The sequence below is a fragment of the Eucalyptus grandis genome, chromosome 11 (genome assembly GCF_016545825.1).
Source record: "Eucalyptus grandis isolate ANBG69807.140 chromosome 11, ASM1654582v1, whole genome shotgun sequence".
NCBI lineage: Eukaryota > Viridiplantae > Streptophyta > Magnoliopsida > Myrtales > Myrtaceae > Eucalyptus > Eucalyptus grandis.
The window spans coordinates 2,675,296-2,743,141 of NC_052622.1; the positions used below are offsets into that span (position 1 = coordinate 2,675,296).

At 38.5% G+C, this 67,846-nt stretch overlaps 5 protein-coding genes across 5 annotated transcripts; all 5 read right to left on the reverse strand.

The window, feature by feature from the left end:
- Positions 1 to 263: 263 nt before the first annotated feature.
- LOC120289367 (receptor-like protein EIX2) lies at positions 264 to 984 on the reverse strand. The gene has a single exon (XM_039304171.1). The coding sequence runs from the start codon at positions 957 to 959 to the stop codon at positions 360 to 362; it is 600 nt and encodes a 199-aa protein (XP_039160105.1). The 5' UTR covers positions 960 to 984; the 3' UTR covers positions 264 to 359.
- A 25,655-nt stretch (positions 985 to 26,639) lies between these two features.
- Positions 26,640 to 28,893, reverse strand: LOC120289366 (protein SHORTAGE IN CHIASMATA 1-like). The gene is made up of 3 exons (XM_039304170.1): positions 27,265 to 28,893; positions 27,064 to 27,188; positions 26,640 to 26,963 (listed from the first exon to the last, which is right to left on the reverse strand). The coding sequence occupies exons 1-2, from the start codon at positions 28,861 to 28,863 to the stop codon at positions 27,105 to 27,107; spliced, it is 1,683 nt and encodes a 560-aa protein (XP_039160104.1). The 5' UTR covers positions 28,864 to 28,893; the 3' UTR covers positions 26,640 to 26,963; positions 27,064 to 27,104.
- Positions 28,894 to 29,295: 402 nt separating this feature from the next.
- On the reverse strand, positions 29,296 to 32,953 carry LOC104426970 (protein SHORTAGE IN CHIASMATA 1-like). The gene is made up of 6 exons (XM_039304660.1): positions 32,633 to 32,953; positions 32,018 to 32,107; positions 31,828 to 31,914; positions 31,671 to 31,742; positions 29,425 to 31,107; positions 29,296 to 29,307 (listed from the first exon to the last, which is right to left on the reverse strand). The coding sequence occupies exons 1-6, from the start codon at positions 32,951 to 32,953 to the stop codon at positions 29,296 to 29,298; spliced, it is 2,265 nt and encodes a 754-aa protein (XP_039160594.1).
- Positions 32,954 to 33,819: 866 nt separating this feature from the next.
- On the reverse strand, positions 33,820 to 34,745 carry LOC120290027 (heavy metal-associated isoprenylated plant protein 39-like). The gene is made up of 3 exons (XM_039305683.1): positions 34,654 to 34,745; positions 34,416 to 34,494; positions 33,820 to 34,233 (listed from the first exon to the last, which is right to left on the reverse strand). The coding sequence occupies exons 1-3, from the start codon at positions 34,660 to 34,662 to the stop codon at positions 33,989 to 33,991; spliced, it is 333 nt and encodes a 110-aa protein (XP_039161617.1). The 5' UTR covers positions 34,663 to 34,745; the 3' UTR covers positions 33,820 to 33,988.
- Positions 34,746 to 46,128: 11,383 nt separating this feature from the next.
- On the reverse strand, positions 46,129 to 46,780 carry LOC120290059 (receptor-like protein EIX2). Its single transcript, XM_039305779.1, has one exon. The coding sequence runs from the start codon at positions 46,778 to 46,780 to the stop codon at positions 46,145 to 46,147; it is 636 nt and encodes a 211-aa protein (XP_039161713.1). The 3' UTR covers positions 46,129 to 46,144.
- Between the last annotated feature and the right edge of the window lie 21,066 nt (positions 46,781 to 67,846).

Here is a 67,846-nt window from a genome sequence, read left to right on the forward strand (position 1 = left end):
TCGAGTCCTAATTTTGTATTGCCCTCAACATGCAATTAACAACAAAAGCATAAACAGGACGAAATGAAATTTGCCAACATAATTTCACATCATTGACAACCAAAACATTTAAAGTATAATAACACGAAGTACTGCTAGATTGCTAAGCAACACCAAATTACAAAATGACATGATTTGCACTTTCCAAGCCATTCCATTGACGGCTTGCTGGAACAAGGTTGAAATTAAAGAAAAAAATATCAATTACTACTGATAAAGAGAAACAGACCAACTACAAAGACGATTCTACTTGAACATGAAAACAAGAACTTCACGAGATCAATAAAGCATTGGACTAATTGATGTGGATAACGGGCCTGTTACACTCTTCTCAATCTCCTCCTCAACTTGGCCACCTTCACTGCAACAATCACGTACACCATGTCCGCTTTACGATCCACAAAGTTGAAGTACACCCATCTCCAGTTCTTCTTGTACACCAAACTGCCAACAACTCCCCAAAACCCAGTCGCAAACCCAAGTAATATTACTATGTAGAACATTACCTTTTCAAGCTTACCTTCTTCATTGGCAACTTCTTCCGATGCTTGAGGGGCCGTTGCTTCGAGGCATTTCTTTTGTAGAGGATCACCACAAAGTAGAGGATTGTCGGCATAAATGGAAGGATCATCAAGTGTCTGGATTTGATTTCCCTTCGGAATTGGCCCCATGAAGTTGTTGTGTGACAAGTTTAGTTTGCTCAGTGATATGAATGCAGAAAAGCTTTGTGGGATTGTTCCCGAAAGGTGATTATTCGAAAGATCAAGTGACTCGAGCAATCTCATGTCTCCAATCATAGTCGGGATGCCTCCAGAAAGAAAGTTGCGCGATAAGTTCAAGCCTCGCAATCCGGAGAGCAAGGAAAGCTCTCCTGGAATCTGCCCAACCAATTTGTTGCTCGAGAGATCTAAATTCACCATAAGCTGTAGATCAAGTGTTGTGTAGTCAAGATTCATCCCCTTCACAACCTGCTCCACATGCTCTTGAGTCCAATCCGTTGGAGCGATGGCCGCTGTAGTGTTGAACGCTGTTGGCCCAAGCATGGGAAGTGTAGCCACATAAGCAGGAGAGAGTGAGTTGCCTTCGTCTATGCTTTTGTTTAGTTTCATACCTTTCATATAGCCAAGACAATTTGGAATCGTTCCTGTTAGATTGTTGACTGCCATGTCCAATATTTGCAGTGCAGAGAGTAAGCATAGTTGTGAAGGAATGTTTCCATTGAACATGTTTTCCCGCAGTCTAAGAATCTGCAATAACCGAAAACTTGGTCCAATCCAATGTGGAACACTTCCTGAGATTTTGTTTTCTCCAAGATCCAAAATTTGCAAGTGTCTACAATAGTTCAAAGTCATAGGAATTTCTCCATGGAGACTATTGTTGTTCAAGTGTAATGACACAAGCCCAATTAGATTTCCCAAAGAGTTTGGTATGACTCCGTACAACTTATTGGATGATAAATCAAGGTTCCCCAACAGGCTCTCCTTCCAACATGCGGGAATTTCACCAACTAATTCATTCCTTCCAAGGTGCAATTCATGCAGAAATTCCATCTCGCATATTGAGGTGGGTATTGGACCACTTAAGAAATTATCATTTAGATTCAAGGTTTTCAAGGTTTCCAATTGATCCTGAAATCACTAGGCCAATATCTTGCGAAAAGGAAACTTCAATTGAGATCCTGCAAGAAATCTAATGAATTTATTTGGTTGTGAGAGAGATCTAACAAGACAGAGGAAAAGAAATTTCAACCGAGATCCATTTATTTGGTTGCAAGAGAGATCTAATGAATTTATTTGGTTGTGAGAGAGATCTAAATATAGAACATAAAATTTTTTCAATGGAGGTCTATTTATTTGGTTTTGAGAGAGATCTAACCAAGGACTAAAAAAATTGAGATCCATTTTTTGGTTGCAAGAGAAATCTAATGAATTTATTTGGTTGTGAGAGAGATCTAACGAAGATAGACCAAAAGGAAATTTCAACCGAGATCCATTTATTTGGTTGTGAGAGAGATCTAAAGATAGATCATAAAATTCCAAAGAGCTATTTATTTGGTAGTGAGAGAGATCTAACCAAGAAGACTAAAGAAAGATCCATTTATTTGGTTGCAAGAGAGATCTAATGAATTTAGAAAGATCTAACGAAGACAGACTAAAAGGAAATTTCAACTGAGATCCATTTATTTGGTTGCAAGAGAGATCTAATGAATTTATTTGGTTGTGAGAGAGATCTAACCAAGACAGACTAAAAGGAAATTTCAACCGAGATCCATTTTTTTGGTTGCAAGAGAAATCTAATGAATTTATTTGGTTGTGAGAGAGATCTAACGAAGACAGACTAAAAGGAAATTTCAACCGAGATCCATTTATTTGGTTGTAAGAGAGATCTAAATGTAGAATATAAATAAATTCCGAAGATTCATTTATTTGGTTGGGAGAGAGATCTAACAAATTTATTTGGTTGTGAGAGAGATCTAAAAATAGATCATAAAATTCCAAAGAGCTATTTATTTGGTAGTGAGAGAGATCTAACGAATTTATTTGATTGTGAGAGAGATTCAAGTAGGATAATGACATGAGACCTAGCCAATTTGGGAGAGATCCTGAAATGGAGGCATTGGACAAATCTATCATCATGAGACTGGCTTGCGTTCTTATCCATCGGAAATTCTGTTCCAAACTTGCATGACCCCATCCTCATGAACCGGAGATTGAAAGGTGGTATCCAGTCAAAATCCACCTCAATAGCTAAATGGTTGTTGCTGATATCTAAGTTTTGCAGCTTTGAGAGGTTGGAGAAGTGGATTTGGGAAACTGTTCCTCCTAAGGAATTTGCTGAAAGATCTAAAGAGGAAAGATATTGAAGTTGTCCAAGACTCTGTGGAATAGTACCATTTAGAAGATTGTTGTTGAGATCTAAAAATGATAAGACTTGCAATCTTCCAAATGCATCGGGAATATTCCCTGTTAATTGATTATCAGAAAGACAAAGTACTCTCAAGCATAACCAATCATATGGAGATGGTATGGTTCCATGTAATTGATTATATGATAAGTCAAGTACCGTCAGGTTTTTCAAGTGAAATAGCCAATCTGGCAAAGTCCCCTGAAGAAAATTATTGCTTATCCCCAGTCGCTTGAAGTTTTTCCCGATAAGCCCTGAAGAACTTCCCTCCACTAAAAATATCTCCTCATGAAGTTCGTTAGCATCCAAATATAGTGACTTGAGGAACGGTTTTTCCCTTAAGAAGGAGAACAACCCTCCTTCGATGCTTTGTAACAAATTGTTTGCAAGATTGAGATCGACAAGACTTCTCAAGTTATTGAACCACCTTGGTATTGAAGAGTTGAAATAGTTTGACGAAAGATGAAGGTGCCGGAGAGAAGTCATGTTTTGAAATGGAATGCTTGGGATGGGACCCCCGAATAAATTCAGTGAAAGATCGAGGTATTCAAGAGAAGTCATATGTTGAAATGGAATGCTTGGGATGGGACCCCCGAATAAATTCAGTGAAAGATCGAGGTATTCAAGAGAAGTCATATGTTGAAATGGAATGCTTGGGATGAGGCCCCCCAACGAATTCCCTGAAAGATCGAGGTACTCAAGATGAAGAGCAGTAGAATTCGCCAAGCAATCAAAAGACGGGTGAGAGTTATAAAGCCCACAATATGATAGGCTCAAATGGGATAAAGATGGGAGTGCACTAATCACCTTCATGAGGTCTCCAGATTTGTTAACATGTATTCCACTCATGTCAAGGTACTTTAATTTCTGAAGATGTGAAAGCCACTGAAAGTCATCAACAGCACCCGCGTGATAATAACCATGGAGATCGAGGACTTCCAACTCGGTGAGATTTCCCCATTCATGAGGAACAATTGCAAAATGGAAAGAGTGTGACAAATCAAGGTACCTCAACTGCTTCATGGAGCCGATGAATTTGGACATGTGCGCATTTTCGAAAAAAATCCCGCTCAAGTCTAGGTAGCTCAAGTATCTCAAGTTGAGCAAAGAAGAGTTTAGTTCACCAGCTTCTGAAAAACTCGTTGGGACGAGTAATCATCCAACGAGTAATCATATTCTGATGAAAACCAGAGTTCTTCTCCTGGTGGGAATGGATATTCATTTACTGATGTGATTTGGAGCTTGACGACGTGTCCATTTGCTCGATTGCACGTCACTCCGATCCATCGACAGCAATCTTCACCATTCCAAGAAGAAAGGACGTGAGATGGGTCTGAGAGACTTTGTCTGAGTTGCAGCAGAGCGTTCCTTTCTTCTTCAAAGCAGATGGAGGATGAGTTTCCGTTTCTGCACAAGCATACATATGCATTGTCTAAAATTAACAACAGACTTACTAATACAAGCACTTTTACACTATCATGTCCCGCCATGAACGATGATGAAATTGAAAATGAAAGGTATATTGCACGCCGGCTCAGGCTTCAAGTCTTTGGCTTGGGTGCATTTGTTTAAATTTTGGGAAGTTGGTTTTGAGTGGATTCTTAAGAATGGACAAAGGATATTTATAGTGAGCAAGGCAAGGAATGATAGTGAACGTAATCAATTATTGTTCTATATCATCAGTGTACGATGCATATCATGTGTACATAATTTCATTTACCATCTCTTTAAACGTAAACATCAGTTTGTTGATTTTAAAATTATCCAGCAACATCCTTATGACTTGACTCCAAATCGACAATCTCCCAAAAATCAGACTTTTGTGCTTACAGTCGAAGATGTTCCTGACCGGTCGCATTTCATTAGCATTGATTGGACCGGTGGAGTTAAGGCTTGCGTTGTAACAGGCATATGCCCCAAATAATTGATGAGGCAGTTATATATTTCAAAATCATACTTTTAATTTATTAGCTAGATGAAAACCCACCAAGCTGTAATTGTATCCCATCATCGAACAATGTAGGATAAGGTTAGAATATGCGCAAATTGGATTGGGAAGACATCAGGCGAAAAACTTGAAGATTAAGGAATAAAATATGCGGGACCCACTAATAAATTAAAGTTAAAAGAGTGATATGAAGATATGAGGAACTTGGCTTTTTTTTGCTTTTTTGTGAATTCGTGGGAGGAGGAGCTGCTGGCCGAATCTCATGTTTGTGGAATTTATGTATGGCCAAGTTTTGCAGTACAAAACCTGCAAGCACCAAGTCAAGTCTCGAGGTCTATGTCATTCATCTTATACAACGACTTGGGCTGCTGGCCCGACCGCATGTTTGTGGAATTTATGTATGTGCCAAGTTTCGCAGTGCAAGACCCGCAAGCACCAAGTCAAGTCTTGAGGTCCATGTCATTACCTTATACAACGACTTGGGTCTATATTGATCTGTTTGCATTTATTTTGCAAAAATGCATTTCAATTAGAATTTTAATGAAATGGACGCTTCTTTTCTGTGTAAATCGAGCAACTTACAGGATAATAGTTCATATCAATGTTATGGAAGCTGTAGGATCATTCTCTGTAAATCAACAGGAGGAAAAAGCTGATTTTCAATTTCATTCAACTGACAATATTCATATTACTACCCTTCCACGCTGTAGAACTTCCACGGGATGTATATAGATGGAGAAATTATGGAAATGGATCGGAAGAGGAAAAAGTACAAATGGGACATTCCAGATGGATTTGTTATTTTAATTTTTTATAATCCAAGATGGAAATAAAGATTGTCACACAATTATTTCTCTTCTATATATTATTGAATGGTGATCTTGTTGAAGAAACTTAGACCGATGACTAAAAAGATAAGCCATTGAATTACGGACAGGAAAAGTTAATAATTTAAACATGTGCATTCAATGGACAAATATTAATAATTTAAACAGGCACGCAAATACGAATAAATGTTGATAAATTGTTGTGGGAGTTGGTAATTTTGAACTGACCAAATGAACATTGATAGGTGATTCAAGTTTCTGCAACCTAATTCCATTCCAAGAATTTAGGGCATGACCTATTGGCCTTTATAAGATAAAGGACGAAATCTCCGGCTAAATATAGTGATTTAACGAGAATATCAATTTATTAAAACCTTTCATCAAATAAATATGCTAACAAGAACAAGGCCTTGTGAATAAATCAAAACGAGTGTCATATATTTCATTTTAAAAGCTTTTACTCAAGTGATGTAAAACAGAGTCCCATGCCACCTTTCGCTCTCTCTATGACTCGATTAAGTTTGCTTATATTCAGAACCTGAAATGCTAAAAAGTGGGGTGAGCAAATATACAGTTCGATAAGTGATAATCACCCTTCTATATGATCAAGCAAAAAAAAGAATGCAACTTTAGAAACTAAGTGTGCATCCATATATATCAAGACAATTGAATTCATTGCATTCCCCATGTTTTAAGCATAATGCTTATATTCCAACACTCATAAGGGATGCACCCTATCATAAAGCATGCAACATAATAAATACAACATATTTCATACTCATTCAATTGCCCATATCAAGAAAACTCTACCGTCATGCTTCATCAGGCTCAAAAACCATAATTGGCTATAGTTACGCCTCGAAAATCAAATTTGTTGTCATTAAACCCCGGAACAGAACTCGTCCGCACATGTATGCCATATCATGTCTCAATAAGTTAATTCACAATAAATATCAAATCCATACCTCAATACAACATGCTGGCGTTAACAGGGTTACTAGGATAGTTACTTAAAAAATGGCTTTTACACATTTTTAAGTAATATGAAGTGAATTTCGGTATTCTTAGAGCATACAAATAGAATTTACAAAGGGGTGTATGGGTGTGCTCAAATTTCATAACATGTCATGTGCACCAGTGATTTACATGCCGTGTGAGTAACGGATGCGCGCATCCAACGTATCCAACAATTCCAGGGAATCTAATCATCGTTTTGGTTTTCAATTGCGATTGGACGTTTTCATGTTTCTTTCAATTGAAGGTCGTGAAATTGAAAGTCCACGAATAACTCCAACCCGAGTCAACCTTTATCACTTTTCCATGAATCTCTAACTTCATCCTTAAGCTAGTCCAGTATTAGTTTTCTTTTTTTCGTTTTTCTATTTTTGTGAAGCAGCAGTCCCAGTAGAGTACCTATGTCTCACTTCCATAGGTTAGAGTTGAAACAGAGAGGAAAGGGGTTCGCCTTTGCCATCGCTATAAGCCGATAAAATCTTCCCTCGGTCATTTCAATGTGGAAATATCCCGCAAGCACCACGTCTTTGAGGTCCATATCCTCATTCTTCCAGATCCTCTTTGTCCAGATTTTTATGCGTCCATATTTATCTAGTTTGCATTCATTTATTTTATAATGAGCAAATATCGTGTATCTTTTATAATGCCATATTGTTCTACAAATGTTCCCTTTGAGCATATAATATCCCAAAATTACATCCATCAAAATTGGCAAAATGGATTTAATTGATGCGAATGTAAAATGTTTATGATTAAATTGATCAAATTAAAATATTTATGCATGAATTGGAGAAAAGTACCAAAAAAAATCTTAACCCTATTGCAGTTGTACCAATTCAATTCTAAACATTTCAATTAAACCAATTTAGTTCTAAACCTTTTGAAATTAGTACTAATTCAATCAATCCAGCCAATTTAAACCAGAAATTTCTAACGTGGATGCAAATCATCATATGTGACATGGCCAATGCTAACGTTGATATTTTTAAAAAGATTTTAAATACTTTTTGAAATTTTTATTATTTTTAATTAATCTTTTATTTTCTTTTTTAATCTATTTTCCTCCTTTTACTTCTTTTCTCTTTTTCTTTCCTTATTATTATTATTATTATTATTATTATTATTATTATTATTATTATTATTACCCTTCACCTATTGCGAACCAGTAGAGGTCGTCAGTAGCCAAGGGTTAGGGCTCGGATACCTTGCCTGGCCCTTGTCGGCTCTCACCAAATCCAGCAAGCAAGCTTATCTTAGCTTAGCCTCTTAGCTTAGGTCTTCACTCTGGTGCGCCTTTCCCTAATTTTAGCAACCACGGCTTCTTCTTTTTTTTGTGGGAGGGGTTTTTTTTGGGGGGGGGGGGGGTGTTGAAGGGGTTTGCATTGCAGGATTAAACGTTTGAGATACAGAAGGAGATATACAAGGTCAATAGTACGGTCAAATTTAGTTCTCTCATTTCCACGCAATGCGAACTCTCCTCTCCTTTCTCGCCGGTTTGGCAAGGGGCGGTCTTGCCACCATTGCCAGGCGCCTTGCCAGCCTTTGGCAAGGCCTAGGCAAGGATCCCCTCACTAGCCTTGCCTTGGTGGAGGGTAATAAGGAAAAAAAAAAAAAAAGAGGAAAAAAAAAGGAAGAAGAAGAAAAAAGAAAATAATAATTAATAAAAAAATTCAAAAAGTATTTATAAATTAAAAAAGTGCCAACATAAGTGTCAATCATGTTATGCAGGACGATTGGCGATTATGTAAGCAATTTTCAACCTAAATTGGCCGGATGGATTAAATTTGTATCAATATGAAAAAGTTTATGACTAAATTGGTTTAATTGAAAGGTTTATGACTAAATTATACCAATGTAATAGGTTTATGACTTTTTGGGTACTATTCCCGCCTAAATTGGTACCAACGCAATAGATACAATATGGGATAAGATTTGGAGTTCCATAACATGACCATACACTCCATCACAACTGACTTCTTTCCATTTGCAACAATCTTCACCTTTCCAAGAAGAAAGTAAGCGAGATGAGCCTGAGAGCCTTTATTTAAGCTACAGTGAAGTAAGTAAGCGAGATGGGTCTGAGAGCCTTTATTTAATGTACAATGGAGCCTCTCTTTCTTGCTCTATGCAAATGGATGTTGAATTTTTGCAAAAGCATACACACAAATTATCTAAAATAAGTAATAGGATTACTAGTCAAGCACTTTGGAATAGTATCTCCCATGAGGAACAAAGGAGAGAATAGGTATAAGCTTTTGAGAGTCCATTTGAGGGTTCTCTTAGGAAACCTAGATCACTTAAAGAGAAGGGCAGCGAAGATTTACTTATGCGTATGCATGTTTACCATATCAAAGGATGTATATTCAACACATGTGAGGTCCACATGTCATAATCATAATCATGAAGAAAAGGCACATCCACTCTTGCAATTGGAGTGGGTAAAACGATGACCGGACCACATCTAGAAGAGAAAACAAATCAGCTACAAAAAGGGCTAGTCAACTCACCATTGAGGAGGTCGAGGAAGATTTTGCAGTGTTTGACACGGACCATGTCAAGTCTTTTGGGTCTAGGTAACAATCACACAGGGATTTTTTCGCCAAAATGTGTCTATAAATATACCATCTATTTCAAGTTACAATCTTAACTAAGTTACCAATTTTTAAATAGCAACCTTAATTATATTGTTAAAGTCACTAGAAATGATAAAACTAAAGTTAATTGGTAAGTTAGTGGAAGAAAAATTGGTAAAATCACTATAATTTTGGGACGCATTCTAAAAGTCCTATACTCTCATAAAATAGAGATCCAAGTGGGAGCTTACAACTATTAGACCTTTTTAGATCTTTGTTCATTTGAAAGTTTAAAACATAGAGTAACAGCCAACTAAGTATTATCAATTGCTTCTTTTAGCTTTATACATAAAAAAACGAGACTCTTTCTTCTGCAGTCTATCACTGGTAAACTCAACAGTAATTCCTTACTGACATTTAGTAACTTTAATAGGTTGGCAAACTACGCAATAAAAGTTGACAGATTATTACAAAAGTCAGTAATACTAAGGCAACCAAGTAAGCATTTGTCGGTGATTTGAGATGTGACAACCCAAATTCATAGTCAGAATCGAGGGAATTTTTCATAATCAAAGAAAACCTTTACAATATCAAAGAAAAAACCTTCAGCCAGCGTAAAACCTTTCATAGAACAAATATAACAACAAAGTCCAGAGCATTATGAATCAATCAAAATGAGAGCTTCATATTTCATTTTAATAGCTTTTACTCAAGTAATCCAGAATTGAGTCCCATCCCACTCCAGGTTGCTCTCCACGTGACACGATAAGTTCCCTTATTCTTTGAACTTAAAATGGTAATAAAAGAGGGGTGAACAGAACCACGGTACAGTAATTGGCAATGAGCACTTTTGTTGGATCAAGCAAAATACAATGCAGTTTTAGAAACTGAGAGTGCATCCATGTGTATCAAGACAATCATATTCATTGCATTTCTTGTGTATCAAGGTAATGCATATATTCCAACAAGTCATAAGGCATGCATCATCAATATAGTATGGCCAGTATATGTCAAATTAATTCGATTGCTCATGTCAGGAAAATTCTACAATCACGCTTTGCGATACATAGGCTATGTTTAAGCCCTGGATATCACGTTGATCGTGGAAGCCACAAAACCATTTTGTCCGCATGTATTTTATATCATGTCATAATGCGTAAGTTAATAAGGAGCATAAATCACACCACAATCTGGCATCAAAAGAATTACTAGGATTGTTACTTGAAGATGGCCAAAGTTATTGCATGCAAAACCCTGCAACTAGGCTTTTACACCTTGTTTTTTTGGCACGTATGCTATGCAAAGTGAGTTTTGGCATTCTTAGAGCACACAAATAGAATTTACAAAGGTGTGTGTGGATGTGTTCCTATCTTATATAATATCCTGTGCACCTGTGATTTATGTGCCGTGTGAGAAACGGATGCATGCATCTAACATATCTAAATAGTAGGTGGGAATTTAATGATCGCTTTGTTTCCAATTGCAATTGGAAGTTTACGTATTTGTTTTAATTAAATTTGGTGAAATTGAAAGTCTTCGAGTAACTCCAACTCGAGTGAGCGTTTACTACTTTTCGATCAATCTCTTTCTTCATCCTTAGAGATTATTTTATTTTCCCTTTGGCGAGCAGCGGTCCTAGCCGGGTAGTCATGCCTCACTTTCATAGCTATCGAACTCGAAACAGGGATATTCGCCAATGCTATAAATCGATGGCATCAACTTCACTTGGTCACATCACTGTGGAAAACCCGCAAGACCCGCGAGCACCAAGTCTAAGTCTTGTGATCTTTGTCGGCAGAAGAACACCACAAGTGCCATAACTTGGCACGCCGGGACACTTAAGTGCCATAACTTCCAAACGGTACACTTAAGTGCCACTTTTTTTCAAGTGGGACACTTAAGTGCCACCTCCGGCGACCCTTGCCGGAAATCATACGTGGCACTATTTTATTACTATTTTTGCCAACGTGGCTCGCCGGAGAGCTGAGTCGGCGCTCAGTCACCAGAAACGACGTCGTCTCCATAATAAAAGCCCCAAATCTTCCGAAAACGACGTCGTCTCCCCAAATGCCCCAAATCTAAAACCCTAAATCGGCCAAAATCCCTATTGAAGTGCTCGAATTGAAGTCTCGAACCCTAATTTTCATTTGCCCAAAATTCCTTCGTCGAATCTTGGAAATGGAGAGCGGGACTCGCAGCGGCGCCTCAATTTCCTCTCATCGAAGCGAAGGAGAAGGCCAGCGTTTCTGTTTTTGTGGGTTACCGAGTCCAAGAAGAACATCGTGGACTCAAATCAATCCTGGGAGAAGATTTTATGGATGCGCCCGATATAAAGAAGCGTCGAAGTGCAAATACTTCAAATGGATTGATGAGAAGTTCTCGACCGAGCCACGAGAGGTGATATTGGATCTACTTCATAAAAGACAGCAATCTTCATCTGTGTTCGTGGACGACTTGGACGATGTTGACTCAATGCAAGCTCAAGTGTCTTCAGTGAAACTTTCGAAGAATGAAGTGTCAATGCACGCTCAAGCATCTTCAACTAAACCTTTCAAGAATGAAGTCCCAATGATGAAGATTGAACGAAAGTGTTACCAAGCGTGTATTATGGTGTTGTTTTGTTGTCTATTGTACTTTATGATGAAATGTAAAGTACTTGAGAATGAGAAAAAGTTTCTGCGACTGCCATAGTTAAAAATGGTGTTGTTCTGGATTAAACGTTGGGTTTTTTCTTTTGAAAGATGCGAAGAAGTTTGTGTTGTGGAACAAGATCATTGTTGCTTTGTTGTCGTTTGTGCTGTGGTATGGACTTGCCATAAGTTTACCATCATCTTCTCTGTTTTGATGCAGAATCATCTTCTCTGTTTTGCAATGCAGAATCATGTTCTCTGTTTTGATGCGACCGACATATACACAAGACAAACATGAGTCATTACCCGAGTGCCATAAGTTGTATTCGGTAATCACGTAAGTGCTAGTCGCGATGAAAAAGGATCACTTTAGTGTCAAGTTATTGTTAAAGTGATCGGTTAAGTGTCACTTGTAGTTAAAAGTGAACAGGTTAAGTGCCAAGTTTTTTAGAATAGGATCGGTTAAGTGCCAATTTTTTTGTCGGTTTTACGCAAAAATTGCGCCAGCCACCAAAGACCGGCGACACCACCAACCATCACCACTATCCACACTACACACTAGGCGCTCCACCACCACCATCTTGGTGGTGTTGCTGCACAAGATACTAGTGCAAGGCTCGGCTTGCACTAGTTTGCACCAATACACATGGTGTAAGATGTGCAAACTGCACACTTGTACCAGTGTAGGTGCAGCTGCTTAAGCCTATAACCCCACCACAAACCAATAATCACCAGGCATCACCATCAGCCACACCAAGCACCCAGCCACGACATTAGCACCCCACCAACAAACTGACTACCACCTACCACCAAACATCACCATCCACCATCACTAGATACACCAGCACTCCAGCTATCACCACAGAACACCAACAGCAGCAGCAACAAGTAAAAGCCAGAATCCATGATAAACAACAACATAAATTGACAAGCAGCGCAAGATCATTTCATTGATATTAATATCATCAAGTCTGAGTCTGACAACATTCATTTCATTGATATTTCATCAAGTGTGAGTCCGAGTCGACAACATCAATGAATGACAAACTAAAAAAAAAAACAAAAGATAACCATCGATGCATAGACTTTCTATATGCACGACAACATCATCGTTTACATAACTGTTTTTACTCCTAAGCTCCACAAATCCTATCACATCTCATCTCATCAATCAATATGCACGACACCCCCTGTTCGTCCTCCTTTCGATGGGCCTTTCACTTGATTCATAATTCTGGCACTCTTTCTAACTGGACGTGCAACTTCTTCTTCAACCTTCTCGGTATCCACCGACTCGAGATGGAGCTGCAAATGTCATAGGCCGAATTGAATCAAAAGGAGCCGGAGTGGAGCCGGAGATGGAGCTGAGCCGGAGCTCGAGCTCGAGCCGGGTTCTTTCTCTTATTTTTTTTGGCACAGATTGATGTTGATGTTTTCTTCTTTTTTGTTGGTGCAGCCGTCGATTCTTGAGTTGGGCCCGAGATAAGAACCGAACTTCTCCCAGGCTACAAAAAAACAATAAATTGTTAGCAAAAATCTACAGCATAAATTAAATTAAATGCAGCCAATAAAACTTACATTGAGAATGACTGTTCCAGTAGGCTCATCTCGTATACTGAGCCATAGCCATATTGTCCGAACCTCTTCCCAAGTGCCCCTCTTGTTTGAATAGGGCGTCACTTTCAGGAACTTGTGATTTGTTGCCCCTTTGTCCTGCTTTCTTGGGCCCTTTAACTACGCCCGAGGCTTGTTCGACCCATTGTGTTGGGCGTCTTCTAGATGGCCTTTGTGTACCGCCCTTCACCTGGCCTTGTTCTAGTTGTCCTTCGTGTAGCCCTTCAACTTCGGTGACACCTCCTTCGTTTGGCCTTACGGTGGTACCGGTGGTGGTACTTGTGGTGCCCTGCAGTGATTCTTCCGGTGGCTCGTGATGATCCTTGAGGTGGCTCTGTGATGATCCTTGAGGTGGCTCCTGTGATGGCCCTTCAGTTGGCAGTTGAGTTCGAACTTGCTTTCTTCGAACCTGAGAAAGAGGCGAAAAGATACCATAAATATAATATCGAGACATATAATAATAAAAACTGAATACAAATTGATTGAATTTAGCACTGGGTATTTCTTTTTCTGAAGAACGGTCGACCGCACCGGCCGTGATGCTTGGGTCAATCCTTCACTGGCCGTGATCTTTGCTTGGGTCAATCCTTCAGCTGGCCGTGATGCTGCCACTTGGGCCAATCCTTTACGGGTGTGTTCTACCTTGCCTTCTTCGAACAGGCTTCGGTTTCATGACTTACCGAGGTTCTTCTTGTGACCTAACAAACACATTACATACAAGGCCAAATAGGATATCATTATGTACATTTTTATGATAAACGACAAGAAAGCAACATAAACATAAAATAAATTTCATGACTTACCGGGGTTCTACTTGTTGATCGAAGAACAGTCGACTCACTTGGCCCCTATTTGTGTGCATTTCTCCAACCTGTCTCTTCACTAGGCCCTTCACCTTGCCTCAACCGTTGTTGCTTCCTCAATTGACAACCTTTAATATTGTGGCCTGTTAGGCGACAATAAGAGCACGTGATCTTTGCACCCTCCCCTGCTCATTCTTTGCTGACCCGAGACCTCTCCCTCCGCCATTCTTCGTCTTCGTTTTGTCCTTCCAATTGTCTTCTTCAAAGTGGCAAAGGTAGAGGTGCTTCACGATCCGTGGGCTCCCAAAACTTGCTACTTCTAATTGGCTGCATCATGAACGATAGGAAGCAAGATACTTTGATTTATGGTACCAATCATCGATGTAATCATCTATATTGTCGCCCTTCAACTGGATGGCACATATGGCATGTGCACATGGAATTCCACTTACTTGCCATGATCTACATGAACACTTCCTACTTCCTAGATTGACAACATACTTATCGCACCCTTCATTATCTCATATCCGTCATCTCCATTCCAAATGGGATGACAATGCGTACTTGCAGCCAAGTTGTCATCCAATTTCTTCACAATCCTAGGACCATATTGTCTTGTCCACTTTGCAGCCTCATCTCTTTGTTTCGCAGCCGAGTCATAACCGCAACTCGTATATCTTCAAGCATTGAGATGACGGTTTGCATCTGGCATCTATTATCTTCGAATTAAATACTTCACAAATGTTGTTGTCGACGTTATCGCACTTGAACTCCTCATCTTTGAAGAATGCCCCGCACCAATGCTTCGGTTCTAGTTGAAATAGGGTAGCACAACCTTCCTTTGTCAAGCGAAGCGAGTCCTTCTTTGGCTATTCTAAAGTCAGCCATGTTTGCACTCTTTGCTAATTGCCAAAATTGCAATTGCAGCTTATCCCCTTTATAGTTCTTTGCCCAATTTCCGTATATGTGCCGCGCACACATTCGATGTTCAGCATGGGGCAACAACTCGGCTCTAGGAACCAATCCCCGCAATAATTCAAAGTAAGAAATATTATAGCAAATTACATGTTCATATTACAAAGCAAAGCAAAGCAAACTATTGACTAAACTTTTCAAAAACAAGCATTACCTTACGTTGGTCACTCGTGAATGCCCACCCTTCCCGTTTGTTATCTCCAAGTCAGCCATCAGATTTTTCAAGAACCAAGACCAATTGTCCTTGTTCTCAATGCTAGTGGGAACATTTGGTTATTCGCATCTCTTCCAATCGCTGCCAACAATTCTCCCTTGCACAAGCCCTTCAAGAAACTTGACCGTCCAATCCTATAATCCGTCCGCAACCAGCTAAAAAACCTCGTCTCGCATGCATCAAAGCACACATAGAACTTATCGAACTTGGTCCCATGATCGGAAGTGGTCTCTCAATCACCTCTACATACACTCTACTTGTAGGGTTTTGCAGCCTACACTCCCAAGCATACTCCCACACCTGCCCATATTCCTTAGCATACCGACCAATAAGTACCTTTATCACCTTTTGCTTTGCTCTTTTGCACCGATTCCTAGATACATTGATGCCTACACGCTCCTTCACCAGCATCCTAAAGTTAGCAAGTTTCAAGTTGGGCATCACCTTGATCGGATCGAAGAAGTGCTTCGACAACCATGAACTTGTTACCCTTTTGTTTTGAAAATTAATGGAACAAGTGTGTTCCTCTTGGTAGGCTCTAATCTGAAAAGACCCACTCTTCTTAACAAACGCACCGTAAATCTTCCATGGACAGTTTTGCTGCGAACACCTAGCTCTTACAAATTTCTTGGTATTTCTAATGAAATCAATATTTCTTTGTGCAGCAATGGAAGAACTCAGTATAGCTTCCCTAAATTGTATCGCATCATGGAATTTCATACCTACTGACAAAGTAGGAGATGCAACAGATGGATCATAGGAAGGAAACTTACTTTTCCTTCTACGCACGGCTCGTTGATCTTCTTCAACTTCGTCCCGGGAAGTTGCGGTGTCGATGCTTTCTTCATAATCTGTCTCGAGGACTGGCCAGCAACACCAACATCTGCGGGGCCTTCGTCTCGTTTGGATGAACAGCTACATGCAAAGTTGCAAATCTATCGACAAAAAGTCCCTTTGTTTTTCCTTGACTGTGTAAGCTCCTCATCGTCGGCGTCACTTAAGATTAACAAATTTTCAGCTTCAGCCAACCCTTCATCGTCATCGTCACCCTCACTGGATTCAGCTACTTCCCAATCTAATTCAGTGATGGTGACATCACCCATGTCACAATCGCTCTGGTGAACAGCATCTGCGCCCCTCTCCTCCCCATCCTGTCCATCATGACCTACTTCATCTCCTCCTTCTCCTACTTCGGTGGTATCTGTGTCATCATGTTCGTCCTCACTATTGTTTTCAACAAACACTTTCGCCTCTTCGCCATGAAGATAATGATATAAGACATCCCTAAAACCATTATCATCTTCCAAAACTCTCAAACCATCTCTCAAGCCTTTCCCAGGAACACAGTACAGTAACTTTTGTACTCTACAAGGCAAAAATGTCACTATATCCCTAACAAATCCAATATAAGATGCCTTCTTTATATCTACAAAGATAGTACCCTCATTCCCCCCCTCATACTCCCACTCATCCTCCCCAATCACAAAATCTCCACCGTAGTAAACGATGACAGCAACATAGTCTTTATGCGCCATTTCTGCAACAAAAGAGGACAAATATACAATTAACTATTTTGGGACCACATTCACAAAGAACAGACAATTGCAAGTGGAGGTCCCCACACTCTTTATTAAAGAAAAGAAAAGAAAAGAAGAAGAGAGAGGGAAGATGCGGTCGTCGACAGCTGCAGCTTGAAAACAACAGGCCTCAGGACAAGGACAAATAAAAATTAAGATGGGACCCGACAACTGCTTTGATTATGCCGTCGCATTTCTTTAAAATATGGAGAGATTCCTCAGCATGGGTCCTCAACAATGCAATTTATTAAACAAATATCCAGAAGTCCCCATCCCCACAACCTTCGATTCTCACATGTGCAAAGTCCAATACTCTGAACCCTAACAATCACCAATCATCGCACATTTCACATCCGACCACTACAAATTACTTTCGCACATCACAATTCAACACCCGAATGAATCACACATCACAAAGTGGATGAGGCGACGTCGAGCCCTACACCGAGCCCTAATTTCCCCCCCTCGAGCCCTACACCGAGCCTATATTTCAATGCCGCTCCTAAACTGTCAATTTGAACCCCCAATAGGATTGTAGCACTACATCTCAGCCATTAAATCTCACATCAAGCGACCTTTCCCCTGCCGACCCCCAAATTTGAAGTCCGAGCCTAATAAACGAGTCGGAGCCCTAATTTCACCACAGGGGAGAGGAAGAAGTGAAAAAACCTGAGCAAATCGACGACGGCGAGCGATGACGGCGCGACGACGGCGACCGACGACGCCGACCGACGACGGCGACCGACAAAGGCGGCGGACGGCGAGCGATCACCTGCGAACGGCGAGCTGTGAACGGCGATGGATGGATGGAGAGGACGTCAGACCTACTGTGAACCGACAAAATGTTAAATTCCAAATAAACGAACGACGTCGTTTTGTTTGGCCAAGTGCACAGTGGATGGGGCGACGTCGTTTTCCTCCTCCACGTCTCGCTTTTAAAAAAAAAAAAAAATTGCCACATCGTTAAGCTTGTCGCCGGAAAATGCCACGTCTGCATTTTGGCCGGTTTTCGCGGATTGGCACTTAAGTGTCCCATTTTCTCCGATGATGGCACTTAAGTGTACCATTTTAAAGTTATGGCACTTAAGTGTCCCGGCGTGCCAAGTTATGGCACTCCAGGTGTCCCGACCTCGATCTTTGTCCTCATCCTACCTGGTCCCTTTTTCTAAGTCTTGTGGTCTTTGTCTTCATCCTACCTGGTCCCTTTTTCATCTCCCATGCCAAACTCATCGCTTATGTCCTCATTGTACAAGACTAACAAAATAAGTCCTCAACTTTCATTCGCACTTGATATAGAACAAAATCCCAATTGTCCTGAAAATATCCAAAGTTTCAGGCCAAACAACACCAAAGCAAGAAAGCATATATTAATAGGATGTGTGCCTAATTCTGCTATTACCCAGGATATTCATCATGTTTTTTTCTTTTTTTTCTTTTTTGTATAAACTCGGATTTATTCTGCAGTGTAAATCTAAGGGATTTATATAGATGAAGAAATTATAAAAATTTGGAAGAGGAAACAATTAAAATAACCAATCAATTACCACTCTTTAATTTTCTCTTCATCGATGGATGGCGCAGTCAAAGAATTAAGGACTAGATAATATTATCATATGTGTTAGAACAGTCACAACTTCAGCAAAATTTAACATCGCCATATATAAAAGAGACTAGCGAAGTTTATATCTAATGATTTAAGTTAGAAACCATCTCTTTACCATTGATAAAAGGAAATGGAGAGAATCGGATGAATGAAGAAAGATAACTCAATTACTTCCTCTAAAACATAAAAAGCAAGTTATAAAACATTGTTCGTGGTTGCTGAAAAAGCTTAAAATTGTGCCAAGTTCACACATGAAGAGTTTCTAGAAATTCGTAAGGACTATAATCATGGGGAGAGACTTTGTTATGCATATGCATTCTATTATTTAAAATGTAACTAGAGATATAACAAAGGAAAATACTTATTGCTTTTGATTGGAACACACATCACATTACTTAGGTGAATGCATGTGGACCATCTCAAAGGATATATGTTCAGCAGATGTGAGGTCCACATGTCATAAATATAATCAGGAAGGAAAGGCACCTCCATTATTGCGATTGGACCCCATCCAGAAGAGAAAATTGATCCTCCAAAAATTAGTGCAGGTAAACTTGGCAGCAAGTGTGGCACCCTTAAGGAGATCGTGGAGGACTCCGTCCAATTTTTGCAGTGCTGGACACGGACCAAGTCAAGTCTTCTGGATCAATGTCGTTAATCATACAAGTTGATCTCTCCGTCTATGTCACTAACAAAGTCAAATCTTTTGAGTGTTGGTTATCATAATAAAGGAAAACGCTGTCTTCTTTAATAGGAGATCATGAAGTGACAATTTGCACATAAGTCCAAGTCAAATTGGACACTTTCTCTCCATACTTAAATCAAGCAACTTCCAGGATAATACATATCGATGTTATGGATCAAGAAGCCACAGACAAGACGGTTTACCGAGTCAATCTGCAAAAAAGAAAAGAAAAGAAAAAGGCAACGCTGTGGCTGCTGTAGGATCATTTTCGGTAAATGAACAGGAGGAAAAGGCTGAGTTTTGACCTAAGTCAATTTTATTCAACTGATAATTTTCATATTACTAGCTTTCCACACAGTAGCACGTCTACGGGGATGCATAGACGGAGAAATTATTAACTAGGTTTGATATATTTAACCGAGCGCAAAGAAGGATTTAGGCCCCAATTAATTATGAAAAGATGTTCTAAATAAAAAGACATTTGGAAATGATGAAGTTCGCAAGGGGAGAAAAAAAAAACAAGAAGAAGAAGAAGAAGCATGGTACAAAATAGTGTGACATTCCATTCCGGTGAGTACCTCTATATTATTGAGTTGTCCATCTTGTTGAATTCATTTGCCGAAATTTACATTGATGATGAGTGTACATATGCAGTCATTAGCCATTTTCCGCTGAGGAAGGATTAATTTGATCACTTAGTCTAATACATTAACGAACATATTATTGGAAGGAAAGCGATTATTAAAAGCAAGAGATCACCCGAGCACAAGAAGTTTCATACACCCAAAATGAAGAACCAAAAGTTAGGGAGAGGGCATGAAATTGCTCATTACTTAAGCGGTTCTTGAATCATTTCTTTAACATGGCTACGTTTACAGTTATAGCCACACATGCCTTGTCTATTGCCTGATCCACGAAGCTGAAGTAAGCCCTATACAACATGCCTTGTTGGCATCAACAGAGTTACTAGGGTTGTTATTTGTACTTAATCACCTTCACTGTTATAGTTACTGCATGCAGTGAGTTTTGGCATTCTTACAACACACAAACAGAATTGACAAAGGGACTTATGGGCGTGTTTCAATTTCATAGAATATCCTAAGCATCATTGATCTGTGTGCCGTATGAGAGATGGGTGCATCCATTTAAGGTATCTAATAATTCCAGATAAAGTTAATTATTGCTTTCGTTTTCAATTGCAATTCGGAGTTTCCATGTTTCTTCCAATCAAATGTCGTGAAATTGAAAGTCCCCGAATGACTCCAAGTCGAGTCAACCTTCATCACTTCTCGGTTAATCTCCTACTTCAGCCTTAAAGCTGCTCCAGTATTCTTTTCTTCTTTTTTCTTTTATTTTCTTGGTGAGGCGGCAATCCCAGTAAAGAAGTCATGCGTCACTTTTATAGCTTGAAGTCGAAACAGAGAGGTGTTCGCTATAAGTCGATTACATCAACTTCCGTTAGTCAAATCACTGTGGAAAACCCGGAAGACCCTCATGCAACATCCCTAAGTCTTGAGGGCCGTATCCTCGTTCTGCCAGTGGCCAAGCCCAACGACCAGGGCAGAGAAAGAAGGAAAGGGTTGGCTATTCCACATAGAATGTTCGGCACTAACTAGATTATCATATTAATAATTTTCAATCAAAATTGATTAAAATGACTAAATTGACAAATCGTCAAGAGAGACTAAATTAGTGAATTATCAAAAGATTTAGGACTAAATTTGCACAAATTAGGTTTAGGATTTAATTGATAAGTTGTTAAAATATTTAGAACTAAATTGGTACAATTGAAATGATTATGATTAAATTGGCTGCCATACAATACATTTAAGAATTTTTGGACAAAATTTGCTATTTTAGAGTGGTTTGGATGGAGAAGAACACCATAATAATCCAACAGTTTTGGTATGGGTTGCTTTTGTCATTAGCATTTATTGTATACTTGAATAAGGAGAAGATGAAGATTTGATTCATCGAGACCTTTTGCATCCAGCTAACAACACCAGCTTATGTTCTCGTCATTGTGCAGTTTTTTGGTGGCTGAGACTTAAACTCGCAAGAAAATTAAAAGAGAAAATTTTAAATAAAAACTCGAAGTGCTCCTATTTTTTCAAATAAGGATTTGAAGTGGAATTTATTTTAAATAAAAACCTGAAATGACTATATCGTCTCAAATAAAGACTTTTAGCTAGCCAATAACTATTGAAAGGATATCTTGGTCGGAAAAATTCGAAACATATTTTTTTTTTCTTTTTCTTTTTCTCTCTTCCCTCCCCCACCATCACTGTGCCTCATCGATGGTCAGCAGAGGTCGCCAACCTCCTTACGCACTCGCTTGAGTCTAGCAACCTTCACCATGGCTAGCGGAGGGAAGAGGGAAAAAAAAAAAAAAATGAAAATAACAGAAAAAGGGAAAAAATTCAAAGAAATAAAAGATGAAAATGCCCTTTGATCGGTGAGAGTGGGCCCTTCTTTAAGACTGATATGGCAATTTCAAATCATTATTTGAGAAAATGATGACACTTTATGCCCTTATTTGAAACAATGTTCATTTTATACATTTTTTTATTTTTTTTTTAAAAAAGAAAATGATAGCATTTTAGGCATTTGCTTGGAATTTTTCTAGACTAAAATGAATCCAGAAATCAAAGACATCCTTGGTCAATCTACACAATTAAGCCTTTATGTATGGATTTGACTTGATGAAATTTTTATGGCTTCCATTCTTCGTGTAACTTTGGTAATTAATTGAGGATTGCAAGTATATTGTGTCTACACAATAAAATATTTCCGAAACAAAGACCTATTTGTTCGGGCTTGTTTAGAACATCTTGTAAGTATTGGGTTATCTCCTATCATCCCAATGTAAAGCACTAAGATGATCAAAAGTCAGTAGCTTAAGAAATTTTCTTTCTCGTTTGGCATTGCATTATTCAGGGGCGTAAAGACCCACTTACGCAACATATGTAATGCTTGAGCATGACAAATCATTTTCCCACTTATGATTTTTCTAAAGAGACTTGAAGATTTAATCATGAATAATAACATTAAGAATCGTACACGAAAAGAAAATTAAAGAATCCCCTAAAATATGTTCTAAAATTTTTATTGATGAAAAGAACAGCTCCAAAAAAGCTAATGGATGCGCTGTCGCTCATGCCCAATTCCCATTGGAATGGCAAGGCATGATTGAGGCAAAATATTGGAAAAAGGGTTAGAAAAATTCTAAAATTATTGCATTTGTATCAATTTAGTTTGAAAACTTGAATGGTGCCAAATCAATCCTAAATTGTTTCAAGTAATGTCAATTTAGTCCTAAACCTTTTGACTTGGTGCTAATTCAGTCTTTTCGAGAAATTTTAACTAGATTTTGCTGACATGGATGTCGGCCAACATACATAACACCAGTGGCGCGACATGGACAATTTTTAGTATTATTTTAATATTTTTCGATTTTTAATATCTTTTTTTTTTTTTTTTTTTCTCTCTCCTTCCTTTCTTCCTCAAGGTGATGGCTGGCTAGTAGGAGATAGTCTACCGCCAACCACGGACTGGGTGAGTTGGCCTTGCCTAGCCAGGGCAAGCTGGGCCCTAGCATGGGTTGGCCTTGCCTAGGCCAAATCTAGCGAGGCTGCCCTTGCCAGGGCCACCCTCCCTAAGGCTTGGCCTCACCCGACCATCGCCTACCGGCTGGCCACCATCTAGAGGAAGAAGAAAGGAATGAGAGAGAAAAAAATTCATAAAAATTAATAAAATAGAAAAACAAAAAATCGAAAAAGTATTAAAATTTATCCATGTCAGTGCTAGCAGTGCCGTGTAAGTCGACCAATGTCCACATAAGCAAAATCTAGCGAAAATTTGTCGAAATGACTAAATTGGCACTAAATCAAAAAGTTTATAACTAAATTGGTACTATATAAGAGTTTTATGACTAAATTGGCATCATTAAAAAGTTTATGATTGAATTGGCATCAAGTCAAAAGATTTAGAATTAAATTGATATCAATACAATAGATCTAGAACTTTTTTGACATTTTTCTCGCAAAATATTAGCGAATTTGTTGGAGCAACTAAAGTATTTAAAAAAAAAAAAAAAAAAAAGGAGGGGAGGGCAAGAGAGTAGAACGTAAGAGCATGGGGAAGAGCGTGGGTTACGGCAAAGATTTATGACAGGGAAAAGCTTGGGCAGTTGAGCACATTTCATGGGACGGGGTATTGTTCGGTTCGATCCGATTCCCAACTTTGAAAATGGCGAATGGGTCACTTTTATTTTCATGTTTCCATCTGAATATCTAATTTTCCAAAGCATGACGAGAAAAAAATTCAAAGTTAGAGAAAATTCTATATTTCTATCGAAATATTTTATTGTCAAATTATAAGTTTTTATTTTCTCACCAACAACAAACTACACTCACTAATTTTTTTTCTAAAGAAATCAAAATAAAACAAAAGTATATGTAGTCGATATGATCTCATTCAATCCCCCTTTCGAATTCGGAAATCGGACCACCCGAACATAGATTTCATTTTTAAGAATTGGGAACCATACTAACAGTTTAAGAATGGGATGGGTTTTGAGGGGGTTCTTAAAAGGCATTTAGAGAGAGAAGGGAGGCAAGGAATGATAGTGAGAATGGAGGGTCGATAGTCTCCCAAAAAATCGGAAAGTTGATATCATCTCTGTAAATGTTCCTGACATTGATGAGGCAGCGAGACATCCAAATCAGTGAATGGGCCGCGTACATTTGGAGATGAGACTTACGTTAGAGGCTTACAAAGCTAAGCTTCCTCAGAACTCAATGCACCATTGTTGCAGCTGCTATACTTAGTATATGCATTCCCGATCGCGAACGCCATATCTCGCTCTCTCTCTCTCTCTCTCTCTCTCTATAATACTTTCACGCATAACCACTTCTGGATCTTCCTCATTACCAGCCAAGCTCCGATTTCTCACCGGAATCTAACTTCAATTTTTTGTACTTTTTGTTCCCTAACGTATGTCATTTTCTCTGCCTCTTTTTCCTCTTAACTTTGAAAATGGCCAATCACTTCCAAGTTCTCTTTATGGTATTCAGTCTTCAAGAAACTGCCAATTCAGCAGGCAATGCTTGCATGTACTCGCATCCAGGAAACAGATGAAAATTCTATCAAACACGAGATTGTTACGTAATGCACCTTCCTTAGTTCAAATCCTTACACCTCATGATTGCTTATTAAGTACATAGAAGGGTAGTGACTGCTCATACAACAATTAAAATGGGAAGAAATGCATAAAAAAAAATAAGTCCTCAATCTATTGCACATATGTCAATTGATTCCTAAATCTTTTAATTGTGACGATTTAGTTTTAAACATTTTGACGATTATCTGATGTAGTCCATTTAGTCAATTTTTACTAGAAATTGCTGACATAGATATCGATCGTCCTACATAACACTTGATGCTGAAGTGAATATTTTTTAATTTTTTAATTTTTCTTACTTTATTTTTTCCCCAACTGTGGGCTAGCAATGTTGCTGGTTGACCCTCTCCAACCATAGGCAAGTCTGGATGAGGAGGCATTCCTTCCTTTCTTAACAATGGGCCAACAAGGTTGCTATCTGACCATTGCTTGCCACAGGTGAGGTTTGGGCAAGGGCCTCCATGCCCTCGGCTAGACCAAGTGTGGCTGACAACTGACAACCTTACCGGCCCAAAGTTGAAAAAAAAAAATAAAAAGAAATAAATAATAAAAAATAATAAAAATACAAAAACATAAAAAAAAAAAAAATTAAATTTGTTTGCGTCAATGTTAGTCGTGTCACATAGTACAATTAACATCTATTATCAACAATCTTCTATCAAAATTGGTTCGGATAGATTATATAGGCAAATTGTCAAAAACTTGAGAGTCAATAAGTATAATTGAAAGATTTAATACTGAATTGGCGTAAATGGAGTAAGCATAGAATAATTTTTATACTTTTCCAGAGATGGGCCATCCAAAGAACCATTGGATTGGTATAACCCGACTGTATGTGAAGAATCAAATGGAAGGAAAAGAGACAAGGGAACGAATGGAACAGCACATTAAAGAAAACACACTTCCTTTATGCCATTCCGGCTTTTAATTGTCCCTCTAGATTTCTAAGCTTTTTTCTTTAGGAAAACAAAGTAGATTAATAAATAAAGAAATGAATCGGGTCCTGGTTTCTTGTGCTGAATGTGTTTGTTTATGCTTTCTTTTTTTCTGCTCCGTGTCCCCCCTGATATACAGATTCTACGTTGTTTTTGAGATAAGAAAGCGGCCAATTCCGACTCTCTTTATCACCTGTAATTGCTTCTTGTGCTGGTATCCTTTTTCATGCCGTTATGTTAAGTGCACATCACATGCGTAGGAACATTCTGTAGAATATATTCCTCAAGCTTTGTATGGCAGATGGTGGCTTGAGACTGAGGTGAAAGGTAACTCGAGTCATGGTCTGAACAAGCCTGACTCAGCTTGAACATGATACCGATGTGCTGATTCTCGTACCATATTTTGTCGACCTAGTAAAAGGGTATGCAATCCTCCTAATACTTTCCTCTTTTGCATACACACAAGTTCAAAATCATTTCAAGAGAATGCTTGCGAAGGTGTGCAATTCGCCAAGGTATATTAAGTGTTGGTGTTTTTTAATAGAATGGATGTTCAAAAAGTGAAATGAAGTTGTGTTGAATGTCATGTAGATCTCAAGCAAAAGACTCGAGACTTATTTAAAGAAAATTTTAAAAAGAGTGAGAAAAACCATTGATATAATATAATTGACTTCAATATATATAAATTAGTTCAAAGGCACCGTGCGTAACACACTATTAAAGGCTAGTTAAATAGAATGAGAAATCAAGAAGATGGTTCTACTGTTAAAGAAGGTGATAATTTCTTTAGTCAGGACATGAGGATTGAGAACACTGAAAGATGGATATTCAGAGAGATTCTTCAGTGTCTTCAGGTCCTCACCCTTTTTTTCTGAGAGATTCCACAATTTAGTTTCTAGTCAAAATGACAATTGACTAGCAGATAGCATGCATAAACAATGCAGAAACTTAGATCTGCATCAACCCTTGTAAATATGACTAGCCGAATCTACATTTGTGTCATGAAGCTTTTGTCTACATTTGCAGTAAACCACATCATCGCAAACCAAAAATCCATATATAATGCAGAATCATGGTTTCCTTAAACCATATCTGGATTTCAAAAGTAAGCCCTTCAATTCACAGTGCAGCTACTTGACTGTCAGAATTAGCGACTGAATAACAATACAAGAAACTATATACATCAGTGATGACTTTAATTTCCTTAGATAGTTGTATTCAAAATGCTAGAGGAATTTGCCTGACTAATAAAAGAGAAAATTTGTTAATGTTTGATCTGTGCAGCTGAAGTTGCCAGCCTAGTCTGACATTTTTTCGGCCATAAGCCTAGTCTGACTTAATAGAGGAAATAAATCCTAATGGAAACTCACCTATAAGTATACAATTTCTTGATGAAAAATCGCCTGGAAAATCCCATAAATTTTTCTTGGTTCTTCAGTTCTGTGAAAAACTATGTAAAAATTAGATATGATCCGAGGAATCCAGTTAACTCGCCATCTTCACAAAAAGTGAGGCTATCTTGTAAAGAGAGATTACTCACCCTGACTCTCTATCCTTTGATCAGCTCAAGAAGCACATTGTTCAGTGGTCGTGAATTTCTCTGGCTTTATCACCCCAAACCAGCTTAGTCTGGCTCTCAGCATCATTTGTCACAAAGGAAAGTTTCTGTACTAAAATGAGCTATTTATTTGAAATTTTAGTAGAAAGCACTGGAAAGATCGAATAAGGAATTCAGACAAACCCGTCTTGCTCTTTTATCCACAGGAGTCCATGAAGGAACCAGAGATGCTGCCACTTTTCCATTCTTGAACGAACCAAATGATTGTGTGGATCTCTTCTGCCTCTTCTCTTCAGGTGTTTTTCTGACAGTGCTACCTCCTTGATACTTAAAGAATTCAAGAATTGATGGACTTCTTCTCTTTGTTGTATTTGATTTGGTCCGTGTATTGCCATAACAAGGAGATGCACTGGATGGAAGGGATTGCTGCCACAACTTGCTCTTTTCCCGGATTCTGTTCAGAAACTCAATTGTCCAGGGTGAACCTTTTTGCAAGTGGGGCATGTGAATGGCATTTCTAAGTGGTGTTCCATTATACCTTGCCCTGTTCTCCTGTGCTGGTATACCATGTAAGTTCTCCATGGATCTCCCATCCAAAAACCCCTTAAAGAGTTTGTCCTGATTGTCGGTAGGCATTTTGTCATTTACTAGCTCCGTAGATAAAAAGCAATCAGTTTCTTCCTGTAAACTTTGCCTTTGGTGATTCCCAGGGCTATGAATGAATGAAGTAGAATCGCTCTCAGCAACTGTTGGGAAAGTCGGATAATTGTGTCGATCGAAGGAAAATCTACTTGCATGATTGGATCCACCTCTGGCATTGTTTTCCAGATCTGGCAATGAAAATGAAAACTCCAAAGGATTAGCAATTGATGGATGGGTAAGGTTGATAGCTTCACCTTTAGTGTCCTCATGAACAATATCAGAGTTCTTGATGTCCTTCCAATCGAAGGTGTCCGTTGTAGCTAGGTGTGCTCCTGTGTACCAATAAAGGAAATCATCATCAGGAGCTAGGCTTTGGTGCTCAGTCACATTAGAGGAGAAAACACCTTTCTTGATCCCAGAATCAAATCGATTGCCGACTCTAGGAGGATATGTGGTAGTTGACTCATCCATCCCTCTTTTTTGACCTAGGAAATGATCAACACGTGAATTGGGCTCTTTAAACTTGTTGTGTATCTCCAGATCTTTGAGTATTGTCGAATCATATATATTTGTAAACCCAGGAAATTTTGAGGAGCTGCTGTTACATAGTTTTGAAGGCTGAAAATGCAGCAGGTTGTCCACAGGTACATCACCTTTGTCAGGGTGCTTCTCGTACTTACATCTTTTCCCTCCAGAATCCACCTTACTATGGCAGTGTTTAGAGTCAGGGCCTGATGACACTGAAGAAGAGCAGTCTGTCATTATAGACCGAGAATCCTCACGTTCCCCAAATTGGCATAAAGCACTAAAAAGAGAAACACTTTCGTCAGGAACTTGATATTTTTGGACTGTGGTGACTCTGCATTCATGAGATAATTCAAAAAAGTCACTGAGCATCCCTTCAGAAGACAGTATTGCGTGAGCTGATAGTGGATTGACAGAAGGAAATTTGGTCAGGAAAGATTCTGCCAGTGTCTCTGATTCAGGAAGTTTAGTATAAAGACCCCTAATAATCCTAGTTTCCTTAGCAATAGATTTCAATATGATCTCATCAGTCAACTCAGGTGAAAAGGAGCAAAAGAGTTGTAAATCAATTCCCAGACTAGCTGCCGCAGCATAAAGTCCATCTGAAGATTCCATTACCGAAGCAAGAAAGCCAGATTCCCCCTCAAATATCTGCTAGAAATAAGATAATGAGAAAATCATAAAATCACAGACCTGCACTAACTTCTTGTAAGGAATGACATAAGTTGCATGCTTTTGCCAACTTGGCTAAGCGAACATTACAAAAGAAGAAAAGTAATAGTATGAAAAGGGAGGGGCCCAATGCAAAAGCCCATTAAGAGTACCAAATATACAGTTGTTTTATGCTTTCTATTGGCTTCATAACAATATGCACAGGGCACAGTATATTATAGCAAATCATCATCACACTGTGCTTGCATGCAGAAACAATTTAAGTTCATCTTCAGCATGACACAGAAAATCTCAAGTAAAAGCATGAGATGGAGCTGAAACAGCAGTTGTTACTGAAATATAAATGTAATCACTGCACATGTTTCTTTACAACCGCTAGACTTTTTCCTGCTTTAATTATCCAGAAAAATACAGAAATGAAAATTTTTGTCTCTAGAGGAAATAATTTTCCTTTTCAACCGGTTGAGAAAGGTCTAACGACAAGGAATAATGAATGATATTTACCAGAATGCATGCCCTAAAAGCGAAGCTTAAGTTTGTAAGAATATTTGCTGCTATATTCTCAATATGACAAGCTAACACTGAAGATCCTTCACTGAAACCAGAGGCTTTTCTGCCAATGTTCTTGTGAGTATACCACACCAGGCAAACTGCAGCACTGATTATAATATCAACTGGGAGGGTTGTATCACGCTCAATTACTTGAATTCCTTCTTTCTCCATAGCCAGAATCTTTTGATATGTGCTTCTTCTGGACACCAACATTACTTCACTTGAATTTTGTGTGTTCACAATAATGACCGCATCAGGAAAAGAAACAAGCCCTAGCTCAATATGGCCCGATCCTACAACAGGTGGCTCATAAGATGGATTTCCTGCCCCGGGGCTACTAATTGAAACCTTGCAAGTAATATCACCAGGAACCTTGACCGCCTGGATATTGTTCATTTCACCAGGAATCTTGCCTGCAGGTACACTATTTTCTTCAGCTCTATCTTTCGAAGGATTCAAGAAGAAGTCCAGGTCATGAAATGGTGACATGGATTTAAATAGTGACGAAGCCCTCTCATAATCATACTCAGAAACCAGTGTTTGACTTGCTGGCTTTTGGTATTCAGTATCAGTAGACGTCCGGGAAGAAGCCTCAGTCACATCCTCCCTCAGCAAAGAGACCCTGTCAGAAAGCATGTCCAATGGCCCACTTCCTTCTTCAAATTTAGGCCTGCTAGGATTGTGATCAAGAAGGATGAAGTCAAGAATGACTTTCCCATAATTGGCAATACTTAATTCGAAGTCAAAACTCCTGTTCAGCTCCCCTACCATATTGTGATAAAAGGAATTGATCGCAGAGCTGCAGTTGTCTTCCTCCAATAGATGCCAATTTAAATAGATCCCATCGGATGCCAATGGAGGCTGTGACTTCAAATCAATCAGGGCTTCTGCAACAATTGCAGACAATGTTCCTAGTACAGAGTCAGGGAGAACTGGCATGGGCAGTGATTTGAACATCTCATCTACAAGAGCCAGTTCCCGACTGATTACCAATTCCTCATAATTCTTGAACTTCACCTTTTTCTGCAGCATTTCATTGCAGAACTCAGGTTCATGGACTTCTTGTAAGCTGAAGACCTCACTAAATAGAGCTGTCCCAATGTCAACTATCTGAAAGTCCTCGAAGACAACTGGGCTAATTGACAAAAAATAATCTGTGTCTGATGGTCCCTTACAATGTGAGTTGCCTCGTGGACAAGGTCTGTCCAAAATGCTCACAAAATCCATTTCCAGAAAAGTGGTTCCTATTACAGAGTCAGATTCAAGGTAATCCTTAAACAGACAATGGTGTGAAGGAAATTCATAAAGGTCCTTCTCAAGCAAGTTCAAAATTTCTTTGGTGTCAAATGGAGAATCATCATTTTGACTTAGATATAATGGTTTGACTTTGTCAAGAAGCTTTACAAGCTCATATTGCACAGATGTGCTGGTCATAACTTCCAAACTAATCTCCTCCCCTTCTAAAAGAGGAAATTGGATACATGGGAAGTCCGACTGGCCCACAGCATAAGCATCATCTTCCCAAAAGACAGCCTTCGGCTCTATGAGATACTGTATACTTGTGTCTCCAAATTTAGTGACCACTTCTTGAGCCTCCAAAATATAGTTCACTGAAAAGCTCAGCTTGGGTGCATCCTGTCAGTAAAAATATAGCGATAAGTATCTATTTTGAGTGAAAGCTTGTCATCAAGATCCATCTGCTAGCAAACCACCAAATGCCTTACAGTCTTGGACCAGAATCTTGTTAAGTTCTGACAACCATTTGGCGAAACAATTGAAAGCAACCAGCTGTTGTGGTGTTGTGGCTGCCGATGGTTATCCTAGCAAATATCTAAATACAGACTTGGATGATAGTAGTGACTTTGCCTTCTTAAGGACAAGCAAATGCTCAATCATCAATTAAGCGATGGACTATGATCATTTGGGAGGGTCTAACATTCATAAACTGGCTCAATATTTTTCATGTAGAAAGAGAAACATATCGCAATATGTAACCACAGGGTCACTCATCAAAGATTGATAAAAATGGATGTCCTTGATGAATCAGAGTTGCCACTTTTCTCTAGTTTTCTTAAATTATCTACTGGTCAAAACTAATGCTTGCTGTTTGAAGAACAAAGTTCAGCTTAAATGCAACAAGTTCCAGGGGAAAAATAAAATGGAAGGATCTTACGAACTAAGTTAAGCCCGGAATCTACCTCATTGTTTTCAATTTCAAGAACTTCAGAGAAGATGCCTACTGCTTCTTCCTCAAGCAAGTAAGAATTCTCCTGAGGATTACAATGAACAAAAATAGGACTGTGGCATCACACTTCTGGTATATTCATTGTAACTTGCTAACGATATTCAGCATACCAAGCAACTACCCAGCTCCGGTGTCTCAAGCTGGAATGCTGCCATGCCTTGTGCGCCCTTTTCATTGACGAAGTTTTCACTGCTAATCTGATGGTTGCACTAACATAACATCAGGAAGACAAAGACAAACTTTTCTGGAGTTCTGAAAAGATAAGAGTGAAAAAAAAATTTCTCTGGCATCAGTTCATACTTTGGAAAGTTTAGCTTCCCTAGCTGCAGGCTTACTAGTTGAACAGCAGCCCAACCTTTCCTTCGCTCCGGAGCTTAGCTCTCCTTCTTTCTGCAAGTAAACAGGAACAATCCGCTTGACAGAACTCAACCAGGCAATACCGACTGCCAATAACTCTGCTAATTCGCCAGCCAGAAGTGGATATAATGAAAGGCGCCGGAGCCAATAAGCTTTTCCTCGCATATCATAATTTCCAAATTCTTCATTTTTCCAACCAAAAAGGAAAGGAACGTTGAACAAGGGAATACCAAAACCAACTGAAGTCAAACTACTATGCCTCGTGGACGATGAACTGTCTTCATATTCACACAAGTTCAGAGCTAATCCTGACGCAAAATCTAAACAGGCAACGCCTTAGAGGGCGAGGATCGCACCAAATTCAAACTGAAATCCACAGATTAAAACGAGAGCTCGATCTCCAAGCATTTTCCCAATCAATCACATGTCAAACTCAAACTCCTAATAGATCGCTCAACATTTCCAGTTTCACCCTCACGCAGCTAACCAACACCGGCGAAGCATCACGAGTGATCACCGACTACTTCAAGCATCAAACACGGCCGAAGAGCGACATACCTCGACGCTTCCATGTCCGCAACCTTCTCCGCCTCCGGCGTCGTCAATGAACTGAGGAACGACGTCGGTCAGGAACCTCGAGAGGGCGGGCTCGATCTCCAGCCTGTGGAGCTCGAGGGAGACGCCGATCGCGGAGAGGAGCCGGAGCAGAGGAGGTCCTGCTCCGAGGCGAGAGGGAGAGCCGAGGGGGAGGCGAGGGACCGGGAGGTCCAGGAAGGTTAGGGTTTGGGCCGGAGACGACGACGGAGGTGGCGGCGGCGGCGGCGGCGGAGGAGGAGGCTCGGCGCTGAAGTAGTGGATGTTGAGGAAGCGAGTTCGCATCTTGTTTCTCAGGTTTGGGAGAGACGGAGGAGGAGAAGAGGGAGGGAGGTTTTAACGGACGGCTTGGAAGGGAGATTTTGAATTTGGCGCTTCCGAGGTGGGGGGGCTTTATATACTGGAAGGCGAGCCGCGAGTTCGCAGAGTTGCAGCCCCTGACTCAGCTGAGTGGCTCACCGGGTTACGGGGCGATTGATTTCTTTGTACTTCTTACTTTTATATATAATAAATAATTGCTTAAATAATCTCTAAACTTGAATCCGATATTTAATATGGTCTCTAACTTTTTGATTTATTCCATGTGATCATTAAATTTATCTTAATATGTAATATAATTGCGGGACTTTTAGTCTATTCAAATAGTCCTTAAATTTTTTTCTATAAATATTCAATTTAGTTTATGAATTTATTATATTCATGGATTCAATACACGGAACAAGTTTAAAACGGATAAACCATAATACAAATTGAACCAAAATATAAGAATCATCTATGTAATTTGTTTTGCGTATAATTTTCCTTTTGAGAAAAGTAATAAACATTATTTGAATATTTGAACACTATACGACTTTATAAGTTGGTTTTTAAATATTTTAAAAGGTTTCGAGCACTTCAAATCAACAAAAAGATAAACAATGCATTTGGCAAAATTTAAAAAAAAAAAATGAAAAGTTAAAAAGTACTAGTCATTTTTGATCAATTTCATCACTTTGCGACTCCTACTTCTAGAAACTCCAAGTTCATCTAGAGTTTTAAGATTTGGATATACACAATAATAAATCGATGAAATTTGACAAAGATATTCAAAATTTCTCATAAGAAAAGATGTTGAACTCAATTCAAGATCGAACAATAGTAGAAGTAAGTTATTCAATACCTTAATTTAATAGATGCCATTCATCTAAATTTCAATAAGCTGCAACATGGAATTCTTATCTTGCATGAGCATACTATTAACAAAAATAAAACAAAACAAAAGAGAGAACGGAAAATTCTAGGGATATGCAATTGACCAACAAGGATCACTCATTTTTTTCTTCATTTATTCTCCACAACTTTTGCTTCTTCTTTTTTCTCCACTTGGGGCTCCTCCTTCTTTTCCTCTTTCTTGTCCTCTTTCTTCTCTTCCTTCTTCTCCTCTTTCTTCTCCTCCACCGCTGGTCCTACCGATATGATGTCCACCTTCCCCACTTTCTTCAGCTTCTTCACCACCGCCACCGTGTCCATCAACCCTATCACCGTCAGCTTCTGATCCGTCAAATCCGCCGCTATCGAGTCCACCCCTTTCCTCGCAGCGCATAATGGAAAGCACCCGTCAGCCACGTAAATTCATTAAATGACCAGATGACAAAGCAAACCAGCCCCAGGATTTGCAGCAACAGCAACTGATTCTCACGTAATTATAAATCCTCGCGTGAGAGAATAGCTTGAAAATGAACAGATTAAGGGTTATGAATTCCGATACCGAAAATATCAGCAGCAGCTTCGATGGCCTTCTGCTTCGTTTTGTCGTCTGCCATCGTCAACACCTTCAGTATCACCTTCTGCAGCAATGAATTCAGAACGGGAAGGAAAAGATGGAGTTTAGAACAGTTGAATTTCGAGGTTTCAAGATGCAGTTCTGTGAAGAAAACGAGATCATGCAGCTGAGCTCAAGAGAAAGTTAACGTGGATGGAGAGAAATAGATGAAGCTGGAATGGACCTGAGCCATGAGGATTTGAAGCTTGGATAGAGGGAACTTCGAAGGTGGGGAGGTGAGAGGTGGAGGTGGGAAGAGATTCTATGGGGCATATCATTATTCGAGCTTTATGTAGCGACGTGCGCAACGTCCAACTCGAGGTCGGTCGATCTTTCTGAAAACGTTCATTGCAAGCAAGGAATATGCGGCAAAAAGTGAGCAGGTCACATCAGTCCTTTTTCCTTGGACATGAAATTCTCAGGAATCACCAACACACGAAATCGAAGGACTTACTAGCAAAAACTGAATGGAGACATCATCCCTAGTTCAGGCGAGTTTCCAATTCAAAAGAGGTAGCAATAGCTCAAAATCCAAAATTATCAGGGCAAGCACACGCATTTATGTATATCGAATATTGTTTCGATAAATCATTTGAGCGAGTGTGTCCTAATGTTCCGCACGATTTCCTAGGAGGTGTTCCCTGGTCACAACTAGTGACGTTGCTAGTATGGTTCATGGTAGGTTTTGATACGATTTCGAAAAAATCAAAATAGAAATTCATGATTTGAGATGAGCTACCGCTTCCACTAGCTTATGTATCTTATCAGTTAAGTCGAAATATGGTAAGGATGGACAAATTAATCTTCACGGATGTATGCAGATCACCCTGTCCGCCTTACGGTTTGAATCCTTCTTGTGGTCTTTGGTTGGGTTGGGGGAAAAGCATAATCGACAAACGAGATATATTGCTACTCGTTATTTTTCTTCTTCATAGATTTCCGTTCTCCTTGGTATTACAGTTTCGTATTAATCAAGTGTTGCAAGCTCGAGATCGAATAAGTTGGCGTGGTTTTCTCCTTCCTCGTTTCTAAATCTAATACACCTTGCCTATGTATCCAAATCTGCAAAATTGGTGTCCATGAGTTCTTTAAGAACCGGCCACCCTGATGATTGTTTATCCCTTTTTCTGTGGTTCGTTTGAACCGGGTCACTTGCATAAGCCATCTCACATGATTAATTATCCTCCAGAAATTTCCCATGCCCATGATTTGAACCGAGGTTTATGTCATGAACAACATCTGTCTAAAGCGGAATTCATCAGAATATAGGAGGAGGGGTCCATGTGGAAAGCTTCTTGCACCTCTTTTCTTTTCAAGTAGGTGACAGCGTCTCCATCCGAGAAGAATCCAAACCCATCTCTGTATATCAAATACTACCACTTGCAGAGAAAAGCAGAGGTTAATAAGTATCAAAGTGTTCTCGGGCTTTCTTATGCGTTCATTTTCTGGCCTCTAGGAATAAATTTTGGAGCTATCTCACCTGTATGGATCTCCCATAAAAAATATTATTTTTTCTAAAAATGATTGTTTAAAACTCTTACAAAAGTGAATAAACAAACAGTATTTCCATCGTCCATTGAAATATTTAAATATAAATCGTTGTTGACGATAAAAATAGTTTTCATTGACTAATTATTATAAGTGATCATTTATAGAATAACATTTTCTAAATTATTTAATTTCCACGAAATAAACTTAGTCATAGTGTATGTTTGATATCAACTGTGACTCCACAAGTAATCAACCATTGTGGGTTGTCCAATTGCCTTATCAAGAGAGGTATTTCCAAGCTAAAAAAAATTTCTTGAGAAAAGAGCAATAGTTTGGTCCAGTTCAATAGTGAAAATGGATGTGCTTTGACATGTAGATTCGACGCTAATCATCTCGCCAATATTCTCTTTAGATTGATGATTGATCACACGATCCCTTTGCTTTGATATATGATCAGTCCAGCGTCCTAATGTCCTGATGTAAATGTTTATTACGCGCGAGAGACTCAAAATTACATTTTACAATTAAATGGCCACTTACCACTGAGCACGAATACCTACATAGCCCTCTCCGGCAGTATGGAAGTCTCCGTATTTGTACTTCGGAAAGATCTCAAGCCATTTATTGAAAAATGTTTGACTGTCCACAGCAAAGATCGAAAGAAAAGGAAGTAACTTGGACTTTTGAAAAGTATAGAGCGGGAGACAGAAAAACTAAGCGAGGATAAAGTACGTGTAGAGCAAGTCATAAGTGCCGACCGGTGCTATTACCCACGATTGACTCGACAACACTGAGGATAGAAAAATCCAGCTCCAGCAAGGAATCAAGGAAGAGCAAATTGGCCTCTAGGTAAAGAGAAACAAGAAGATGTTATTATTCAATCAATGTCTTACATATGGACTACTTAGTGATGTCTAGAGCCGTATAGATTGATTGGAAGGCCAAAAAGATGCATTTGATGGGAGAACGGTAATAATTCGAATCATATCGAATCAACGCAGCGAAATAAAATAATCTCCCCTCTTGTGTAAACCTAATAGGAATTGATATAGTAGAGTAAAATAAATACCAAGCACGCGAACACAAGACGATTTTTTACGTGGAAAACCTCCTCGATGTGAGGAGATAAAAAACCACGGGACCGGAGTCCACTTGAAAATCTTCACTATCAATAAAATTGTTCTTCTCTAGCAAATACTAGAGGTACATAGCAGCAAACACCTCAAGAACATAATTCTTGGCAATACACATGAACTTCACAAGAGATCAAGGATAAATCTGACCAAAAACGCAGGTTTGATCAATCCACGAAAAATCAAACCGTTCAGATTCGATTAAATTGCGCCACGAACATGCTGACAAAATTTCAGCTCAATCGGACCACAAATCGACCTCCGACGCCAGCTTGATGTAAACCGATATTGCCCCAAACTCCAGATTTTCTGCTTTCTCTTTTCTCTTGTTACTATTTCCTTTTTCTGCTACCTCTTTATATAGATAATGAGAAACCATATTTCCTCATATAACTTATTATATGGGCTCAAGCCCTTTTTGGGCTTGCAACTCATTGGGCTTCCTCCACATAGGAGTGAACACTAACAAATCTCCCCTCACGACAATGTGGAGGGATTCACCATCCCCGTTATCAAACGGCAATGTTCAAGCTTCTCTCTTGGTAGAGTCTTCGTCATCATATCGAGCCATACCGATCCGTATGAATTTTCTCAAGTTCCAACAACTTTTCATCTAGAACATCCCTTATCCAATGATATCTAACATCAATATGTTTCGATCTAGAATGAAAAGATGAATTCTTACCAAGATGAATTGCGCTTTGATTATCACAAAATAGCACATACCTCTTTTGCTTGAACCCAAGTTCTTCTAAGAACTTCTTCATCCATAGCATCTCTTTACTAGCTTCAGTCACTGCAATAAATTCAGCTTCGGTTGTAGAAAGTGCAACACACTTCTGCAATCTTGACTTCCATGACACAGCTCCACCAGCAAAAGAAATCAAATAACCATAAGTAGATTTACGAGTATCAATATCTCCTGCCAAGTCGGAATCTATGTATCCAACTAACTCAAGTTTCCCGGTCCCGAAACTAAGTTTCAAATTTGAAGTTCCCCGAAGATACCTCATAACCACTTCATTGCATTCCAGTGCTCTCTACCTGGATTTGACAAATAGCGACTAACAACGCCAACTGCATGTGCCAAGTCTAGGCGTGTACATACCATCGCATACATTAAGCTTCCTACAGCTAAAGCATATGGAATACTTTCCATATCATATCTTTCTTCTCTTTATTAGTCGTAGGACTTTGCATCATATTTAACTTAAAGTGGGCAGCAAGAGGAGTACTAACCACTTTAGCCTTGTCCATGTAAAATTTCTGAATGATCTTCTCGATATATTTCTCTTGCGACAAAAATAACTTTTTAGCATCTCCGTCTCGGGTAATTCTAATGCCAAGAATCTGCTTCGCCGAGCCCAAGTCTTTCATGGCAAAAGACTTGCTCAACTGCTTTTTTCAATAACTCAATTCTTGAAGCATTCCCGCCAACAATCAGCATATCATCAACATAAAGCAAGAGAATAATAAAGTCATTATCAGAAAAAAAAAAATTTGGACAAATACACAGTTATCCGAGGAAGTCTTCTTATAGCCCTGTTTTGTCATAATTGACGCAAATTTCTTATACCACTGTCTCGGTGCTTGTTTTAGGCCATAGAGACTTTTCTTCAATTTGCACACATAATCCTCTTTCCCTTTCACTTTGAAACCCTCAGGTTGTTCCATGTATATCTCTTCCTCCAAGTCACCATGTAGGAAGGCCGTTTTAACATCCATTTGCTCAATTTCTAAATCTAGGCTAGCTGCCAAGCCTAATACCACACGGATAGAAGACATTTTCACTACCGGAGAAAATATGTCATCAAAATCAATACCCTTTCTCTGACCAAATCCCTTAACAACCAATCTAGCTTTGTATTGTGGTTGTAAAGTATGTTCATCTTGCTTCAACCTATATACCCACTTGTTCTTCAAAGCTCTTTTACCTTTAGGTAACTTCACCAATTCAAAAGTATGATTATCATAAAGTGACTGCATCTCATCTCACATAGCATCGAACCAATTGCTTTTGTACTCATCTTCTATTGCTTCTGCATAACACTCTGGTTCATCTGCATCAGTCAATAATACATACTCATCTTAAGAATACCTGGTGGAAGGTCGTCGGTCTCTAACGGATCTCCGGACTGGAACATTCAGTGGAACATCTAATTGAGCCTCTGGTTCAGGAATAGTATTATCTATTTCAACATGTTCAGGAACACGTGCGTTATTTGGAACATTGACTTCCTGCTGCTCTTCATCAACCCTTTCAACCAGTGTTCTCTTCATTCTCTCAGCTAAGCCATTTAACTGAGGCGTCTTGGGAGGTGTCTTTTGATGTCGAATACCTTGTTGTCTGCAGTATTCATCAAAAGGTCCAATATACTCTCCCCCGTTATCAATTCTGATGCATTTCAATTTCTTTCCAGTCTGTCTCTCAACTGAAGCCTGAAATTGCTTAAAAGCATCTAACACTTGATTTTTAGTTTTGAAGGTATAAATCCAAATTTTCCTTGAAAAATCATCTATGAAGGTAACAAAATAAAGAGATCCACCAAGTGATTTTGTTTTCATAGGACCGCAAACATCGAATGCACTAAATCCAAAGATACCCGACTTTCTTGAAGGAGGGAGCTTTTAAATGCAACTCGTTTCGTTTTCCTGCTAAACAGTGAGCACACTTCTTTAGCGCTGAACTTTTCAATCCTGAAAGGAGCTTCTTCTTGGCCAATATTGACAAACCCTACTCACTGATGTGACTGAGCCTCTTTAATTCAGCTGCATCTTCGCTATCTACTGCATTAATTTTGTCTATGGACAACTTTGCCTGCATAATGTATAACGAAGAATATTTTTCACCTCTAGCCACAACAAGAGAACCTTTGGTAAGTTTCCATTGACCATTATTGAATGTGCTACAATACCCCTCATCATCCAACTTGCCTGTAGAAATCAAATTCAAGCAGATATCAGGTATATGTTTAACATTATTCAATACTAACCTTGTGCCATTGCTGGTTTCTAGGCACACATCACTAATGCCTACAGCTTGAGCTAGTCCATTGTTTCCCATCTTCACAGATCCGAAGTCACCTGACCTATATGATGTAAAGAAATCCCTACGAGATGTAGGATGAACAGATGCACCACTATCAATTACCCAACTGGTCTCATGAGAAACAAAATTCACCATATCACCATCAAATATAGTGAAAAAGTCTTCTTTAAGTGCAGCGACACGATTGTCATCACTGTCATCATCACTTTTCTTCTCTTTACCTTTCTCCTTTTGTTTCTCCCTTTTTAACTGGCGACAAAATCTCTAAATATGTCATTTCTGATGACAATAATGGCACTCAACATTAGCAAATTTATTATACTTACCTTTGCTTTTGTCTCGACTTTTATCTCTATTTCTCGGGCCTCAAGACTCACTTCTCCCCATTTTCTCAACAACCAAGGCATCATAATGTGAAGAGGACAATCCATGTGTCTTCCTTCTCATCTCTTCATTCAAAATATTACTCTTGGCTAAATCCATGGTAATTGTACCATCCGGGGTAGAATTAGACAAAGATGTTCGGAACGTCTCCCATGAGTCCGGCAAAGTACCAAGCAACCATAGTGCTTGTATCTCATCATCAAACTTGATTCCCATCGCAGCCAACTGATTTATAATTCCTTGAAAATAATTTAAATGATCAGTCAAACGAGTACCATCATGATATCTTAGAGCCATCATCTATTTTATCAAAAATAACTTATTATTCCTAGTCTTTCGAGCATATAACTGTTCGAGCTTATCCCATAAACTGAGTGCATGTGTTTCCTCAATAATATGGTTTAAAACATTATCATCTACCCACTTGCCCTGATATAACCACACACTTGACGATGAAATATAGACCATTCGGCGCTTTATTCTACGGTTTCTCCTCAGCAAATACAGACAAATAAAAATCTTTCACATATAAAAGATCTTCCATCTTCCCTTTCCAGATATGATAATTCGAACCATTCAGTGTAACCATTCTACTCGTATTCGTTTTCATTGTTTAACACAAAGCAGAAAAATCAAGTAATAACCTATTGCTCTGATACCACTCTGATGGGAGAACGGTAATAATTCGAACAATATCGAATCAACGCAACGGAATAAAATAATCTCCCCTCTTGTGTAAACCTAATAGGAATTGATATAGTAGAGTAAAATAAATACCAAGCACGCGAACACAAGACGATTTTTTACGTGGAAAACCTCCTCGATGTGAGGAGATAAAAAACCACGGGACCGGAGTCAACTTGAAAATCTTCACTATCAATAAAATTGTTCTTCTCTAGCAAATACTAGAGGTACATAGCAGCAAACATCTCAAGAACATAATTCTTGGCAATACACATGAACTTCACAAGAGATCAAGGATAAATCTGACCAAAAACGCAGGTTTGATCAATCCACGAAAAACCTGATGTATGGAGCTTCAAACGAAAATCAAACCGTTCAGATTCGATTAAATTGCGCCATGAACATGCTGACAAAATTTCAGCTCAATCGGACCACAAATTGACCTCCGACGCCAGCTTGATGTAAATCAAATATTGCCTCAAACCAGCATTTTCTGCTTTCTTTTTCTCTTTGTTACTATTTCCTTTTCTCGCTCGCTACTCTTTATATGATAATGAGAAACCATATTTCCTCATATAACATATTATATGGGCTCAAGCCCTTTTTGGGCTTGCAACTCATTGAGCTTCCTCTACATAGGAGTGAACCCAGCTAACAGCATTGTCCATGAGTTTGAAAGAGGTAAACTTGTCAAATGAATTAACTGGATCAGATTTGTGCTAGACCAGATTGAAAATGGTTTGCTTAAATTGACCTAAGCCAAATTAGATCACAAGCTCCCAACCAAAGCATGTGCCTGAGAGGAAAGATACATTTGGATTTCTGTGTCCCAAGCCTATCACAACATGGATGGAAACCCTTCGTATATCTCAATCCAACCTGTGAACTGATCAGTAACTAGAGAATCTAGTTTTAGTCTACTGTGAAAAACTGCATTAAAGTTTTTTCTCTAACTCAATTTGAATTGCGCTTACTAGATCATTATGTTTCCAAGGGTCCTATTTAACCCGTACATAAAAACTAATATTAGGTCCAACTTCCAAAAAGAAAAGACATCTTGATGATGAATCGGAATATAATAGTCATTATCTTCGATGAATGTTTATGCGGTAATCCTACTAATTCATTAAAATCATGAGTATATCTCGAATTAATCAAACATTGCAGGCTTGAGATTAAATGTGTTCGCTCGGTTTTCTTCTTTCTTGTTTCCAAATATAATGGGTCTCTACAAGTTCTTCAAGAATCGGCAACATCGATGATTCTTTGTCGATTTTTCTGTAGTTCTTTCGAACCATGGCATTGCTTAAGCCAAGAAACCGTATGATGTATTATTCTCCAGAAATTTTTCATGCCCTTGATTTGAGCGAAGCTTTTGTGTCATGAACAATACCTAGCTAGAGTGTAGTTCACTGGAATATAAAATAGGGTCGATGTGGAAAGATTCCTGCACCGCTCATGATAAAAAGAACAACCCACTTGTCCCTAGAAAAAGCGAATACCCTTCTGCACCAACAAGCACAAGGGTAAGGTAGATTTTAGGAGAGATTGCGACTTGTAACTTCACACATTTAAGACGGTATAGTCCAATGTGTTAAGTCAATGTTGACAAATTAGTAATATATTTCAATAAATGGAGAACCCCCACCAAGCTCATGATAAAAAGAACATCCCACTTGTCCCTAGAAAAAGCGAATACCCTTCCGCACCATACAAGCACAAGGGTAAGGTAGATTTTAGGAGAGATTGCGACATGTAACTTCACACATTTAAGACGGTATCCAATGTGTTAAGTCAATGTTGACAAATTAGTAATATATGGGATGAGAATCAATTGAATTTCAATAAATGGAGAACCCCCACCAATCTCATATATTGTACGATATTTTAAGAGTTTCAGAATTTTTTCTAGCTAAATATATATTTCGACATACTATTTTCAATAGCGCAATTAATTCCTTTATACACACGAAAAATTGTCCAGTTTAAGTGGATCGGATAAAGCTTCACTAAGAGGGTGATGAATGTAGGAAGTTTTAAATGTACAATAATATACCTATACTATTATCAATAATGACTAAAATTTGTTATTTAGTTAACATTTTTCTTGACTGGTGTCATGCAATGGCTGATAATTGATGATATACGGTAACGGTAGAAGTGTTCAGTAGGCAAAGAGCCCAAGGTTATTTTATACTATTTATGAGCTTTCTTCTCACACATAATAAGTGTTCTTCATTAAGAAACTATCTAGCAGCATCGGGATGACTTGACTCCCAAGTCGTACGTCTTTAAAAGAATTCAAAGTCGACATCATCTCTTTAAACTTTTGTGCTCACATTCATGAACGGTCTCGCAAAGTTGTATTCAATTACCATACTTGGATTGATGGCGACATGCATCTGCCCCAAAACAATTGATGAGGCAATTAGTTTCCAAAATCACACTTTGAATTTATCGGCTAGATGACAACACAAGAGGCTATGATTTTATTACATCCCATCAAGTGAAGTGTCATTTTAAATGGAGAGGTGCGATGGATGGATGGATGGGCATGGGCGGTGACTTTCCTTTTCAGAATATTCCCTAGCAAAGTCCTAAAGAAAAGCAACCTCTCTAAATAATCTGCCGTGGTATACAAGCACAAGGGTAAGGTCGATCTTATGAGAGATTGTGACAAGCAGCTTCACACATATAAGACAAGGTGTAGTCAAATGTTTTAAGTGAATGGTGACAAATTATCAATATATGGGATGGGAATCGATTGGATTTCAACGATGGAGTACAGTGCATGGGAGATTTCAAGTTAATAGTCAAACGTCTTACTATTAACCTGTTTTTTGGTGTGTACAGCGCATGGGAGATTGATTATTGATTAGATAAATGTGGGCGAATTTTACAACTGATGATTTTACTAAGTGCAATGAGGTGTAATTGTTTCTGGCAAAAGCTGCAATTTGTTAATCTCATCATTTTCTGGACAACCGTCCATTTGATCATTTATAGCGAGCCTATATGCTAATTTTTGACATAAAATCTCGATTTTCGAAAATATTAACTTTGATAAAAGATTTACAAGACACATGTATCAACTATAGTATCTTATATTAAAACTTGAAGCCTCACACAAAAGGAACTTCGATGGAAGCCTCACACTCAATTCGTAAACATTCGCCATCGCTATTTCGTCAACAACAGAACAAAGAAATCAAAAGATCGAGTCTTGTTAGAAGCTCGCAGTGGCTGGAAGACACTGCTAGAAAATCAGAAGTGCCTCAGGTCTTAAGGACGAAGGGAGAAATGCATCCCCAAGCAATCGTTCACCGGCCGCTTCCCCACGCGTCCTCGCGATCCAAAATATTAGGGGCCCGTTGTTGTTGAGGCCCATTTCAATTTGTCCAGACCAGCACCATTTATGATGGCAGATACTGGATTGACGGCGCACCTACAACATTTTAAATCGTAAAAGAATTGATATGTGGAATCATGTGTGATATCAAAAGTTGTGAGCAAACGTAGTGATTCAGGTACTCAAGACAGTGCCTATTGTCTATTTAAATCGTAGCAAAGTCTGATTTTCAAATCTAATTCCAGATTTTAAACACCCATGCAGAAAGTTAACATTATAAAAAATGTGTCAATGTTTTAAAGTTACAAATGTCAATATCGAATTATGAATTATTTCTTTGATTAGATTAGCCAATCACTTTTTAAGGTTATTTACCAACGTGTATTGGTCAATGAGTGAGTGCACAAGCACAAGGGGGTCTTAGATCAAAGCAGGGAACACAATTAAGGTGAGAGAGGAAAGCACAAAAATCAGATTAGATTTTTTTTTCTTAAGTCTTATAATTTTTTTTTTTGAAATTTGGGCCGATGTATGTATCTTCGGGATTCGACATTTTGTAGCCCAATAGCTAGAACTGTCCTGAACTTTTCATAAAAAGATTACGCGGGCCCAAGTAAATGCAACCCAAGAAACAATCCGAACCGATTGGGATCCCCCCGAGGCCCCCCGGTTTTTTTTTTTTTGGGTGGGGGGAGTTTGGTGTTTGGGGTTGGGGTCACCGTGTTGATAAACTATTAACCTCTAGTTTAGTAAGTACACTTGTACATATTTTTATAATAAAAAAAGATAAAAATTACTAACTTATCAAAATGTTAGCAAGTTATCAGTTAATTTCAAATTTTACTAGTATGGTTTAGTAAATTACTAAATATATTGAATTTGACGATATTCCAATAAATTAGTAAATAACAAACATCTTTAAAATGTTATAAATTGGTCAGTGTACATACAATCCCCTATAGAATTTTCCAACAACCTGAAAAGTAACAATATTTCTCAAATATTACAAGTATGGTTAGTAAGCTTTCACTTTATAACGAATTTACCAATATTCGAATTCACAATGTATTCACTTTGAGAAGAGTTGTTTCTTCACATTTCACAAAGTCCTTCATTGTGATTTGGAGTTCATGCAAATTTTTTTCCCATGTCTCGAAATTGAGAAAGGAAACATAATCTTAGGAAAGGAATATATTGAACATCGGCAGGCCCTATGCCATTAATAATTTCAAGTCCTAATTTTGTATTGCCCTCAACATGTAATTAAGCAAAAGCATAAACAGGACAAAATGAAATTTGCCAACATAATTTCACATCATTGACAACCAAAATAGTTAAAGTATAATGACACGGAGTACTGCTAGATTGCTGAGCAACACCAAATTACAAAATGACATGATTTGCACTTTCCAAGCCGTTCCATTAACAGCTTGCTGGAACAAGGTTGAAATTAAAGAAAAAACTATCAGTTACTACTGATAAGGAGAAATAGACCAACTACAAAGACGATTCTGCTTGAATAAGGAAACAAGAACTTCACGAGATCAATAAAGCATTGGACTAATTGATGTAGATAACAAGCCTGTTACACTCTTCTCAATCTCCTCCTCAACTTGGCCGCTTTCACTGCAACAGTCACGTACACCATATCTGCTTTACGATCCACAAAGTTGAAGTACACCGGTCTCCAGTTCTTCTTGTACACCAAACTGCCAACAACTCCCCAAAACCCAGTCGCAAACCCAAGCATTATTACCATGTAGAACATTACCTTTTCAAGCTTACCTTCTTCATTGGCAACTTCTTCTGGTGCTTGAGGGGCCTCTACTTCGGGGCATTTCTTTTGTAGAGGATTACCACAAAGTAGAGGATTGTTGGCATAAATGGAAGGATCATCAAGTGTCTGGATTTGATTTCCTTTTGGAATTGGCCCCATCAAGTTGTTGTGTGACAAGTTTAGTTTGCTCAGTGATATGAATGCAGAAAAGCTTTGTGGGATTGTTCCAGAAAGGTGATTATTTGAAAGATCAAGTGACTCAAGCAATCTCATGTCTCCAATCATAGTCGGGATGCGTCCATAAAGAAAGTTGCACGATAAGTTCAAGCCTCGCAATCCGGAGAGCAAGGTAAGCTCTCCTGGAATCTGCCCAACCAATTTGTTGCTTGAGAGATCTAAATTCACCATAAGATGTAGATCAAGTGTCGTGTAGTCAAGATCCATCCCCTTCACAACCTACTCCACATGCTCTTGAGTCCACTCCGCTGGAGTGATGGCCGCTGTTGGCCCAACATTGGGAGGTGCAGACACATAAGCAGGAGAGAGTGAGTTGCCTTCGTCTATGCTTTTGTTCAGTTTCATACCTTTCATATAGCCAAGACAATTTGGAATTGTTCCTGTCAGATTGTTGACTGCCATGTCCAATATTTGCAATGTAGAGAGGAAGCATAGTTGTGAAGGAATGCTTCCATTGAACATGTTTTCTCGCAGTCTAACAATCTATAGAAACCGAAAACTTGTTCCAATCCAATGTGGAACACTTCCTGAGATTTTGTTTTCTCCAAGATCCAATATCTGCAAGTATCTACAATGGTTCAGAGTCACGGGAATTTCTCCATGGAGATTGTTGTTGTTCAAGTGTAATGACTTAAGCCCATCTAGATTTCCCAAAGAGTTTGGTATGACTCCATACAACTTATTGGATGATAAATCAAGGTTCACCAACCAGTTCTTCTTCCAACATGCAGGAATTTCACCAACTAATTCATTCATTCCAAGGTGCAACTCATACAAAAAGTCCATCTGCATATTGAGGTGGGTATTGGACCACTTAAGTGATTATCATTCAGATTCAAGGTGATCAAGTAGGCATCACTAGGCCAATATCTTGTGGAATTGGTCCTGAAATAAAGTTGTGAGAGAGATCTAGCAAAGACAGATAAGGAAATTTCAACAGAGATCCATTTATTTGATTGTGAGAGAGTCTCAAGTTGTATAATGACATGAGACCTAACCAATCTGGGAGAGATCCTGAAATGGAGGCATTGGACAAATCTATCTCCATGAGATGGGCTTGCGTTTTATCCATCGCGGAAATTCTATTCCAAACTTGCAAGACCCCATCCACATGTACTGGAGATTGAAAGGTGGTATCCAGTTAGAATCCACCTTGATAGCTAAATGGTTGTTGCTGATATCTAAGAAAAGTAGCTTCGAGAGGTTGGAGAAGTGGTTTTCGGAAACTGTTCCTCCCAAGGAATTTGCTGAAAGATTTAAAGAGGAAAGATATTGAAGTTGTCCAAGACTCTGTGGAATAGTACCATTTAGAAGATTGTTACTGAGATCTAAAATCGATAAGACTTGCAATCTTCCAAATGCATAGGGAATATTCCCTGTTAATTGATTACCAGAAAGAAGAAGTAATCTCAAGCATAACCAATCATATGGTGATGGTATGGTTCCATGTAATTTATTATAAGATAGGTCAAGTACCGTTAGGTTTTTCAAGTGAAACAGCCAATCTGGCAAAGCCCCCTGAAGAAAATTATTACTTATCACCAGTTGCTTGAAGTTTTTCCCGATAAGCCCCCAAGAACTTCCCTCCACTGAAAATATCTCCTCATGAAGTTCGTTACCATTCAAATATAGTGACTCGAGGAACGGATGTTCCTTTAAGAAGGAGAACAACCCTCCTTCAATGCTTTGCAATGAATTGTATGCAAGATTGAGATCGACAAGATTTCTCAAGTTATCGAACCACCTTGGTATTGAAGAGTTGAAATAGTTTGACAAAAGATGAAGGTGCCGGAGAGAAGTCATGTTTTGAAATGGAATTCTTGGGATGGGGCCCTCCAACGAATTCGTTGAAAGATCGAGGTACTCAAGAGAAGTCATGTTCTGAAATGGAATGCTTGGGATGGAGTCCACAAAAAATTCCATGAAAGATCGAGATACTCAAGAGAAGTCATCTTCTGAAATGGAATGCTTGGGTTGGGGACACCAAATAATTCCGTGAAAGATCAAGGTACTCAAGATGAAGAGTACTAGAATTGGCCAAAAAATCAAAAGACGGGTGAAAGTTATAAAGCCAACAATTTGATAGGCTCAAATGGGATAAAGATGGGAGTGCACTGATCACCTGCATGAGGTCTCCAGATTTGTTAGATTTGTTAACATGTATTCCACTCATGTCGAGGTACTTTAACGCCTGAAGATGTGAAAGCCACCGAAAGTCATCAACAAAACCCGCGCCATAAAAACAGTGGAGATCGAGGACTTCCAACTCGGTGAGATTTCCCCATTCATGAGGAACAATTGCAAAATCGAAAGAGTCTGACAAGTCAAGGTACCTCAACTGCTTCATGGAGCCGATGAATTTGGGCAAGCCCGGATGTTCGAAAAAAACCCCGCTCAAGTCTAGGTAGCTCAAATATCTCAAGTTGAGCAAAGAAGGGGTTAGTTCACCAGCTATTGAAATAGCAGGTGGGGGCGAGTTAAACGAGTATTCATCGAATGGCCAAAACCGGAATACTCCATATTCTGCGTAATTTAATAATAAGGTTTCTTTATATTCTGATGAAAACCAGACTTCTTCTCTCGGTGGGAATGGAGATTCAATTACTGATGAGATTTGGAACTTGACCACGTGTCCATTTGCTCCGTTGCACGTCACTCCGATCCATCGACAGCAATCTTCACCGTTCCAAGAAGAAAGGAAGTGAGATAGCTCTGAGAGACTCTGTCTTAGTTGCAGCAGAGCATTCCTTTCTTCTTCAAAGCAAATGGAGGATGAGTTTCCGTTTCTGCACAAGCATACATAAGCATTGTCTATAATTAACAACAGGCTAATTAAAACAAGCACTTTCACACTATCATGTCCCGCCATGAACGATGATGAAATTGAAAAGGAAAGCTATACTGCACGCCGCATCAGGCTTCAAGTCTTTGGCTTAGGTGCATTTGTTTAAACTTTGGAAGTTGGTTTTGAGTGGATTCTTAAGAATGGACAAAGGGCATTTATAGTGAGCAAGGAAAGGAATGATAGTGAACGTAATCAATTATTGTTCTATATCATCAGTGTACCATGCATATCATGTGTACATAATTTTACTTACCATCTCTGTAAACGTAAACATCAGTCTGTTTATTTTAATATTATCCAGCAACATCCCTTCGAATTGACTCCAAATCGACAATCTCCCAAAAAGTCAAATTTAAGATAATCTCTTTAGACTTTTGTGCTTATAGTCGAAGACGTTCCTGGCCGGTCGCATTTCATTAGCATTGATTGGATTGGTGGAGTTAAGGCTTGCATTGTAACAGGCATATGCCCCAAATAATTGAAGAGGCAGTTATATATTTCAAAATCATACTTTTAATTTATTAGCTAGATGAAAACCCACCAAGTTATAATTGTATCCCATCATCGAACAATCTAGGATAAGGTTAGAATATGTGCATATTGGATTGGGAAGACATCAGGCTAAAAACTCGAAGATTAAGGAATAAAATATGCGGGGACCCACAATTAAATTAAAGTTAAAGAGTGATATGAAGATATTGAGGAACTTGGTTTTTTTTTTTTTTTTTGGTGACTTTGTGGGAGGAGGAGCTGCTGGCCCAACCTCATGTTTGTGGAATTTATGTATGGCCAAGTTTTGCAGTGCAAAACCCGCAAGCACCAATCGAAGTCCATGTCATTATCTTATACGACGACTTGGGTTTATATTGAACTGTTTGCATTTCTTTTGCAAAAACGCAATTTCTAACAGAATTTTAATGAAATGGACGCTTCTCTCTTTGTGTAAATCGAGCAACTTAGAGGATAATAGTTCATATCAATGTTATGGAAGTTGTAGGATCATTCTCTGTAAATCAACAGGAGGAAAAGGCTGACTTTCAATTTCATTCAACTGACATAATTCATATTACTGCCCTTCCACGTTGTAGAACTTCTACTGGATGTATAGATGGAGAAATTATGGAAATGATGAAGTTCGGAAGAGGAAAAAGATAAGTGTGGTACAAATCATGGGACATTCCATTCCAGTGTCTCCATATAAGATTTTGCTAGCATAACAGTTTACAATTATTTGTTATTTGATTTTTTATAATCTAATAGACTGTTATTTTCACAATAAATTAAAGATTATCACACAATTATTTCTCTTCTATATATTATTAGGATAAGTGAAATAGAAGTCCTAAAACTTGTTAAGAAAATGCAATTGAGTCATAAAACTTGCAAAAAATGTAATCAAGTCCTAAAACTTGTCAAATTAGTTTAATTAAGTCCTAAAGTTAACACCGTCAAACTTACTAATGGAAAATACTGGCGTGGCGTGGACATGACAATTTAAATGATTTTTATTTTCCATGTGGCTTTTTAAAATTATTTTTATTCATTTTTTTTTAAAAAAAATTAGATTTAAAAACTAAATTTTATTTTTAAAAAACTATTAAAAAAAAAAAAAAGAAAATGACAGCTCCACCACCGTGGCCATTGCCCATCGCCGGAGGGGCCGGCGACTTGGGCGGAGGTCGGCGGAGGTCGGCGGCCGCCCAACCAAGGCGAGGGCATCCAGATCTAGGCAAGCCAGCCCTCACGGGGACCGGCGACCATCACCTGCCCTAGGTGAGGCCTCATAGGCCCCAAGATCTGGGCACCCTCGCCTGGGGCCGGCAAGGCCTCGCCCTAGTCGGGCGGCGGGCGACAACCTTCGCCCAAGGCTAGCTACCATCGCCAACCCCTCCGATAATGGACAGCAATGGTGGAAATGCCATTTTGTCTTTTTTTTTTAAGTTTTTTATAAATAATTTTAGCTTTTCTTTATTAGTTTTTAAATCTAATTTTCAATAATAAAAAATAATTAAAAAAACAATGTGGGAAATGAAAATTTATTTAAAATGCCATGTCCGTGCCACATCAGCATTTTCTATTAAGTTTGACGGTGTTAATTTTAGGACTTAATTGAATCAATTTGACAAGTTTTAAGACTTGATTGCACTTTTTGCAAGTTTTAGGATTCAATTGTATTTTCATAACAAATTTTAGGACTTCTATTGCACTTATCCCTATATTATTGAATGGTTGATCTTGTTGCATTCTTTCTTAGAAACTTAGACTGATGACGAGTGTACCTGTGAAGTCATAAGCCATTGAATTACGGCCAACTAGGAATTATCAATTTGCTTCTTTACCTCTATATATCCTATGCTGGCCTTCTTTCTTTCATATCTCTCACATGTGCATTCAATGGTAGTTTCGGACAAAAGTTAATAATTTAAACAGGTTGGCAAAGCAAACAGCACGAATAAATGTTGATAAATTGTTGCGGGAGTTGGTAATTTTGAAGTGACCAAATGAACATTGATAGGTGACTCAAGTTACTGCAACCTAATTCCATTCCAAGAATTTAGGGAATGACCTATCGGCCTTTATAAGATAAAGGACGAAATCTCCAGCTAAATATAGTGATTTAACGAGAATATCAATTTATTAGAACCTTTCATCAAATAAATATAATAACAAAAACAAGGCCTTGTGAATAAATCAAAATGAGTGTCATATATTTCATTTTAAAAGCTTTTACTCAAGTAATGTAAAACAGAGTCCCATGCCACCTTTCGCTCTCTCTATGACTCGATTAAGTTTGCTTATATTCATAACCTAAAATGCTAAAAAGTGGGGTGAGCAAATCTACAGTTCGATAAGTGATCATCACTCTTCTATATGATCAAGCAAAAAAAGAATGCAGCTTTAGAAACTAAGTGTGCATCCATATATATCAAGACAATTGGCTTCATTGCATTCCCCATGTTTTAAGCATAATGCTTACATTCCAACACTCATAAGGGATGCACCCTATCATAAACCATGCAACATAATATATACAACATCTTTCATACTCATTCAATTGCCCATATCAAGAAGACTCTACCGTCATGCTTCATCAGGCTCAAAAACCATATTGGCTATAGTTATACCTTGAAAATCAAATCTGTTGTCATTAAGCCCCGGAACAGAACTCGTCCGTACATGTATGCCATATCATGTCTCAATAAGTTAGTTCACAACAAATATCAAATCCATACCTCAATAAAACATGCTGGCGTTAACAGGGTTACTAGGATAGTTACTTTAAAAATGGCTTTTACACATTTTTAGTACTATGAAGTCAATTTGGTATTCTTAGAGCATACAAATAGAATTTACAAAGGGGTGTATGGGTGTGCTCAAATTTCATAACATGTCATGTGCACCAGTGATTTACATGCCGTGTGAGAAACGGATGCGCGCACCTAACGTATCCAACAATTCCAGGGAATCTAATCATCGTTTTGGTTTTCAATTGCGATTGGACGTTTTCATGTTTCCTTCAATTGAAGGTCGTGAAATTGAAAGTCCACGAATAACTCCAACCCGAGTCAACCTTTATCACTTTTCCATGAATATCTAACTTCATCCTTAAGCTAGTCCAGTATTAGTTTTCTTTTTTTCGTTTTTCTATTTTTGTGAAGCAGCAGTCCAGATTGCTTTTGCTCAAGTAATCTAGAATTGAGTCCCATCCCACTCCAGGTTGCTCTCCATGTGACTCGATAAGTTCCCTTATTCTTTGAACCTAAAATGGTAATAAAAGAGGGGTGAATAAAACCACAGTACAGTAATTGGCAAGCAGCACTTTTGTTGGATCAAGCAAAATACAATGCGGTTTTAGAAACTGGGAGTGCATCCATGTGTATCAAGACAATCGCATTCATTACATTTCCTATGTATCAAGGTAATGCATATATTCCAACAAGTCATAAGGCATGCATCATCAATATAGTATGGCCAGCATATGTCAAATTAATTCGATTGCTCATGTCAGGAAAATTCTACAGTCACGCTTCGCTACACATAGGCTATGTTTAAGCCCTGTATATCACGTTGGTCGCGGAAGCGAAGCCACAAAACCACTTTGTTTGCATGTATTTCATAGCATGTCATGATGTGTAAGTTGATAAGGAGAATCAAATCGCACCACAATCTGGCATCAAAAGAATTACTAGGATTGTTACTTGAAGATGGCCAAAGTTATTGCATGCGAAACCCCGCAACTAGGCTTTTACACCTTGCTTTTTTGGCATGTATGCTATGCAAAGTGAGTTTTGACATTCTTAGAGCACATAAACAGAATTTAGAAAGGTGTGTATGGGTGTGTTCCTGTCTTATAGAATACCCTGTGCACCTGTGATTTATGTGTCATGTGAGAAACGGACACATGCATCTAACATGTCTACATAGTAGGTGGGAATTTAATGATCAGCTTTGTTTTCAATTACAATTGAAAGTTTACGTATTTCTTTCAATTAAATTTGGTGAAATTGAAAGTCTTCAAGTAACTCCAACTCGAGTGAGCGTTTACTACTTTTCAATCGATCTCTTTCTTCATCCTTAGAGATTATTTTATTTTCCCTTTGGTGAGCAGCGGTCCCAGCAGGATAGTCATGCCTCACTTTCCTAGCTAGTCGAACTTGAAACAGGGGTGTTCGCCATTGCCCAATGCTATAAACCGATGACATCAACTTTCCTCGGTCACATCACTCTGGAAAACCCGCAAGACCCGCAAGCACCAAGTCTAAGTCTTGTGGTCTGTCCTCATCCTACCTGGCCCCTTTTTCTAAGTCTTGTGGTCTTTGTCCTCAACCTACGGTCCCTTTTTCGTCTCCCATGCCAAACTCATCGCTCATGTCCTCATTCTACAAGACTAACAAAATTATAAGTCCTCAACTTTCATTCACACTTGAAATAGAACAAAATCCCAATTGTCCTGAAAATATCCAAAGTTTCAGGCCAACAACACCAAAGCAAGAAAGCATATATATTAATAGGATGTGTGCCTAATTCTGCTACCACCCAGGATATTCATCAGTTTTTTTTTTTTTTTTTTTTTTTTTTTGGTATAAACTCATATTTATTCTGCAGTGTACATCTAAGGGATTTATATAGATGAAGAAATTATTAAAATTTGGAAGAGGAAAAAATAAAAATGACCAATCAATTACCACTCTTTAATTTTCTCTTCATCAATGGATGATGCAGTCAAAGAAATAAGGGCTAGATAATATTATCATATGCGTTAGAACAATTACAAATTCAACAAATTTTAACATTGTCATATATAGAAGAGACTAGCAAACTTTCTATTTGATGATTTAAGTTATAAATCATCTCTTTATCGTCGATACAAGTAAATGGAGAGAATCACATGAATGAAGAAATATAACTCAATTACTTCCTCTAAAACATAAAAAGCAAGTTATAAAAAATTGTTCGTGGTTGCTGAAAAAGCTTAAAATTGTGCCAAGTTCACACATGAAGAGTTTCTAGAAATTCGTAAGGACTAAAATCATGGGGGGAGACTTTGTTATGCATATGCATTCTATTATTTAAAATGTAACTAGAGATATAACAAAGGAAAATACATACTGCTTTTGATCGGAACATACATCACATTACTTAGGTGAATGCATGTGGACCATCTCAAAGGACGTATGTTCAGCAGATGTGATTGTGAGGTCCACATGTCATAAATATAATCAGGAAGGAAAGGCACCTCCATTATTGCGATTGGATCCCATCCGGAAGAGAAAATCGATCCTCCAAAAATTAATGCAGGTCAACTTGGCAGCAAGTGCGGCTCCCTTAAGGAGATCGTGGAGGACTCTGTCAAGTTTTTGCAGTGCTGGACACGGACCAAGTCAAGTCTTTTGGATCAATGTCGTTAATCATACAAGTCGATCTCTCCGTCTATGTCATTAAGTCAAGTCTTTTGAGTGTTGGTTATCATAATAAAGAAAAACGCGTTCTTCTTTTAATAGGAGATCGTGAAGTGACAATCCACGCATAAGTCCAAGTCAAATTGGACACTTTCTCTCCATAATTAAATCAAGCAACTTCCAGGATAATACATATTGATGTTATGGATCAAGAAGCCACAAACAATACAGTTTACCGAGTCAATTGTACAAGCCTTCTTTTTCTGCAAAAAAAAAGAAAAGAAAAGAAAAAGCAACGCTGTGGCTGCTGTAGGATCATTTTCTGTAAATGAACAGGAGGAAAAGGCTGAGTTTTGACCTAAGTCAATTTTTTCAACTGATAATTTTCATATTACTAGCCTTCCACACAATAGCACGTCTACGGGATGCATAGACGGAGAAATTATTAACTAGGTTCGATATATTTCACCCAGCGCAGAGAAGGATTTAGGCCCCAATTAATTATGAAAGATGTTCTAAATAAAAAGAATTTGGAAATGATGAAGTTCTCAAGGGAAAAACAAAAGAAGAAGAAATTTATTGAATTACCTCTATATTATTGAATTGTCGATCTTGTTGAATTCATTTGCAGAAATTTACATTGATGATGAGTGTACATATGCAGTCATTAGCCATTTTCGGTTGAAGAAGGATTAATTTGATCACTTAGTCTAATCTACTTGAGTTAACATACATTGACGAACATACTATTGGAAGGAAAGCGATTATTAAAAGCAAGAGATCACCTGAGCACAAGAAGTTTCATACACCCAAAATGAAGAACCAAGAGTTAGGGAGAGGGCACGAGATTGCTCATTACTTAAGCGGTTCTTAAATCGTTTCTTTAACTTGGCTATGTTTACAGTTATAGCCACACATGCCTTGTCTATTGCTTGATCCACGAAGCTGAAGTATGCCCTATACAACATGCTTTGTTGGCATCAACAGAGTTACTAGGGTTGTTATTTGTACTTAATCACCTTCACTGTTATAGTTACTGCATGCAGTGAGTTTTGGCATTCTTACAACAACAAACATAATTGACAAAGGGACTTATGGGTGTATTTCAATCTCATAGAATATCCTAAGCATCTTTGATCTATGTGCTGTACGAGAGATGGGTGCATGCATCTAAGGTATTTAATAATTCCAGATAAAGTTAATTATTGCTTTCGTTTTCAATTGCAATTCGGAGTTTCCGTGTTTCTTCCAATCAAATGGCGTGAAATTGAAAGTCCCCGAATGACTCCAAGTCGAGTCAACGTTTATCACTTCTCCGTTAATCTCCTACTTCATCCTTAGAGCTGCTCCAGTATTATTTTCTTCTCTTTTCTTTTATTTTCTTGGTGAGGCGGCAATCCCAGTAAAGAAGTCATGCGTCACTTTTATGGCTTGAAGTCGAAACAAAGAGGTGTTCGCTATAAGTCGATTACATCAACTTCCAATAGTCAAATCACTATGGAAAACCCGGAAGACCCTCAAGCACCAACCCCAAGTCTTGAGGGCCATATCCTCATTCTGCCAGTGGCCAGGCCCAACGACCGGGGCAAAGAAAGAAGGAAAGGGAAAAAAATTTAAATTTAAAAAAAAAAAAAATTAATATATCAACATTGGCTATTTCACATAGGACATTTGTCACTAACTAGAGCAAACACATTAGTAGTTTCCGATTAAAATTGATCAAAATGACTAAATTAGCAAATTGTCAAGAGACTTAAGACTAAATTAATGAATTATCAAAATGTTTAGGACTAAATTTGCATAAGTTAGGTTTATGATTTAATTAACAAGTTGTCAATGGCACAATTGAAATGTTTAAGATTAAATTGACTGCCGTACAATATATTAAGAATTTTTGGACAATTTTTGCTATGCTAGAGTGGTTTGGATGAAGAACAACACCATAATAAACCAACAGTTTTGGAATCTCCGGAGCCTGGCATCGTCAAAATCAATATTGATGGGGCTTTTTCAATAGCAAGCAACAAGGGCGCCATAGCATGTGTATGCCATGATCACTCCGGAACTTTGATCGATGGTTTTACCAGAAGCATCCAAGCATCCTCCGTGCTGCAAACAGAGATTCAAGCCCTAATACTCACTCTCAAATATTTTCTGTAGCAAGGAAAAGCGAAAGATCACCTGCTGTTGGAATCAGACTGTGTGGTCCTTGTGGAGACGAAGAACCATCTCAGCTTGCTGTCGTGGGAGAGCCGGGCGTTGTTTGCGGAAAGCGTGATGCTGATCCCCTGCTTCTCCAACGTCCGAATATAGCATTGCAAAAGAGAGGCCAATTCTATTGCTAATTGGGCCACTAAGGCCCATGGCCGTGGAACCTCCCCCGAACTGGGCTTTTTCACCTCCCCAACTTCTCTGGGATATTTTATGTTCTGAAGCCCTGACTAAGGGTTGTCCTATTTTACCTACTTGAATGAAATGCTACGTTTTCAGACCCAAAAAAAAAAAAAAAGAATAATGAGAAGATGAAGATTTGGTTCATCGAGACCTTTTCCATCCAGCAGAGAGTTAGTCCTCCCTAGCACTAGCTTATTTTCCCGTCATTGTGCAGTTTTTTGGTGGCTGAGACTCAAACTCGAAAGAAAACTAAAAGAGAAAATTTCAAATAAGGGCCCGAAGTATATTTATTTTTTTTTTTAAATAAGGATTTGAAGTGGACGTTGTTTCAAATAAGAACAAAAAATGATCATATCGTCTCAAATAAGGACTTTTAACTAGCCAATGACAATTCTGACCATAAGAGAAAGGATATCTTAGTTGAAAAAATTCAAAATATATTTTTTTTTTTTCTTTTTCCCCCTTCCCTCCCCCGGCCATTACTGTGCCTTGTAAATGGCCGACAGAGGTCACCAACCTCCTTACGCCCTCGCCTAAGTCTAGCAACCATCACCATGGCATGTGGAGGGAAGAGGCAGAAAAAGAAAATGGAAAATGGAAAAAAATTCGAAATAAAAAAATTGAAAGATGAAAATGCTCTTTGATATGTGAGATTAGGCCATTCTTTAAGACTTTAAGACTATATGGCAATTTCATATTATTATTTAAGAAAACGATGGCACTTAAGTCCTTATTTGAAACAATGTCCATTTTAGACCTTTTTTTTTTTTTAAAGAAAATGAGAGCATTTTAGGCCTTTGCTTGGAATTTTTTTTTAGACTAAAATGAATCCACAAATTAAAGACATCCTTGGTTGATCTACACAGTTAAGCCTTTCTTTATGGATTTGACTTGATGAAAATTTTATGGCTTCCATTCTTCGTGTAACTTTGGTAATTAATTGAGGATTGCAAGTATTTGTATCTACACAATAAAATATTTCTGAAACAAAGACCTTTCATCTTGTTTGGGTTATTGCATTATTCAATAGGGCGTAAAGACCGTTTGGCACATTATTCGGGGGCGTAAAGACCCATATGTAATGCTTGAGCATGACAAATCATTTTCCCATTATGATTTTTCTAAAGAGACTTAAAGATTTAATCCTGAATAATAACATTAAGAATCGTACACGGAAAGAAAATTAAAGAATCCCCTAAAATATGTTCTAAAATTTTTATTGATGAAAACAACAGCTCCAAAAAAGCTAATGGATGCACTGTCGTCCATGCCCAATTCCCATTGGAATGGCAAGGCACGATTGAGGCAAAATATTGGAAAAAGTATTAGAAAAATCCTAAAATTATTGCATTTGTGTCAATTTAGTTTCAAAACTTGAATTGTGCCAAATTAATCCTAAACGTTTTCAAGTAATGTCAATTTAGTCCTAAACCTTTTGACTTGGTGCTAATTCAGTCTTTTCGAGAAATTTTAACTAGATTTTGTTGACATGGATGTCGGCCAACATACATGACACCACTAGCGCTGACATGGACAATTTTTAGTATTATTTTAATATTTTTTTTCAATTTTTAATTTTTTTCTTCTTTTTTTCTTTTTCTCTCTCTCCTTCCTTTCTTCCTCAAGGTGATGGCTGGCTAGTAGGAGATAGTCGACCGCCAACCACGGACTGGGCGAGTTGGCCTTGCCTAGCCAGGGTAAGCTGGGCCCTAGCATGGGGTGGCCTTGCCCAAGCCAAATCTGGTGAGGCTGCCCTTAAAAGGTTTATGGCCACCCTCCCTAAGGCTTGGCCTCACCCGACCATCACCTACCGGCCGGCCACCATCTAGAGGAAGAAGAAAGGAAGGAGAGAAAAAATTCAGAAAAAAATAATAAAATCGAAAATCGAAAAATTATTAAAATTTATCAATGTCAGTGCTAGCAGTGCCAGGGAAAAGCTTGGGCAGTTGAGCACATTTCATGGGATGGGGTATTGACGAATGTAGGTTCACCAGTTTCCGATTCGATCCGATTCCCAACTTTGAAAATGGAGAACCGGTCACTTTTATTTTCATGTTTCCATCTGAATATCTAATTTTCCAAAGCACGACAAGAAAAAATTCAAAGTTAGAGACAAATTCTATACTTCTATCGAAATATTTCATTGTCAAATTATAATTTTTTATTTTCTCGCCAACAACAAACTACACCCACTAATTTTTTTCTAAAGAAATCAAAATAAAACAAAAGTATATGTAGTCGATATGATGTGATCCGATCCCCCTTTGGAATCGGAAATCGGACCACCCGAACACATATTCCATTTTTACGAACCGGGAACCGAACTAACAGTCTTAGAAACGGAACCCAATCGACTGATTCGTTTTGATCCAAGCAATTTTTTATTTGGGCGGTCCATTCTGCACACTACCACAGTGAATGCATCCCTAGTTTCTGATAATGGCGCGGCAGTCATAAGATGTGGCCAAGTAAAAGATGGGCTCAAATGGGATAGTGAATGGGATGGGTTTTGAGGGGGTTCTTAAAAGGCATTTAGAGAGAGAAGGGAGGCAAGGAATGATAGTGAGAATGGAGGGTCGATAGTCTCCCAAGAAATCGGAAAGTTGATATCATCTTTGTAAATGTTCCTGACATTGATGAGGCAGCGAGACATCCAAATCAGTGAATGGGCCGCGTACATTTGGAGATGAGACTTACGTTAGAGGCTTACAAAGCTAAGCTTCCTCAGAACTCAATGCACCATTGTTGCGGCTGCTATACTTAGTATATGCATTCCCGATCGCGAACGCCATATCTCGCTCTCTCTCTCTCTCTTTCTCTCTATAATACTTTCACGCATAACCACTTCTGGATCTTCCTCATTACCAGCCAAGCTCCGATTTCTCACCGGAATCTAACTTCAATTTTTGTACTTTTTGTTCCCTAACGTATATGTCATTTTCTCTGCTTTTTTTTTCCTCTTAACTTTGAAAATGGCCAATCACTTCTAAGTTCTCTTTATGGTATTCAGTCTTCAAGAAATTGCCAATTCAGCAGGCAATGCTTGCATGTACTCTCATCCAGGAAACAGATGAAAATTCTATCAAACACGAGATTGTTACGGAATGCACCTTCCTTAGTTCAAATCCTTACACCTCATGATTGCTTATTAAGTACATGGAAGGGTAGTGACTGCTCATACAACAATTAAAATGGGAAGAAATGCATTAAAAAAAAAAGTCCTCAATCTATTGCACATATGTCAATTGAGTCCTAAATCTTTTAATTGTGACGATTTAGTTTTAAACATTTTGACGATTAGCTGATGTAGTCCATCTAGTCAATTTTTACTAAAAATTGCTAACATAGATATCGATCGTCCTACATAACACTATTGACGCTAAAGTGAATAATTTTTTATTTATTTTTATATTACTTTATTTTTCCCCAACTGTGAGCTAGCAATGTTGCTAGTTGACCCTCACCAATCATAGGCAAGTCTGGATGAGGAGGCATTCTTTCCTTTCTTAACAATGGGCCAACGAGTTTGCTGTCTGACCATTGCTTGCCACAAGTGAGGTTTGGGCAATGGCCTCCATGCCCTCGGCTAGACCAAGTGTGGCTGACAACCTTACCGGCCCAAAGTTGAAAAAAATAAAAAGAAAAGAAGGTAAAAAATAATAAAAATACAAAAACGTAAAAAAGATATTTAAAATTTGTCCGCGTCAATGTTAGTCATGTCACATAGCACAGTTAACATCTATTATCAATGATCTTCAATCAAAATTGGTTCGAATAGATTATATAGGCAAATTGTCAAAAACTTGAGAGTCAGTAAGTATAATTGAAAGATTTAATTCTGAATTGGCGTAAATGGAGTAAGCATAGAATAATTTTTTATACTTTTCCAGAGATGGGCCATCCAAAGAACCATTGGATTGGTATAACCCGACTGTATGTGAAGAATCAAATGGAAGGAAAAGAGACAAGGGAACGAATGGAACAGCACATTAAAGAAAACACACTTCCTTTATGCCATTCCACCTTTTAATTCCCCCTCTAGATTTACAAGCTCTTTTCTTTAGGAACAAAAAATAGATTAATAAATAAAGAAATGAATCGGGTCCTAGTTTCTTGTGCTGAATGTGTTTGTTTATGCTTTTTTTTTTTTTCTGCTCCGTGTCCCCACTGATATACAGATTCTACGTTGTTTTTCAGATAAGAAAGCGGCCAATTCCGACTCTCTTTATCACCGTAATTGCTTCTTGTGCTGGTTTCCTTTTTCATGCCGTTAAGTGCACATCACATGCGTAGGAACATTCTGTACAATATATTCCTCAAGCTTTGTATGGCAGATGGTGGCTTGAGACTGAGGTGAAAGGTAACTCGAGTCATGGTCTGAACAAGCCTGACTCAGCTTGAACATGATACCGATGTGCTGATTCCCGTACTATATTTCGTCGACCTAGTAAAAGGGCATGCAATCCTCCTAATACTTTCCTCTTTTGCATACACACACAAGTTCAAAATCATTTCAAGACAATGCCTGCGAAGGTGTGCAATCCGCCATGGTATATTAAGTGTTGGTGTTTTTTTAATAGAATGGATGTTCCAAAAGTGAAATGAAGTTGTGTTGAATGTCAAGTAGATCTCAAGCAAAAGACTCGAGACTGATTTAAAGAGAATTTTAAAAAGAGTGAGAAAAGCCATTGATATAATATAATTGACTTCAATATATATAAATTAGTTCACAGGCACCGTGCGTAACACACTATTAAAGGCTAGTTAAATAGAATGAGAAATCAAGAAGATGGTTCTACAGTTAAAGAAGGTGATAATTTCTTTAGCCAGGACATGAGGATTGAGAACACTGAAGATGGATATTCAGAGAGATTCTTCAGTGTCTTCAGGTCCTCATCCGTTTTTTCTGAGAGATTCCACAATTTAGTTTCTAGTCAGAATGACAATTGACTAGCAGATAGCATGCATAAACAATGCAGAAACTTAGATCTGCATCAACCCTTGTAAATATGACTAGCCGAATCTACATTTGTGTCATGAAGCTTTTGTCTACATTTGCAGTAAACCACATCTTCGCAAACCAAAAATCCATATATAATGGAGAATCATGGTTTCCTTGAGAAAATTTTCTAAAACCATATCTGGATTTCAAAAGTAAGCCCTTTAATTCACAGTGCAGCTACTTGACTGTCAGAATTAGAGACTGAATAACAATACAAGAACTATACAGCAGTGATGACTATAATTTCTCTAGATAGTTCTATTCAAAATGCTAGAGGAATTTGCTCGACTAATAAGAGAGAACATTTGTTAATGTTTGATCTGTGCAGCTGAAGTTGCCAGCCTAGTCTGACATTTCTTCGGCCATAAGCCTAGTCTGACTTAATAGAGGAAATAAATCCTACTGGAAAGTCACCTATAAGTGCATAATTTCTTGATGAAAAATCCCCTAGGAAATCCCATAAATTTTTCTTGGTTCTTCAGTTCTGTGAAAAGTTACGTAAAAATTAGATATAATCAGAGGAATCCAGTTAACTCGCCATCTTCACAAAAAGTGAGGCTATCTTCTAAAGAGAGAGATTACTCACCCTCACTCTCTATCCTTTGATCAGCTCAAGAAGCACATTGTTCAGTGGTCGTGAATTTTTCTGGCTTTATCACCCCATACCAGCTTAGTCTGGCTCTCAGCATCATTTGTCACAAAGGAAAGTTTCTGCACTAAAATGAGCTATTTATTTGAAATTTTGGTAGAAAGCACTGGAAAGATCGAATAAGGAATTCAGACAAACCCGTCTTGCTCTTTTATCCACAGGAGTCCATGAAGGGACCAGGGATGCTGCCACTTTTCCACTCTTGAACGAACCAAATGATTGTGTGGATCTCTTCTGCCTCTTCTCTTCAGGTGTTTTTCTGACAGTGCTACCTCCTTGATACTTAAGAAATTCGAGAATCGATGGACTTCTTCTCTTTGTTGTATTTGATTTGGTCCGTGTATTGCCATAACAAGGAGATGCACTGGATGGAAGGGATTGCTGCCACACCTTGCTCTTTTCCCGGATTCTGTTCAGAAACTCAATTGTCCAGGGTGAACCTTTTTGCAAGTGGGGCATGTGAATGGCATTTCTAAGTGGTTTTCCATTATACCTTGCCCTGTTCTCCTGTACTGGTATACCGTGTAAGTTCTTCAATGATCTCCCATCCAAAAACCCCTTAAAGAGTTTGTCCTGATTGTCGGTAGGCATTTTGTCTTTTACTAGCTCCGTAGCTAAAAAGTAATCAGTTTCTTCCTGTAAGCTTTGCCTTTGATGATTCCCAGGTCTATGAATGAATGAAGTAGAATCACTCTCAGCAACTGTTGGGAAAGTCGGATAATTGTGTCGATCGAAGGAAAATCTACTTGCATGATTGGATCCACCTCTGGCATTGTTTTCCAGATCTAGCAATGAAAATGAAAACTCCAAAGGATTAGCAATTGATGGATGAGTAAGGTTGATAGCTTCACCTTTAGTGTCCTCATGAACAATATCAGAGTTCTTGATATCCGTCCAATCGAAGGTGTCGGTTGTAGCTTGGTGTGCTCCTGTGTACCAATAAAGGAAATCATCATCAGGAGCTAGGCTTTGGTGCTCAGTCACATTAGAGGAGAAAACACGTTTTTTTTTTTATCCCAGAATCAAATCGATTGCCGACTCTAGAAGGATATGTGGTAGTTGACTCATCCATCCCTCTTTTTTGACCTAGGAAATGATCAACACATGAATTGGGCTCTCTAAACTTGTTGTGTATCTCCTGATCCGAATCATATAGATTTGTAAACACAGGAAGTTTTGAGGAGCTGCTGTTACATAGTTTTGAAGGCTGAAAATGTAGCAGGTCGTCCACAGGTACATCACCTTTGTCAGGGTGCTTCTCCTACTTACATATTTTCCCTCCAGAATCCAGCTTACTATGGCAGTGTTTAGAGTCAGGGCCTGATGACACTGAAGAAGAGCAGTCTGTCATTATAGACCGAGAATCCTCACGTTCCCCAAATTGGCATAAAGCACTAAAAAGAGAAACACTTTCGTCAGGAACTTGATATTTTTGGACCGTGGTGACTCTGCATTCATGAGATAATTCAAAAAAGTCACTGAGCATCCCTTCAGAAGACAGTATTGCGTGAGCTGATAGTGGATTGACAGAAGGAAATTTGGTCAGGAAAGATTCTGCCAGTGTCTCTGATTCAGGAAGTTTAGTATAAAGACACCTAATAATCCTAGTTTCCTTAGAAATAGATTTGAATATGATCTCATCAGTCAACTCAGGTGAAAAGGAGCAAAGGAGTTGTAAATCAATTCCCAGACTAGCTGCCGCAGCATAAAGTCCATCTGAAGATTCCATTACCAAGCAAGAAAGCCAGATTCCCCTCAAATATCTGCTAGAAATAATCAAGCATAAGATAATGAGAAAATCATAAAATCACAGACCTGCACTAACTTCTTGCAAGGAATGACATAAGTTGCATGCTTTTGCCAACTTGGCTAAGCGAACATTACAAAAGAAGAAAAGTAATAGTATGAAAAGGGAGGAGCCCAATGCAAAAACCCATTAAGAGTAACAAATATACAGTTGTTTTATGCTTTCTATTGGCTCCATAACAATATGCGCAGGGCACAGTATATTATAGCAAATCATCATCACACTGTGCTTGCATGCAGAAACAATTTAAGTTCATCTTCAGCATGACACAGAAAATCTCAAGTTAAAGCATGAGATGGAGCTGAAACAGCAGTTGTTACTGAAATATAAATGTAATCACTGCACATGTTTCTTTACAACTGCTAGACTTTTTCCTACTTTAATTATCCACAAAAATACAGAAATGAAAATTTTTGTCTCTAGAGGAAATAATTTTCCTTTTCAACCGTTGAAAAAGGTCTAACAACAAGGAATAATGAATGATATTTACCAGAATGCATGCCCTAAAAGCGAAGCTCAAGTTTGTAAGAATATTTGCTGCTATATTCTCAATATGACAAGCTAACACTGAAGATCCTTCACTGAAACCAGAGGCTTTTCTGCCAATGTTCTTGTGAGTATACCACACCAGGCAAACTGCAGCACTGATTATAATATCAACTGGCAGGGTTGTATCATGCTCAATTACTTGAATTCCTTCTTCTGGACACCAACATTACTTCACTTGAATTTTGTGTGTTCACAATAACGACCGCATCAGGAAAAGAAACAAGCCCTAGCTCAATATGGCCCGATCCTACAACAGGTGGCTCATAAGATGGATTTCCTGCCCGGGGCTACTAATTGAAACCTTGCAAGTAATATCACCAGGAACCTTGACCGCATGGATATTGTTCATTTCACCAGGAATCTTGCCTGCAGGTACACTATTTTCTTCAGCTCTATCTTTTGAAGGATTCAAGAAGAAGTCCAGGTCATGAAATGGTGACATGGATTTAAATAGTGACGAAGCCCTCTCATAATCATACTCCGAAACCAGTGTTTGACTTGCTGGCTTTTGGTATTCAGTATCAGTAGACGTCCGGGAAGCAGCCTCAGTCAGATCCTCCCTCAGCAAAGAGACCCTGTCAGAAAGCATGTCCAATGGCCCACTGCCTTCTTCAAATTTAGGCCTGCTAGGATTGTGATCAAGAAGGATGAAGTCAAGAATGACTTTCCCATAATTGGCAATACTTAATTCGAAGTCAAAACTCCTGTTCAGCTCCCTTACCATATTGTGATAAAAGGAATTGATCGCAGAGCTGCAGTTGTCTTCCTCCAATAGATGCCAATTTAAATAGATCCCATCGGATGTCAATGGAGGCTGTGGCTTCAAATCAATCAGGGCTTCTGCAACAATTGCAGACAATGTTCCTAGTACAGAGTCGGGAGAACTGGCACGGGCAGTGATTTGAACATCTCATCTACAAGAGCCAGTTACCGACTGATTACCAATTCCTCATAATTCTTGAACTTCACCTTTTCCTGCAGCATTTCATTGCAGAACTCAGGTTCATGGACTTCTTGTAAGCTGAAGACCTCACTAAATAGAGTTGTCCCAATGTCAAGTATCTGAAAGTCCTCGAAGACAACTGGGCTAATTGACAAAAAATAACCTGTGTCTGATGGTCCCTGACAATGTGAGTTGCCTCGTAGACAAGGTCTGTCCAAATTGCTCACAAAACCCATTTCCAGAAAAGTGGTTCCTATTACAGAGTCAGATTCAAGGTAATCCTTAAACAGACAATGGTGTGAAGGAAATTCATAAAGGTCCTTCTCAAGCAAGTTCAAAATTTCTTTGGTGTCAAATGGAGAATCATCATTTTGACTTAGATATAGTGGTTTGACTTTGTCAAGAATCTTTACAAGCTCATATTGCACAGATGTGCTTGTCATAACTTCCAAACTAATCTCCTCCCTTCTAAAAGAGGAAATTGGATACATGGGAAGTCCGACTGGCCCACAGCATAAGCATCATCTTCCCAAAAGACAGCCTTCGGCTCTATGAGATACTGTATACTTGTGTCTCCAAATTTAGTGACCACTTCTTGAGCCTCCAAAATATAGTTCACTGAAAAGCTCAGCTTGGGTGCATCCTGTCAGTAAAAATATAGCGATAAGTATCTATCTTGAGTGAAAGCTTGTCATGAAGATCCATCTGCTAGCAAACCACCAAATGCCTTACAGTCTTGGACCAGAATCTTGTTAAATTCTGACAACCATTTGGTGAAACAATTGAAAGCAACCAGCTGTTGTGGTGTTGCGGCTGCCAATGGTTATCCTAGCAAATATCTGAATACAGACTTGAATGATAGTAGTGACTTTGCCTTCTTAAAGACAAGCAAATGCTCAATCATCAATTAAAGGATGGACTATGATCATTTGGGAGGGTCTAACATTCATGAACTGCCTCAATATTTTTCATGTAGAAAGAGAAACATGTTGCAATATGTAACCACAGGGTCACTCATCAAAGATTGATAAAAAATGGATGTCCTTGATGAATCAGAGTTGCCACTTTTCTCTAGTTTTCTTACATTATCTACTGGTCAAAACTAATGCTTGCTGTTTGAAGAACAAAGTTCAGCTTAGATGCAACAAGTTCCAGGGGAAAATAAAATGGAAGGATCTTATGAA

Coding starts and splice junctions, on each gene's coding strand:
- LOC120290059 (XM_039305779.1), bottom strand. CDS start 46,780: ATGGATCTTGACTACACGACACTTGATCTACATCTTATGGTGAATTTA.
- LOC120289367 (XM_039304171.1), bottom strand. CDS start 959: ATGGTGAATTTAGATCTCTCGAGCAACAAATTGGTTGGGCAGATTCCA.
- LOC120289366 (XM_039304170.1), bottom strand. CDS start 28,863: ATGGAATCTTCAGATGGACTTTATGCTGCGGCAGCTAGTCTGGGAATT. Junction 27,189..27,264: donor TGGATAAAAGAGCAAGACGG/GTTTGTCTGAAT, acceptor ATTTTAGTACAG/AAACTTTCCTTTGTGACAAA.
- LOC104426970 (XM_039304660.1), bottom strand. CDS start 32,953: ATGCGAACTCGCTTCCTCAACATCCACTACTTCAGCGCCGAGCCTCCT. Junction 31,915..32,017: donor GGGAAGCTAAACTTTCCAAA/GTATGAACTGAT, acceptor TGCAACCATCAG/ATTAGCAGTGAAAACTTCGT. Junction 31,743..31,827: donor CGGAGCTGGGTAGTTGCTTG/GTATGCTGAATA, acceptor TGTAATCCTCAG/GAGAATTCTTACTTGCTTGA.
- LOC120290027 (XM_039305683.1), bottom strand. Junction 34,234..34,415: donor AGCTGCTGCTGATATTTTCG/GTATCGGAATTC, acceptor CTGCGAGGAAAG/GGGTGGACTCGATAGCGGCG.